This window comes from Myiozetetes cayanensis, unplaced genomic scaffold, assembly GCF_022539395.1.
Source record: "Myiozetetes cayanensis isolate MyiCay16 unplaced genomic scaffold, myiCay2020 scf18, whole genome shotgun sequence".
Lineage (NCBI taxonomy): Eukaryota > Metazoa > Chordata > Aves > Passeriformes > Tyrannidae > Myiozetetes > Myiozetetes cayanensis.
In genome coordinates, this window is record NW_026087389.1 from 10,400,713 (window position 1) to 10,472,801 (window position 72,089).

At 45.3% G+C, this 72,089-nt stretch overlaps 1 protein-coding gene across 1 annotated transcript; it reads right to left on the reverse strand.

The window, feature by feature from the left end:
- Nucleotides 1–464: 464 nt before the first annotated feature.
- On the reverse strand, nucleotides 465–29,316 carry CHST13 (carbohydrate sulfotransferase 13). The gene is made up of 3 exons (XM_050313019.1): nucleotides 29,206–29,316; nucleotides 5,495–5,577; nucleotides 465–2,740 (listed from the first exon to the last, which is right to left on the reverse strand). Exons 1-3 carry the CDS (start codon nucleotides 29,297–29,299, stop codon nucleotides 1,895–1,897), a joined length of 1,023 nt encoding a protein of 340 aa, XP_050168976.1. The 5' UTR covers nucleotides 29,300–29,316; the 3' UTR covers nucleotides 465–1,894.
- Between the last annotated feature and the right edge of the window lie 42,773 nt (nucleotides 29,317–72,089).

The following is a 72,089-nucleotide window of genomic DNA, read 5'->3' on the forward strand; positions in this document are numbered from 1 at the left end:
AAGAGGGGAACACGAGACTCCTGAGAAAGCAGGAGGAACGCACTCCAAGCCTGAACGCTGCCGATGAAATTTGTTGCATCATATAATCTGGTTTTGTGCTTTGTGTTCCAGCCAGGCAAGGGAGATACTAAGACAGCATGAGAAAGGCCATTTCTGCAAGATCTCTAGTCCAGATTGGGAGAATCACTCAGACTGCCAGGATCACCAGCAGTTCCATTTACTTTTCTTTTTCATTGCTTTGCTAAACCCAATCTCCAAATGCAGCAAGCAGGAGGGAGTGTCAGCATAGAGATGCCAATCAGAGGCAGAGAGGAAAAAGGTTAAGATGTAACAGCTGAAAGTTGTTAGATGGAAACATTGTTTTTGAAAGTGCCTGAGAGCACTATGGTTTTATAAAACCTCCCATTGTATTGCACTAATAAGTCAAGTGTTTGCAGTCAAGCCAGCAGACACACTCTACAGCATCTATTACCAGTGTGTTTATTTACAAAGGCAGTCACCGAGCCAAAGCTGAACAGAAGAGAGGGAAGACTGAAATATGGTTTTAAAGAAATACAGCTCCTTGGACTGGTTTTAATTTAAACTCCTAGGGCTAGGTTTGTCATTTTCTTTTGTGTTTCACCCCATCCTCCCCTTTTTTAATTCAAGGAACGATTGTCCAAAGGCAGCCAGGCAAAGGGTTGTTTCCCTCTAGGTGTCTCTCTCCCCATTTTTATCCTCAATTTTTTCTCAAATACATGCATGCACCCATACACACAGACAAACAGACACAAACACACACAGACACTTCTCTGGCCTCCCAGTCCAGCATCACCTTTCCATAACCACAGCAATTTCCCACATCCCAGCCCAGTGCTCCCCGAAGCACTTTATAACTCAAACCCATCCCAGCACCCTCCTCAGTTTCCCAGTGCAATGGTGTGGGAGGCACTGGAAAAACATGGGAGCAGCACATGGTGCCAGGGGAAGAGAAGCCAGCGCTGCCAGGGAGGTCCTGCTTGACCAGTGAGGCCATAGGCAGGACACTGTGGATGGTGAGCAGACACCTGCACCCATCTGGCTTTACACAACAGTTATCACCTGCTGTTTAAAAAAAAAAAAAACAGGGGGTGTGGGGGCTGGATTTGACCAGAAATCCAGAGACATGCACACACACAGAGGCACTGAGCACTCTGCTGCTGGAGGCAGGAGAAAGCACTGTGGATCTGCTGCAAAAAATGTCCTCTCTCTCTTTGGCATATTTTGTATTCAAACTGAGAGCATGTGGAGAGGAACAAAAAAGCCCTCCAGGTATTGTCAGGAAGAAATGTGTGGTCAGAGTGACACACCTCTGCCTTCCCCAGCAATGGGGAATGGTGGGGGAAGTGGGACAAGGACACAGGAGAACAAGGCAAAAAGAAAAGGTGGGAGCAATTTTCAACAAAGGGAAAAAGTTACATTAAGTTATTGCTTTATTTCTGGTTCTATGCAAGTCTCTGACACACTCCACCCTGACCCCCAAGACGCCATGTCTGCCCCTAAACAGCCCAGTAAGGAGGAGAAAGACCCAAAGGGATCCTGCCCAAAAAAGGAGCCTTCCCAAGACTTGGATCTACAGAAGAGTCCCTTAGTTAAAAGAAAGTCCCCAACCAAGGCAAGCCCTCCTACCCAGCAGTTTCCCATCCCACTGCCATTTCCTGTAGATATTAAAGGGTGGGAGGGAAAGGAAGGGAAAAGCTCCAACCTTGGTGTTTTGAGAGGTATCCTCCCTCCAGAGCATCAGGATCTGGAGCAGACCTAATGAGAGGGCACAGGGAAGAAGTCAACCAAGAGATGAGAACAAGGTGGGAGGAGAGGAACTGTGGCAAGATGAGAGTTATCCAGCTCTCCTCACCTCTCCCCACCAGTCCCTGCCTCATCGGATGCGGAGGTAGGAGGGGATGGAGTAATTGAAAAGCAAGTAGTCCATTTTGTATAAATTAAAGAGTCTTCTTTGGTAGAAGGGGCTAATGTCCTGGAAGAACCGGGCCGTCATGTCGTCCGTTGTCCTGGTGGTCTTGGATGAAGCTGGGAATTTGACGGTCGTGTCGGCCCCAATCAGCTGGAGGATGTAGTTGGCATCTTCAGCCAAGGTCTCATACTTGCCCACCACGTCGTAGTGGATGATGCAGGGGTGGCAGAGCGAGTGCACTCGCTCCCAGTGCTCGTTGAAGGGCCCCTCCTGCTGCGTCCGCGGATCCAGCAGGTAGTAGACGAACTCCTCAAAGCGCACGTCGTCCCCGCGCTCCAGGGCCTTGTCGCTGGGCCCCTGCCGGTGCCGCCGGATGATCTTGGTCCCGTAGCGCTTGTGGAAGGCCTGGTTGTAGCTGAGGGTGAACTTGTTGCGGTAGGCTGAGACCAGGCGCTCGAAGGGCTCCCGCACGAAGACGAACTTGAGGTAGCTGCGCAGGCGGTAGTTGATCTCGGGAACGCTGTACTCGGAGAGGGTGCGCAGGTTGGATGGGACGTGGGCCTCGTGGGCGGGGATTTCCAGTGGGTCCTGGTACTTGCCTTGCCCTGTCAGGACCATCATCACCCGTTTCCAGTTAGTGCAGGCCACTTTGGGCACGTAGCAGTAGAGCAGCCCATGCGTGTCATCCACCACCAAATGCCGCAAGTCATCCCGCTGCAGGAGGCGCCGCTTGCGGGTGTAACGGTTGCAGACATTGCTCAACGTCTCCCGTCTCTGATGGTGAACCGCCTGCAGTGTCGACTGCTCAAACTGGGGTGAAAAAAACAACAGAGATGGTCACCAGTTTGCCCAAGATAACTGTGGCCTACACACAAGGCCTGACCCACAGCTGTCCCCATTCCCCCCCCTTTTCTGGGTTTGGCAGTCACCCATGTAAGATTTTTGGGGCCAGCATTGACTTTGAACAAGATTTGGAGCATTTAATCCTTGGACAGGCTGGGGGCAAAAGAGAGGACAAAACATGATGAAGAGCTGGGTGAGGAGACAAGTCAAAGAGGGTGAGGGAAGAACAGGCGGTGCAGAGAGGGTCAGTAAGAGGATATCTTTTAAAAGCACCCCCCCACACACACTGGGCTAATGTGTTCTCCCTTACACCAGTCTGTGGGACGTGCATGGACCCATGGCAGCCACTGCAGCCTGTTGGCTGCTGCAGGGCCCCTCCTGCTGCACTGCACTGACATCTACAGCTGTGGGCTCCCTGTGAACACCCCAGCCAAGAGTGGCACACATTTTCAGGTATGCACTGGTGGAAAAGGCACAGCTATGCTGCCAAGGAGAGGCAGAGGGAACTGGTTTTTAACACTGACAGTCCAACCCTGGAGAGTGGGGAGGAGGGAGCTGGAGGTGAGGTGGGGTGGCAGGGCATGATGCAGAGGAGCAAGGTGCTGATGTAGATGGTGGTGGGACCCTTCCTGAAGGCTTTGGGTACCTTCTCCTGAGGGACTTTTTTTACACAGGCCATTCCAACACCTCTGCTCTGGTCACAGTTTCTTTTTTTGCAGAGGCAAGGAATTAAGACATAGTCATTTATCCCTTTTGACTCTAGCATCAAGGCCTGGCAGCTGCTGCACTGACTTCTGAGGAGACCAGAGCCCCCTAACCACTGCCCAGCTGAAACACTACCTTCAGATCTGGGGACGTGACCTTTCCTGTCATGCTTTTCATCAGAAATCCCAAAATGTCATTAAAACATCTGAGGAAGGAAAACCATTTCCAGGAAGTCAGAAGGGGAAGGTCCCCTCCTCCTCCTGCCCACTCACTGCCCGTTTTGCTCACGAGGGTTGGGAGGTTTCGTGTTCGTCATTGCTGGGAACATCCAACAGCCTTTCCCAGCCATGACCGCTAACGGCTCCACCACGAGCCAGCCAGCCCGGGACAGCTCTGACCCCACAGGGCTCTCATGCCGTGCAATTACTGCCATGTCGCAAGACAACAGGGGGTCCCTCTTTGGGGTTGTGAAGACAGTCCTGCCAGTGTCCCAAGGTGCCACAGCAAACAGCTCTGCCACCCAGAGAGACGTGGCAACCTCCAGATGAGGGCAAGGGCAGGCCATGTCCTTGGTCCCTACACCCCTGCTGCTGATAGCTGTCACTGCCAAGGCACGGCCTTTGCCAAGATTCAGGTGCACCCTCACTGTTCCCTGATGGACCGTAAGTTGGACTGGGATGCACCAGAGCCTGGGAGAGGCAGGGTTTGTAAAGCACCTTAAAGAAGCCAGGATACTGAGACAAACTGCCCAGCCTGTGAATGATCCATCAGATTTGTCTCCTTCAGAGAGGCACTAACACCTGGGTAAAAAGCTCCTCCTGCAAGGGATCAACCACACTTGGACCCTTTTGGATCTCATTTCCACAAAAGAAGGAACCTTGTCCAGGTCAGTTTAACAACTACTTTCTCTGGGAACCTGCATGGGCAGTAACCTGAGACAGGGGTAGGAGAAAGCATCCCATCCCTGCTCCTTCCAATAGGGAGATTATAAGGGAAAACGCTCAGATGGAGGAAATGCAGGTGAACAGATGCTAACTGCCACCAAAATAGGACTCTGATGTTGTTGGCTACTTGGCTATGAAGAAAATACAGCACCTAGGGAGGTGATAAGCACAGCTGAAAAGGCATTCTCATGGTACAACGTCTTGTGACACAGCCAAACCTTTCAATAAAAATTTCTTTTGTTTGGGGCCTCCCTGTTGCCTTTTAAAATTGGAAAGTCTTTCTGCAAGGGCTTAAAAAAGAGGCATTTTAATAATGTGATTTTTTTTCAGGTGTTTTTCCCTGCACTTGCATAATTCAAAGCTATTGGACCAGAGAGACAGACAGACAGACACTGTCTGCAGGCATGGCAACAAAATAAATGTGACTACTTTTCAACAGCCGCCCACTGGAATAAGTGCATGTCTTGCAGTTATTTCAGAGCAAAATTGTTCCCTTTATTTCCTTCTCTTTAAAAGCCAGGGAAATTAAGCATCACTTTTAAGGAAATAACACCATGACATTCCAGCAGCATTAAGGTTTGCCAGCAGCGTGATCGAGGAAGTCCATATTTGCCATTTCTCAGAGAGCAAACGTACTTTGGCTGCTTACAGTCATAAAAGCATCAACCTAGACAGTAACACAAAGCATCACAAATGGAGAGGAGATCCAGCTCCACCTGTATGGGGCAGTGCTGATGGGCAGTGGGGAGGCAGCAGGGATGGTAGCCCACTGCAGGGAACACAAGCATCGCCCTTTGCCCTGCAGAAGATGACGGTCCCATGAACACAGGGAGATGAAGGGCACATTTGGTGGCTGGGGTATGTGGCAAGGCCCAGCCTGTTGCACCGGTTGGAGGGTGGTTTCCTGTAGGACTTCCTGCAGGGAAGCTGTGGGTGAGGATCCCTCTGCAAAAGGATGTGTGGCTGCATGAGGGGAAAACTGCCCTCCCAGAGGGGATACACAGCAAAAGGACCCAAACACCTTTTGCAGTTTCATCTTCACCCCACTATCTTCATCTCCCCTTCCCCTTACCTGGTAACTCTCATACAGAGCCTGGAGTGGGCTGCGACCGGCCTTCCCCTGCCAGGTGGATCTCATAGCTCCGTCTTCTGAGGCTGGAAAAGGAGAGAGAAAAATCAGAGGAGTTGGAAGGGTTTGCTTCCCTCACCTTCTCTGGAGATGCTCAGGTTGGAAGAAGGCAACATCCCCTGAGAAGAGACAAATCCACCTGGTTCTGGAAGTGATGTTCAAGCAATGCTTGTCCTTCCCTCTTACATTTCAACAAAATCTGCAGCTAGGATTCCAGACCTAATCTTTAACAAATAAAAGACCATAAATAAAGATTACATCCTGTTACAATTTCAGGAGCAACTGGGAACAGTTTGATCCATGTGCATTTGGGAAATGCCACTGTGTGCAGGTTGCATTGTTGATGGAATGACCCAGGAGGAGACAGGACCTCAGGCAGCATTTCCACAACCTTGTGAGGGATGAGATGGCATCTGTGCTTGGCAGAGGGAAGGGGCAGATCCAACACCAGCAGCTCTGTGCTGAGCCCCCACAGGCTCAGAGTTTGCACTTCCAGGCTCAGAGACATGGACAGGAACAGACAAATTGGTCAGGTTCTTTGTCTGACTAGTAAATCAATTAAGATTCATTTTTGCTATTTTTTTTTTTTCTTCCCTTCTAAACCAGCACCATCTCCTCTGGTGTTTGAAGCTGAAGACAGACACCCAAGCAGTCTTCTCTGCCCTTCCCTGTCCTGTAGATTGGCTGATTTCATTTCAGAGGTCCATTTCCAGCAACACCAAAGCCAGGGCTGGATCTGGCCAGACATGAATGTGGCACCGGACACCCAGTTGGTGACAGCTGCTCAAGCTTTCATGTTCATAAATAATGTAGAGATGCAACCACCTTCCAGGCTATGAAGCATCTGCTTCAGCTGCCATTCCTTGGCCCCAGGGACCTATTTCCAGCACAGCATGAATAGAACCATGTGGCCTGGATATCCCAAACCTAATGCAGGGAGCCAGTCACGGCAGGAGCACACGTTCTCGCCTGCAGTAATACCTTTAAGCAGCTGTCCCACAGCTCACGCACCCTCTGCTTCTTGTCTCTGACCCTCCCTGTTGGTAGAGGATGCCACAACAGTTTTCACATGAGATTTATAACCATGGGGTTGTGCAGCCCTGGAGTTGGCTTCCACAGAAGAAATCACAACATGAGTTTTAAAATGGAAGATGATGTTATTTCTGAAGGGGAGGATAGGAACCATTCAGGAGATTGCGGCCTGGGAGGCTCTTCCAGTCCTCCAAGTTCCTGGGAAAAGCATGTGACACAAGCCATTTCTAGCAATATGTATGTTTCTAATAGAGGCTTTTTGCATGACAGTTTGGGGCTCTGGATCTTTTTGCTCACTGATCATCACCAAACAAACCCAAATTTGTTATACATGCCCCAGATGGTATCTGTATAACCAAAATAATCAGTAGGAAAAATCCAGATCCCATCACCATTTTCATGCGCTTGTATTTTGCTTAAATGAAAACCGTTCCAAAGCACAAAGTAACCAGGGTCTAAGCTAAAGATAATTCATTCCTGGAGCTGCAATTAGGAGGAAGTGACTGCCTGACCTCACAAGATTTCATCAGCAATGCCTGAATGCTTGCGCGTCTGTGAGAAATGACACTTCCTGCAGGACTGGATTGATCAAGATGTGACTCAACGAGAAGGTACAGTTTCTTCCTCAATCCCCTGTATCAGTTACCCCACAGGAGGATGAAATGGCATCTATGCTAATGAGAGATAAGCAGAAAATCCAACGTACAGTGCTGGGCTGAGATGCTTGTCCCAGAGGGGCCCCGTTTCACATTTCCAGGCTCAGCCCTCTGCAAATGACAGGGAATGAGATCAGCCCTGAAAACTCAACTCACTGCAGCTCAAATCTGAGAGCAGAGACCATTAAACTTGAGAGTCTTTCCTGTCTGGGGCTGATAAACTCCTGTTCAATGTAGGAGTGTGACCCCACTGTGGGCTGCCTGCAGTGCCCTGCACCGCAGCAGACACTGGTCCTATATTTAGTAAAAACAATGTGGAGGCGTTTGTTTTCGAGATTAACACGTGCATCAACCAGAACCTTTCTCACCAGGACAGAAGCAAACCCTGGGTGGTTCAGGCTGACTTAAAGCTGCTAGAAATGCAAATAGCTCGTGCTGGTGCTGTGCAAGGGAGTGTGGAAACATCCCAGGGAAAGGCTTCAATGCCTGGTGCAGCGTCAGGTCATGGCCCTGGAGGAACACTGGCTCAGCAGGAGGCTGTTCAGGCTGAACAAAAGGCAAATCTGCAGTAAAGCGAAGAGGGAGCAGAGGTCGGCCAGGTCACATCCATGCTCTGACCTTTCAGTCCTCTTTTCTTCAGAGGAATCAGCCTGGCCAGCGGCTGCTGCACCTTGCAGGACTCTTACCAAAAGCCCCAGCAGAGATGTTCCAAAATGGATTTTCTACAGCCTTTCCCCAGCGCAAGATCTGTCAGAGAATGAGGCGTCTTCTCTGGTTAGCAGCAAACCCCCTGGGATCCCCTCTATGCTCTTGCTGTGCAGGGTTCCAGAAAAAAAGGGAAAGAGGAAAAAAAAAAAAAAAAGGAAAAATCCCCTGCCAGACTGCTCCCATGCAGCTGGAGGAGGCCTGGAGTGCTGAGCTGGCAGGGAGAAGACGCCGGCACTCCACACTCACTGCATCCTGATGGCTTGTGCACTCCAAAGCGATGACACCATCCCTGCCAGGGCACTGCCAAACCCTTCAGAGTGTCTGGCCCAGCAGCAGGTTTTTACAAGGCTGCACTGCAAGAAATCTCTGCACTCAGAAACTGTCTGCTTGCACTACACAAAGCGTCCCAAGGAGAAAAGCAAACAGTATCCTGGCTGGGCCATGATGATGACTTTTGAAGCCAGTGTTAAGCTCCACAGCAGATGGGGAGATGCAGCTGCAGCCCAGCACAGCTCCACGAGGCACCAGTGCATGGGAGGGCAGCAGCTGGTGTGTGTGTGTCCCATGGGACCAGAGTGCCTGTTCTCTGCAGGGCTGGGTCAGGGCAGCTGCAGGTGCCTGTGGCTGACCAAGACAAGCCTGGGCTGCCTGTGTCCAAAGCACCCCAAAAACATGGCAGAGCAACACTGGCCATCACAGTGGTAAGCAGGCCAGGGCTGCTGCAATCCTCTTGAGCCAGGAGCAGTCTGTAGATGGTGATTTAACAGAGTCCAGCCTCACTAAGATCCAGCTTTCTCACCTAACATAGTTCTGCCCCATGACCCCAAGATGTGGCCATCCCTTGTTCACCATCCTTCAGGCCTGCCTCCTGTAACATCACTGCTCATGCACTCCTTTCCCAGTCCTCTTCCAGTCCTCCCCTGTCACCGGACTCTGAGTCCTCATCATGCAACTCTATGAACACAGTTCAGGCCCAAGCTGAACACAACCCCCACCTTCCCTGGTTGCCTCACCCCAACCACCTTATCACTCAATCACACAGCTTGTTCCCATTCTAGGGTGTCTCCCCATTTTGGGACTCCAGTTTGGGAAGGCCAAGGAATACTGAAATAAATTACAGTGTTGAGGAGGGAGTATCATCCGAGTAAATCAATAGTTTGTGCTGCATTTTGGCACCATGGCCCTGAGTACAGCAGGATATTCCATCATGGAGGAGCTGCCAAGATCTTCACATCCTGGCTTTTCTCCTGACTTTACAGCTTGTTTCTGAGGCTCCCAGATTCCACCACATGCAGTGGTAATGCTTGGAAATTTAGCATTGCCACAACTGCATCTGAAAGCAGGGATGTTGCTTAGCCAAGGCATATCAACTTCCTCAAGGGGAAAAAGCATCAACCCTTGGCAGCTGCGGGATCACTATTTGGGTAAGAAGTATCAAAACAGTGCATATCCCTGATGCAAATCCAAAATGTTTTTCACTGAGACAGGCAGAAGGAAGTATCATATTTGTCCCTTGCACATGAGAAAAGGGAATAGGTGTGATGCAGAGCAAGAGACCAGAACTCCCATGCTGAGACCCTGACCAGAAATCACTGAATGAGTTGAGCCTGAAAGGGAGCTCAGGCACATTTTTGAGTCTCCTGTGCAACACATGCTTTCAGACTTTCTCTTGGAGCTTAAAAAGGCGCCATGCTTCCTCCCTCTTTTCCCCCTGCACCCCAGATTTTAGTGCTGTCCCATCACAACTAAAGTTATTGTCTTGCAGCGTGACATCAACACAGCAGCAGGATCCCAGGTTTCACTGACTTGCCAGCTCTCCTTGGAAAAGGGAACAGATTTTAAAGCTGTGACTATTTAGGTGTACTAGCTGATTGCAAAGACAGCCAGATGTGTGAGCTGAGGGAAAGACTGGATCATGCCCATTCCAGACTTCTGGAATCACCAGTGAAAGAATTTGCTGGTTTGGCTGCAGAGACCCTTAAGAAAGGAGGGAGGTTCTTTCTCTGCAACCACAACAGCAAATCCAGTGCCTGAGTTGAAAAGTTTGGCCAGGAGACAGGATTCAGGCAGCAACAAGCCTGCTAGGCTGACATCAGCATTACCCAGGCTTTAGAAAACAGTCTGAAGGAAAGAAAACAAATAGATGTGGGTGCAACTGAAAAATAAATAAACATGTCACTTACCAAGCACAGCTCATACCCAGACAACCTCGTCTGTGAATAAAATAAGCCATTTCTGTAGATCAAGCCTATGTGTCAGATCTTCACCCAGATAAACATAGTGCATGAGATATGACACACCACAGGAAACAAGTACTTCAGTGGAAGATGAAGTTGAAAAGGAGAACTGTAAAGGATATGAGCAACTAGAAAGCAGGTGGCACTTGCATGAGAAATAGTGGGCAGAGGGCAGATTTCTAGTAAAATATCTCCCAGATTGGCTTTGGAATTAATACTTTGGGAAGGACTTGACATAAAAATAGAAAGATACTGATGACAGACAAAGCATTGAAAAAGGTTGCCATGGCAGGGAGAGACTGAAACACCAACAGGAAAGTCCTGGACCAGGGGAGTGGAAATTGAACAGGATTTAATTTCACAATGTTGGAATTCAGTCGTGTCTTCTACTTCGCTGCTGGAAGTGGCAGGAGGTCCCAGATGCATTAGTTCTGGGCTATCAGCTGCCAGTGTGACAGTCATAAAGAAAAGGCAAATGAAGTCCTGAAACATATCAGGTGAGGTGTTCGCCATAGCAGCAAAAAAAGCATGAATACTATTATCCATAGCATTGGTGACCCTCACCTGCTGTGCACTGCCAGCTCTGCTCTCCTGGGACAAAGGCAGATCCAAAGCTGCTGAGAAGGTGCCAGGTGATCCCAGGACTTGCTGCCCCATGGGAGGCTGCAATGGCATGATGTGTGTATGAGCTGAGCTGGGATGTGATTATACCCTGGAAACATGCCCAGCAGAGAGCAAGGGGAGGTGTTTCACATGCAGGACATCTTCATGCCCACTGCTCAGGTGCCAGATATGAAGAGGTTTGGAAAACCCAGATCAGAGGGAGCCAGTGGCCGAGACAAAACAAGGAGGCATTCCAACTCATTTTAGGCTGGAGGATGAAGATTTCAGGTTTTTTCCAGGCTGGACCCCAGAGCCATGAGGAGCCAAAAATTCCACTTGTGGTCTCCAATACAAAATACTGCAAAGGGTTAAACCTTGGAGGAGATGCAGTGGTCTCCAGCCAAGAGAAGTGAAGAGACAGCACACGTGCTTACACATGAGCAGGCACCCCAGAGGCCCCGAGGAGCTAATCCTGACCCCATCACTGCCTCCCGCTGCCGTCTCACAGCCCCAGCTTCACTTCCTGTTGTGTCTGTGCAAAATCTAAAAAAAGAGAAAAAATAATTACGGTGCCTGAAATGATCAGTGTTAATTACAGCCTGCGACTGCCAGCGGATGAGTGTGATAGGTGCTTCTTTGTTCTGTAGGAAAACTCAGTTCTCAGGGCAGACCCTCTTGGAAGGGGATGTTATCTCTCAGACAAAAAAAAAAGCTCTGAACTCAGAGGAGGTGCTATTATTGATGGATTCTGACCGGAACACACAAAAAGATACCGGTGATAGGAACTGTCTGCCTAGAACACACGGTATGTGTGCAGCTGAACTGCATTCATAGGAGAAGGAAGAGTTTACAGTGGGAAAAAAATTATTGTATTATCTCTTTTTATCAGAAGGGGAAACAACACCCAGAGCTCTGTGATGTAAAGGGTTTAGCACTTGCTTTAAGTCAGCCACTAGAAGAGCCAGAAATTAGGACCTGAATCTCTTTGTGGGCACAGCATTGAGCTTCTCCAGACTTTGCTGACTCCTCTTCCAGCACCTGTCATAGGTGATGAGTGAGTGCTTCAGGCATTGCAGTGATGGCTCAGTCATCCCTGACTGCAGAAACTCAGCCCTGCTTCATGAAGACAGGCTCCTCACTATTAAAATACTGCACCCAAGAGACACAGAGAATGATCCTACCATCTAATTTATGAGAGGATATTGTGACTGTGTTAGTCAGCCAAACCCAAGTTGCAGCCACTGGCTGCTGAATCTGTCCAATTTTCGATTTTAACATCCAAGCAGGATGAAAAAAAAAAAAAGAGAAGGAAAAAGAAAATAGAGCTTGGCAGCAGCAGTGATGGGTCCAGACAGTTCCTTCAGTCTGAGCTCAGTTTTTCCTCCTGGTTTGATAGCAAAGCCTGGGACATACAGCTGGACACAACTGTATGAGGATAGTCCAGGGCATGGTAGCCAAGAAATCCCACATGGAAGCAGCAGTCAAACCCCTGGGCAGTGGCCAGTGGTCCATGTGAAAAGCCCTGCTTGGAAGTATCAGACGTATTGGGTCAAAGAGCGCCATCTCAAGAAAGTAGTCTAATTCTAGGAAGGTCTGGCTTTTATGCTTGGGCTCCTAATGGTGGAGGACACATTTCCTTAATTTCTGCCTAAGCACAAGATCTGATTGTTGTTTGTTGGTTTTGTTTGGTTTTTTTTAGAGACAGATACTTTTCAAAACAAGGATGATGTGGGAATCCAAACACCAAAATTCCACAGAGAACTCCATATACAGTGGCTTAACGCTGGGAAAAGCAGTAACCTCTCTTTGATGTAAAAGATGACCAAATAAGTGACCATTTGCTTTCTCACATGTTGTGCTTGGCTGTGAAGAACTGTGGTAATTTTGTCACTCACAGAGCTTAGGGAGAACCTCCGGGAATTAAAACCAAAGCTCATTCCTATTTTAATTCTTACTCAGAGGTTTTGATTTGGAAATGGAAATTTTTAGCTCCTCCAAAATCAAATCAAATTTTTGGCTTCAAAGAGGCAATCAAATCTCCTTAGATTCTCGTGACTGCTGATTTTTACTGCATTTAGAAAGTCAAGGATATAGACAAAAGAGGTTGAATTAAAATGCTTAAGAAAGGAAAAGAAATCCAACAGAGCCACATGATTGATTTGCTTTAAATGCATCCTTCAGCTTTGTGAATTCAGACACAAACACCTCCACCAGGGAGCTGCAAGTAAGGAGGTGTAAGTGCAAAGGCTCATCCAGGTGTTTGCACCCAGGATGCTCAGAGGCACTGGGCAACATCCATGCCCCATTCTGGTAGGTAAATTGGCAGTAGAGCACATACATGAGTAAGAACTTTGGGGAGAGAGAACATGTTATGGGGAACAGCAATATTCAGGCAACCACAAGCAACAGCAAGAAGTAACCAGCCCTGTGGAGAACCAACAGAAGAGACATTTTCTGGTCTTTTCTCCCTGTGTCTCATGGAAAGTATTGCTCCCCAAGAAGAGGAAAGCTCAGATATCAATCTGTGACAGCCCCCACCTTGAACAGCATCCACATAGCAGCGAACAGATCCCTTTGGAGCAACCACTGTGCTTGACCTCTTTTGTTCATCCTGGGGCTGTGCCAGCAAGTGGTGAGCAGGAGGAGTGATGGAGGGGAGCTGGCATCAACTCACAAACTCTGTAACTCTAACATTTACAATACAAACACGCACTTCTTGTTCCAGACCAACATTCTCTGAAACTCAGGAAATGCCCCCGTGGCCCTTCCCACCTTTGCTCCTCTTGTCATAATGTTTTTCTCTCCAGTTACGGCTCAAGAGGACATTGCTTAAAGGCCCTGCTGAATCAGCCAAATGCAGGATTGTGCCCTGAGAGACCCCGATACCAGCAGCCCAGCCTGAGGGGACTGAGGGGACTGCTCCCCATGGGAAGGCAAAAGGCCCCTTTGGTGGTTCACGTGATCCTGACTTAACGATGTTTCATTCAGCAGAAATTAAACCAACTGAGTGACTTGAACTTGGCTGGATCAGACCGAGTCCCAGCAACATGGGGATTCTTGAAACCTTAGCTCAGGCTTTTTTCCCAGCACTGCACATTTTCTCCCATCCCCCCAGACCTTTTGAAACAGCCAAACCAAGTAATTAACCCCTCCCTTCCCTGCCTCCCCTCACCTCCCACCACTTAAAATCTGTGGAGAACTAAACAGAGATGTGTTGGGAGGAGGTTATCCACAAAGCTAAGGGAAAAACCACAAGCAAAGCAGCTCAGGGCAAACCTGAGCAGGGCAAGACAGGACATGCACATGAGGAGGTTTGCACAGAGAATCAGCCCACGTACAACAGGCACAAGGAGCTGCAGCAGGGAAAGACAAATCGTCTCTCCCATCAGCTCAGATGGGTGAACCTGCACGTCTGTGTATGAGACAAGGTGGTTTTGCAGTGCCCAAACCACTTGGGGTGATGTTTTAGCCACCACAATAAATCACCATTTCAGGGCAAGATGACGGAGGGGTGCAGAAGAGGAATGAAGGCTGCCCAATGGTCCACAACCTTCCTCTTCTCCAGTACCTGGCTAAAACATGTCTCAGTGCTGTGGAGCCAATGGAGGGGTCCTACCAGCCTCTATCATGCAGACCTTCCTCCCCTGGAAATCTCTCCTTTTTCCCTAAATGACTCTTGTTTTTCTTGGAAGCTACTTAAGGCCAACTCCAAGCAGCCACAGATGGCTCTGGAAGGATGATGGGGCACCCCATTCCCAGAACCTATTTTCACCCCACATGTCTGCTGACAAAGCACCCCCAGTGCCTCCTTTCCAGCCATGTTCCTCAGCACAGGCTCCATGGGCAGTGAGGTGACACAGCTCACTTCTCATGAGGAGGCACAGCTGTACAAACCTCTTGGCCAAGAGGGAAATGGAGATTTTTCAAATTCCACCAAATACATATGCTAAATAGCTACCATCCCCTGGGACAAACCCTTCTGCAACATTTTCTGCCCCAAGCCACATAGTCCCTACACACACAGAGATGTGGAAGTATTTGGGATCCCCAGAGCTCACCATTACAAGGTGTGCATGGGCAGGATGTCCAAAATTACTTCCTCTGGGAAGGAGATGAAAGAGGGTGTCAAGTCCTAAAAATAATACCCTTGTTTTCAGCAATCACCCCCTTGCAGCTTCTTCAGAGTCCCAGGGCTGTGTGGCACAACTGGGTGGTAATGGGAGCCAGGCTCCCTGGCACTGCTGACATTCTTCCTCTAGCCAAGAAACACACTCCAAAAGGGGACAAAGAGTCACTGTTTTACATGGGATAACTCGACTGGACGGCACTGCCTTTAACAGGAAAAGTCATTCACTCCTCCAGGGATGCACCCTGCTGGCTGGAAGGCAGCAGTCCATGGGCAAGAGAGGCACAAGGGGAGTGCTGCCTCCAGGAAATGTTAATGCTGGGTGTGGATGAAGGTCCTAAGCTATTCTCTATGGAAAGTCGTGGATGGGAAGAGCCACGCAGAGGGGTGAGTACATGTCCTGCTCTCGTTCCAGCCAGACAGGGAACAGTCAGACCTGCCAGAAGCAGGAGTGGTTGTGGAGAATGTCTGGTGGTGGAAACACAAGGCCCCAGGGAACTGAAGTGGGACCAAAAATCCAAGCACACCTGCCTCCACCTGTGCATAAGATCCCTGACATCTGTGCACAGTAATCCACTGCCTGCATCCCTGTACCTGGGGCTCATGGGACTGGAGTGCTTCTGGCATGCTGCATAGGGGGATGGAGAAGCAGCAGAGCTGCATCACTGCTCTGTCTGATATTGGGGCACTTATCCCACTCACACTGCAAATTACTCACAGCCCAGAGCCCTCACACAGAAATCTGAGGGCAGACAGACATATGGAGAGCCCAGGAGCCCCAGGCATATTAAATACTCTCACATGGTTTCCAGCCTGAAAAAGGCAGATGGATGTTCCCCGCTTCCTTGAAGTGGGGTTGCAGCATCCCTTCTTCATGACTGTCACCTACCCAAAACCATTTCCTTGCTCAATGGCTCACACCAGATGAAATAAAACTGCAGATGGCAGACATGGGGCACTGGCCTCTAGCACAAAGTGCCACTGGCACCAAGTGCCACCCAGACTTCAGGTTTCTCTGTCTGGATCTAGCTCAACACAACCACACTGACTTTCATTGGAAAATGCCTCAGCCCAGCCTCTCAAGTGCTGCGGCAACCTTTGTAGGGCAGGCAATGCCCGTGTGCCAAGAACGGCGGCAGACGCCTCCTGACCAGCTGGTGTGAGAGGCAGCAGCCTCACAGCTGACCTGACCTCCTTCCCAGCCACAGTCTGGGACTGTCCCCCTTGTCACCAACTTTTCAGTATCTTCTCTTCTAGCTTGAACATGTCCTGACCAAGATCCTTGCCAAGAATCACACCCCAAAAAGAGCCTTGTGACAGGTCACATATGGGGCTGGCACTGCCACTACTACAGAAACGTGGCAATTGGACCTATTTCACATCACCACTCCCTCCTCCCCTGAAAGGATCCAGAAAACATCTCTCCAAGGGGCAACTTCTCCATTCTCACTCCTCAGGGTCTGCTGTGCCTTTGGCACAGTTCATGGCTGGAAACAGGACCCTGGGAGAGACCAATCCCTGCTGCACCACAGCCTGCGTGTCCTACTCAGCACCACGTGGGATGTGGGACGGGAGGAAGGCAGCAGTCCAATGTTCAGAGCTATTTGGATATTTGTCCAAACCACTAAAAAAGAGGGATCTCTGCTGAAAGCGCTCCAAAGAAACATAGCAAGCACTGCTGGCAATGTCATCTCCGCTGCCCACTTCTATTAATACTCTTACAGGTTTAGCAAGAACTGGAAGGCATGGAGCTGACTTTTCACCATCTGAGGCGTGCAAACACTCCCAGATGAGATGAGTGTGACCCTTCTCCCCCCACCACTGCCCTTCAGAAAGGCACTTCCCAGCAGGCTGCTGGAGCACTTGCCTGGCAAAAGAGACAATGGAGTCATTCGTGTGTGTTTTTCTCCACGTGCCTGGCCAACAAACCCATCCCACAGAGCTTCATATTTGCAGTGCACACTCAGCATTCTGCAGCTAACAGGGGCTGAGAGACGATTCAGAGCTGATGATTTGCAACCAACTCTGCTTCCATCTGCTGTACTATGGCTCAGACAGCAGCGACAGAGGTGGCTGCGAGGTTTGAAGGAATGTCATCAGATGGATGTTTTTTTAAGCTGCTACAAAAAGAACATTAAACTTCTGACATGAGACTGAGTCTCAACATCCTGCACTAGTTGAGATTTCTACTGCATATCACACACACTGGGAAGGAAAATAATTACCTTTCTAACCTAATTTTTTTTTTTTTTTTTCCTAACAGGAGGCTGCTCAGCCTTTAACTGCCTGGAAGAGATTTCTGAAACCTGAAATCCCTGGTCTGTCCATGCTTCAGCCAGATGACTGTTGTTTAGGGAATGCTGGCTGTACTCAAGCCAATGCAGGGACTGGCAGCCACTGGTTCAAGACGTGACTGTGATTCAGAGATCTGGCTTCTAGACACTTTTTAAACCATTAGAGCACTACTCTTGATGTTCAAGACCCTGGGAGGTTTACTTAGGAAGAAGATATTGCCATTTCCATTAGGAAGATATTAAAACTACGTAAGGAAACTCCTTATTTTCTACAAAGCCTCAGTAAATCTCTTTCCCCTCTTGACTCCCACTTTCCCACATAGCTTTCTTTGCCTTTACATTTCTAAAGATAATTTTTCTTCATTTCTCACCAATGACACCTCTTGGACCATCACAGTGTCACCAGCCATACCCAGGCACAGGGGCTGGCACAGCTGGCCCTTAGCTGTGTGGCTCCCTCCTTCCCAGAGGTGGGGATGGCTCAGGCTCTGTTTTCCAAGGAAGACCTTCTTATTCCCATTTAGTCAACTTGAGTCAAGGATCAGCCAGGGAACCTCTAATAAAGTGATGGAGAACGGTGACAGCTATAGGATTAGCTCACAATAAATCATGCAGAAAGGGAAGGAAAGAATCTAGCTGCTTCTAGGAAGCTGCCAAATACCCCAGCATCATCTGTGGGGATCGTACTAGGAACAGAGCCAACAGCAGCTGGTCTGGACACTCCATCTGATTCAGTGCTTCTTCTTAAACCCTCATGTCTCTTCAGCAGCAGGAGGCTCTAGTCACCTGCTATCAGCCTGAGGCAGATGCCAGGAAGGTTTAATAGAAGGATCAAAGGTATTAGAGGTGGAGGGATGTATTTTGCTGGGACGATGTCCCTAGCTCTCTGTTGTCACAGGACTGCAATTAGAATCTTTATAGGAAACAGAAAATTAATAATATCCAGCAAGAATACGGCCTCTGTGAGCAAATAAAGTACCTGTGCATAAGTACTATACAATCTTCTGTTTCCAAATGGTTAATTCCTCATATAAACCAAGCTAGAAGCTTTCCAAGAGCAATTTCTCTTCCCCATTACGCCTGTCGCTCTCCTGGCCCCAGTTGGTTGCTTGCGTTTATAACGCAAGCCTGGACTGCCAGCATTTCCATTCCTTGTCAATAAACTCCCCCTCTGCAGCCTGCTGCCCACAGGAACTGCAGAAGAATGGCTTGCACTGGCAGTGCCAAGGCAGGGGTCCTTGCCAGGGTGCACAGGGGCTGATTTTCCATGGGCAAGGCTGCATCAGAGACCCATCTCTCCCTGCACATCCACACGAAGTGGTTGTGTCCATAGCCCCTCAGGCTCTCATCACTGGGCAGGCTCTGGCAATCCACAGCTGCTCACACAGCCCCATGGACCTACCAAGCCAAGAGACCATCTGCACCAGCCTGCTGCCTTCTGCTCGGCTGCTGAGGCCACGGCAGGCCAGGGTGCAGGGGACCAGGCTGGACTTGCTCAAAACCTGCCCACAGTCAGGTCTGGTCTGAGCATATGCTGTTTGTGCCTCTGCACACAGGCTACCTGCACTCATACAACAAAGAGAAGCCTTGCTGAGTAGGTTTCAAGCCATCTTGCCAGTGCTGTGCATCTGGGATTCATGAAAGCCTCAACAAGCAGACCTTGGAAAAAATGCACACTCAGCACTTCTTACAGGGAACGAGCAAGCTCTGATGGAGACCTCAGGAAAAAGGGAACTATGAGGCTTGCCCCTACACCACCCAGCAGCATCGATAGGTGCAAAACTCCACCAGCGTCAACTCAGCCTTGTATCAGTCTCACAGTGCCTGTGTCTGCTGATCCTATCAAGCTAAAGGGAAATCAACCTCCCTGATACCGCCAGAATTAAACTTGGAAAAGACCCAGCTGTGAATATGCTACCCCTGCACCCTTGCCAAAAGGAAGGGACTGGCTCTGTGCAGGGCTGAACTCGCTGCCTCTTCCTGCCATGGGGAGTTCTGGCTGTGCAGAGATGCTCCCTGTGGCCAGACAAGGTAGGCAGAGCCACACACTTGTGCAAATGGGGATGGAGAATTGCTGAGAAGCTTCTAACTTCCACTTAGTTGGTGCTGATTTCCCAGGTCCCTGCCTTGAAGAAAGCCCTCTGGAACAGGGCAGCCAGCCCCAGAGACACCCACACCCCGTGGCTCCAAACAAACATCACCTTTGAACATCATGTCAATATTACCCACCTTCCTGCAAGGTCAGTGAAGTAACATCTGGCCAGAGAGCAGGCTTGGATCGGGTTCCACATCAGCAGTGAGGCTGCAAATTCACAGGGAGTGAGAGCACTGCAAGGGATGCCTCAAACCTGCTGTTGCTGCTCCCTCCCTGGAAGAGCTGGGAAAGCAGCCAGGAGATGGAGGGCTATAAATCAAGTGTCATTTACATGGAGAAGGAAAAGCTGTGAGCACTGTTGTGACAGGAGGCCAGGACTCATGGCCTTGGTGTCCCTCCACACCACAGGTGACAAAGCTGATGGGAAGGGACCCATGGGCCATGACATGCCCTGTGCACTGATGTGAATATCCAAAACATTCAATGGCACATCTCCACACAAAAGTACCATGGGTAGGGATGCCAGCACCTGCCCATCTGCCATGTCCAGGCTAGAGGCTTGCTGATCTGTCACTCGAGCCACTGCAGAAACAGTGACACCCTCAGAGGCCCTTTCAGGGAGGAAGCAGCTTCAAGTCCCATTGGATAATGCTCTGAGGGAGTCTGTGAAAATTAAGTCCACTTATGGAAATGCTGGATCTCACCAGAATCAGGTATTTCTCCAGCACAGCACCTGTGGTCAGCACAGTTTGTGTACATGGCCACACAACAGACTCATCCGAGCACACCACCAGACACAGATCTGGGGCAGGGTGGTTTGCAGCATCTCCCAGCTGCAGAAACAGCTTCACAGTGTGACACACTGTCAGACAGAGCAGGGAACACTGAATGCCTTTGTCACGCATTGCCCCAGTGTATCAGGGATCCTTGATAAGGTGGGGAGAGCAGGACATGCTAACAGACAGGGAGGCAAACAGGGCTCGAAGGAACAAGGCTGGGCTCTCTATAGGGCTGGGAATGGCTGGTGCTTGGAGAGTCCAGCTGTGGAGGTGAGGAAGCTCTCGCTGCTGTTCAGGAAAGGACCTGAGAAAGCATGGACAGCACGTGCAACTGGGACAGAAAGAGTCGCACCCTCAAAAACAGGGTCTTGACCATTTTCAGTGCTGAACGGTGATTTCCATCTTGACACAGAGCTGCCAAAGGATGTGGGTTATGTGGCCAGGCCTTCCTGCATTGGTAGACAGTGATAAGACACCTCAGCTGCAGATGGAGCTGCCAAACGTGAAGGTGATGGAGCTGCTGCAGTCCTAACCAGCAAGGAGAAACCCTGCTTTCTTCTCCCAGGAAAGACCAACTCTCAGCTCTTCCCAGCCAAATTCCCATCAGTCTGCCTGCCCATAATTTTACAACTGTTTATCTAATCAAAGCTCATCCAGATATTAAGAGCTCAGGGGCACTAAGGGAAAACAGGAGCAGGCAGGGCAGCCAGCCTGTTTCTGCAACATGCTGCAGGAATTCACCACTGGCTGGTTCAAGGCTGGGCAACTCCATGCCCTGAAGCTAAATGTGTTCAGTGCCATCTCAGCAAGCTAAAGGGAATGTATTTGTGCAAGGAGCTCTGAGCAAAGGATCATCAGATCTAGAAACAAAATTCAGGCAGATCTTTGCCTCTGAGCCTTCAAAATGTGGGAGTTGGAAAAGGTTACAAGGCAGGGACCTCCAGAAAGCATACTGACCTGAGGCATCCCAATAAGGGTTGCTGCAAAGCGACTGGGAAAAAAATGAAACCTGCTCAATAGCATTCGAAAATGCTAGTGGAGAACTCAGCTTCCCTCCCTCTTCCCCTTCCCCTGTCCACCAGCAGCCAGCATAAAGATGTTCCCACATCCACAGGTCCTGCCAGGCTGGCAGGTCAGCAGGACAGCACCAGCTCTCGCTCTTCAACAGCTTCTCACACTGAAAGCCCACACTTTAGGCAGCTGCCCAGGTCAAGTCACAGCAATGCCTGGGGTCGATGCTGAGACCAACTTGCCAACTGCAGGGGAGTGTGTGTGCACAGGGTAGGGTGTGTGTTTGCTTTTTGCAATCACTGTCCAGTCTGCAGGGCTCAGACTGAAAGCACACTCAGGGTACTACAGTACTCTGACAGATTCAGCCCAGTGAGAGGGGAGCAGAGATTTGAGGGCTGTTAAATGGTGTGGTGACAGTGGAGGATGTTAGCCACTGCAGGTTCCTCTGGCTACTGGGTCTCCTTGGCTTGCTCAGCTTCTTGCAGAGGGGAACTGGCACTTCTGGAACCAACTGTGTTGCCTCCTACAAAGTCTGTAGATGTCCCATGGCCTGGCTGGTGCTGCTGCAGCCCCCTTTTGCTGACCAGCCAGCACACCACATCTCCTGACAGCATGAGCCTTGCAGTGGCACAGTTGGGTATGGTTTCTGCACAGGATCCAAGTCATACAGAGCCATTTCTCAAACTGTGTCCTTTGGCTCCCCTTCCCTTCCCTGCTCTCATGCCACACTGCATGCTCCCTCAGAGCATCACACTCTCCTTCCAACACAATAAACAAAGCATCATCTGTGCTCCCCAGCCCATTAAAACTATAAGAGAAACAAATGAAACCACATGTCCTAGTGCTACCTCCTAGAATGGGTGATCTCCTGTGAAGGTCACGGTGGAAGAGTTTATCCAAGCAGTGATCACTCTTTCCACATTTGTGTTGGAAGCCATGGGCAATTGGGAAATGGAGAACAGAGCAAGTCTAGACTGCAGAAGAGACATTTGGGGGTTGAACCCTATGTATCAGAGCTCTACAAGTGACTTTACTGGATAATTTACTGGAATGACATGGACTACAGACCTGCAACAGAGCAAAACTGAGATACCCAGAAGAAACCACAACAGCCAGTCTTGAAGCAAGGATCTCAGCATCTGGAGATGAGCATCAGGGGTGAGGGACAACCTCATAGAGCAGCAGCACGTGTAAGCTGCATTTAGCAATACCTCCCACCATCCAGACCTGCTGGAAGGATTTTACTGCCAAAGGGGCAGTTGTACCTGAAGAAAAGAAAAATTAAAAGACCCATGTGAATCAGTGGGGAAACTGCAGAAGGCTTGTGGTTGAATACAGATCTGTGCCATTGCTGCAGATCCAGACAGGAAACAGAGGCAGGGTGTCCCAGTTTACAACACTGCAAGCTCTGCAGGTAATGTATGGGAGAGAGTAGACTGGTCTGAACTGGGCAGCATAGGCTGTGACAATGGGGTTCAACTCTCCACTGACACCAGTCACTGCCTTCCATCCATGAATAGTTTACTGGGAGAAAAAAGTACCCTCCAGCTCTTAGGGTAGCTCCATGTGTCCCTGTTTTCAGCACCAGTGCAAGCTGTGCCACATAGGCAGCAGCAAGGCATGGCAATGTTAAACCCAGGCCTTTCAGGCCACTGGAGCTACCTGGTGAGATGTTTCCCCCTTCTCAGACTGCTAACAGTCCCTAACTGCTTTTTAACAAGGAAAGTTTTGGGCTTTTGCCCAGCTGCGCCTCAAAGCCTCAATGTAAAATAACCCCACAGAGGTATTTGAGGAGTTAAGATCTTCTTTGGGTATTCAGCTCCAAGGGGAAGTACTGGGAGTTAAGTACCTAATGCCTTTGTAGTTTCTTGGCTTCTGATACGGAGTCCTGGGAAGGACAGCTGTGTTTGCACTGGAATGAAGATGGAGGGTTTGTCATGCTCTCCATTAAAATGCTTGCAGGAAGCAAGGACCAAGAAAGAAAACCCGACATGCAACCTCAGCAGCTCCAGGAGTGTCCTGGCCACTGCCTGAGCACTCCCAGCCTCAGGCCTGACTGACCATCACCTGCACCAACACAGGCAAAAGTCCTACTGTTGATATATTTGTGGAGTTCTTATTGCAGGATAAATAGTAGTGTTGGAGTTCTGTGAGTGGGGACAAAACACAGGTGCAACGTGCTGCTAGAGAGAAACAGCCAGGCTGGGATGCCAGAGGGCTGCGGGACCAGCAGAGGCTGGATCCAAATGGCAGAGCCACCAAGACATGAATCTCTCCTGCAGGGACAGAGTTAACTCCAGGCGTGCTAAGCCCACTCCTTCCCCCTCCAAAACCTCTCTCACGTATCAGAGATTCTCAGGAAACTGTAGAAAGCCAAGAAGGACTACAGAAAGCATTCCTCATGAAGAGCCTGGCCCTCGGGAGCAGATGGGCTTCATTACTGCCTTGTTCTCAGCATTGGACTGGGCGGATTTTTCTACCATGTTGGTTTACAGCTACAGCACTTCATGTCTTCTTCAAACATGGCACATCTGAGGGCTTCTAGCCTGTGTTGCCTGACATCTTGGCTGACAAACACTGCTGTGCTGTGAGCACTGGCTCCTCAAAGGACAGCAGCTGCATCCTGGGCATCACAGCACAGGCAATCTGAGCTGGGCAAAACTACTCCATGGCAAAAACAAATAAAAGAAAAGAAAAATCCACACCATCTGAGGGTGTCTTAGATTTGTCATCCCTGCCTGTGCTTGCACCCTTAGCCAGGGTGAAGGCAGAGTAGCCCTCCTTATCTGGAAGGCTGAGGACATGTGTCAGCCAGCTGGAGGCATGACCCAGTCTCAGGGAGCGTTTGCTGGTCGAACCACGCTCACGTCCCAAGGCAGTGTCTGAATTTCAGCCTGAAAATACCTTTAAACAATGGGGAGGAACTGAGGACTAAAATAGGCTCTTTCCTGTTCTGGAAAAAAACCTCCCTGTTTTGCAAGGGTCTGTTAATATTTAAGTGTGTATTTATCTCCATTCAGGCCAGGTCTAGGTGCACTTGTAGGTTAAGGGACTTGGGCTCTGCAGTACCTCAGTCAAAACACTTATCAAACCTATAATCTCTATCAGTCTATGATCTCTACAATAATTTGTATACCCCTAAACAGACAAATCTTTAGGCAGAAGAATGGAGCTGACTGAGATTTCACAAGAGTAACCACAGATTTGGATGACAGCTCCAAACTTGAAAGACAAGATGTGGAACAATGAGAAGCGAGAGTTTCTCCAGGACTTGCTGGTGCTGAGAGATGTTAGGTTGGGCAACTGAAAGCACCTGAAAATTGGCAGAATTGTGGCATCAAGTATCTTCCATTATTCACTTTGGCACATCAGGGGGCTAAGAACCACACAACAATGAGATAGTTTCCTGAGACCTGTGACACCTGCTAAATGTGTTGGTGTGGCTTCTGGCATTGCTGCTGCTCATCCTCCTTCAACTCCTCAATCCTTCCCTCTTGGGCTGGTGAAGCGGCACCTCCACTCCAGGAGAGGTTGGAGAAGGCTTCGTTCTATCAGTGTCCAGAGGAGGTCAACTGATTGATGCAGGGGCAGATAAGGATGGAGAGAGGGACCTTACTGCTTTCTCACTCTGAATCCTTTCTGGAGCAGTATCACAACCTTGACACTACTACAGTCTGGTATCTCTCCTTGTGAAAGAGTCAGACCAAAGGCTATGTCTCACCTACAAAGCCCCATGAAATTCAACAGCTTATGCTGACAGCAGGTCATGAAACAACATGGGGAATGCAGAAGCCAACATTAAACAAATGTTGCTGAAAAGACCTAAGAAACAGCAGTTGGATGCTGCAGAATGGCAGAACCAGAGCAGAAATAAAGGACTGCTTTGTGATTGAGGGGGTTTCCTTCTTTCTTACTGGAGAAAACCTGCCAGCTCTCTGGATGTCAGTACAATTTCCCTACTCACAGTTTCCCTAAAGACCTACCATTGAGGTAGCCCCACAGCACTGGTCTGCAGAAATCTCAGATGCAGATGAACATAGGGCTTTAGCACTTGCCACTCACCTCCCTCTACCTCCTTTTGCTGTTCCCCCTTCTCTCTACCCCACATCTGTACTAGCAGAGTCATCCCAGCTCTCCCACTGTCACTAAAATCTGTGTGATGCTCCTGAGAACAGCAGTGATCAAAACTCTGATGTAGACAAGGATTGGCAGCCTCCAGTATCTCCTGCTGTGCCATCCTAGATGTGCTGCCTCCAGAGTGAGATAGAACAGTGTTCTGGGAACCCCACTGCTTATTCTCACCTCTCTGTGCAGAAAATGTACAGTGTGCAGAAGTCAGCACAGTTAATAGTACACTATTCCTGAAGGAAACAGCAGAGGAAGATCAACTCAGAAGACAGATGACAATCATGCCAATGCCAGGCAGGATCTCCTGGATTGCTGTGGGGTGACACCAATACAGCCAAAGCCTCCTAATGGCCCTCATCATTCCCTGAACCAAGCTGAGATGTCATGAGGTTTGCCCAGGAGCTGAGCATACCTGCCCATACCACCAGTCCAGATGCAGGAGGGCTGGAGATGCTGCAAGGTAACTGCTCCACCTAAACCCTGGAACTACACACTGTGGCAGTGTTTGGAAACTCCTGTGGCCAGTGTGCTCAACACCACTTCAATACCTTCCTGCAACGCAGACATCCTGCCCTTGGCCATGTGTCTGTGAGCCTGGAGTGAGGCAGCCAAAGGTCAACAGGACAGACAGGTCATCACCGACTTGAACAGAGCAAGGGAGAGTCCACAGGTGCAGCTGCACCCCAGGGCCAGGGAAGAGCTGGGACTACTGCCCATGTCTGCTCAGTGGTACAGCCACCGGCAAGGAAAGGCAACAAAAAGCAACCAGTGCCACAAAGTCAGGGCACACTCAAGCACACAAGCCCACACACGGCTGCTCTCCCTGTGGAGCACCAAGACTCATCCCAGCTCTCCTGAGTGCCAGCGAGGTTGGCACACACACCGAGCCCATTTCTGCCTCCAGGGAGGTACAACGGGGAATTCTGCCACTGACTTCAGTACAAACAAATTCAGCCCAGCACCAAAATAACCAACTCAGCAGCATTTGGGAGCAGAGTTATTTCAGCACAGCCTGGCGTGTGGGTGTTCCTGAGGCAGAACAAGAAAGCTTTATTTCAGCACAGCCATGGAGCTCAGTACAGACCACTCCGGTGTGCAACTGCCCAGACGGAGTTACAAGTGGGCAATGCAAATGGAAGAGTTAATTCCTGCTCCCCACACTGAGTGAGCCATTAGCACTCCCAAACTTAAAGGTTTCTGATTACATTATCTTTCTTCCCATGTTGTATTCCTTGTCCTGGTCACAGGATGGTTCAGTCTCTATGTGCTGTTAGCAAGGATTAATTCAGCACGTTACACGTAATGGGCTGTGGGTGGCCCAGGAAAGGCAACCTGCTCAATCCTGCTAATGATGGAGAAAGGATCTGACTGCTCCTGGGGGAAACTCACAGCATTGCTGCTTTTTTCTAGCATATTTCTTCATTATTACATGGAAACCAAATGACACCAGACAACTAGAACTCCAAATAACCTCAAGGCAACCATCACTTTAAAGATGACACTTTTGTTTGCAAATTGTTTACCTATTATTGTAACTTGTAACTTCTAAAATTCAAGTAATTGGCCTCGGTTTGCTTTCCTTTGGGATAAAAAAAATGAAACGACTTTTAGCTTGCTTCTTTTCTCTATATGGTAATAACCTTTCCTCTGCTAGTGTGAGTTTTTCACTGAACTGAAGAGGAAAGGAAAAACTGTAAACTGAGAAATAATAAGGGAAAGAAATGGCACAGAAATGAAGGCTGGACCCAGGGAGAAAACTATGTGGCTAGAAACTAAGCAGATTTTAGAGAACATGAATATCACTTAAACTCACCTCTTTTGTGAACCTTAAGGGGCAAATCACCATCCTCACAAATGGGCTCCCACTGAGTGACTAACACTACATGGTTCCAGTAGCTGGGGATCCCTACCCCAGATCTATCACCATCTACAAAAGTTTCAAAAATCACACTTGCCCCATATGAAGGAACAGATTTGCAGGGTGTTGCAATTCCTAAAACCCCAGCTGTCCAGCACTTCTCAAGGGAGCGCTCTAGACCCAAAATCCCTCAAACCCCTTGTGAGATGCCATCACCATTACTGTCACCTGGTTTTCTCTGACCTTTCACAGGCTTTCTTTTCATGGAATATGCTGAGTTGGAAGGGACCCACAAGGACCATCAAGTCCAACCCGTAGCCCTGCACAGGACCATCCCCAAGAGTCACACCATATGCTTGAGAGCATCATCCAAACACTTCTTGAACTCTGTCAGTCTTGGCACTGTGACCACTGCCCTGGGGAGCCTGTTCCAGTGCTCGACCACCCTCTGGGGAAAGAACTTTTTTCTAATATCCAACCTAAACCTCTCTTGACACAAGTTCAGGCCATTCCCTCAGATCCTGTCACTGGTCACCATAGAGAGATCAGTGCCTGTCCCTCCTCTTACCCTCATGAGGAAGTTGTAACTGCAATGAGGTCTCTCCTCAGTCTCCTCACACGGCTTCCCCATTGCCCTCCTTTGAACACTCTCTAAGAGCTTAGTATCTTCCTTACATTGTGGTGCACAAAACTGCCACAGTGTTCAAGGTGAGGCCGCCCCAGTGCAGAGCAGTGGGACAATCCCCTCCCTTGCCCAGCTGGAGATGCTTTGCCTGATGCCCCCCAGGACACAGTTGGCCCTCCTGGCTGCCCAGGGCACTGCTGACTCACCCAACTTTCCTCACGGGAACTCTGTGAAACAGAGTTGAGATCAGGAAAAGGATTAAAGTCAACTCAGCACAGAAAGTTTTGCTGACGTAGACCTGCAGAAGTCCCTTTTGAAAAACAGTCCTGAAAAGACCCACATTTTCCAGTCAGATGCTAGAAAGAGTATCCTGTATAAAACACAATCATCTCTCCATTAGGAGACCTGAAGGTTAAAGCTGCTTCAGCGCTGCACTTTTTACTGAGCAGTTCCAATATAAAATTAAGATGCATAAATTATTTCTTTTATAAAAAAATTACTAAGGAATACAATACTGATTGTAGTCTTCTGGGATTTCTGAATTCATTTGACAAACTTCACATGCTCATCTAGAAATAAATGCTTGCTGAAACCCAACTCCTTTTCAATCTTACTCAGCCAACAAGTTATGCCTTTTTTTATTTTTAGTGAAAAAACACATTAAAGTGATGGAGCAGCCCCTATAAAAGGAAAAATCGCATTTCATTTAGTCCACACTGATAAAATTCCATTAACATTTCAGTCAAATCAGTCTTCTGAATTTTAAGATGTAACTTTAAAGGCCCCATTGATGGATTGCTGCTGTACTCAGGAAACATTAGTACATTGTTAAAACGGCAGGAATTACCCAATAACGTCTCTAAGGGAAGAGGAGCTAATTTCCCCAAAAGAGCAGAAATCGGGCAGGGAAATAAATTACCCCTCCAGTACAAAACTGTTTATATTTTAGTTCTGAATTGTTTCCCAGTGTGGAAGAAATTTTTAAGAGCGGACGCTAGAGAAGTCCCTTGAGCCATTCAAACCGATTCCCAGGAATTTCAGTGACGGCGGGTGTAAGTGGGCACTTGCGGGACAGGGTAGCTCCCCTTTCCAGTCCCAACCCCGGCACAGCCTCGGCAGGGCTGCACGAAGCCGAGCAGTTTCATGCCCCGCCGGGGCACCGAACGGGACATCCACCCGAAAGAAGGCGGCTTGAGAAATGACACGGGAGTTTCGCTGCGGAACAGCATCGCCGGGACGGTACCGCCGGTCACACGCTGCGGGCGAGGGCAGCGGCGAAGTTCAATGGTCCCAGCCGAGGGATGTGCAACCCCCGGCGAGTTCACCCCAACTTCAACCCGCCGGCGGACCGGCCGCCTCTCGCCGACTCCCGAGGGTTTCCAGGAGCAAAGCGCTGCCAACCGTGCGGGGCTCCCCCGCTCCGCTCCGCCCGCACCCTCCCCTGGCCCCTCCGCCGCTCCCGCCGGGGGTCCCGCCGAGAGCGCGGCGCTCCCCGGACCCACCTGGGCTGAGGCTGCTCTGGAAGTAGAAGAGGACGAGCAGGAACGAGCCGAGGCCGGCGGCCAGCGCCAGCCGCGCCGCCAGGCTCCGCCGCATCCTCGGCCGCGGCCGGGCGGCGCAGCGCCCGCGGCCAGGGCCGGCCGAGCCCCGCCGACCGAGCCCCGCGGCCCCGCCGCCCCGTGCCGCTCCGCCCCGCTCCGCTCCCGGGGCCCCCGCTCCGCGCCCGCCGCCGGCAGGAAGTGACACGGGGCGGCTCAGCCGCGGGAAGGGGAACTTCGCCCCCCGAGTGCCCCGCTGGGCTCGCCCCGTCCAGCCCCGCCGCGGGGGCGGGAGCCGGGGGTGCGGGGCTGGGGCGGGGGGGTTTTCCTCGCCCGGTGCCGTGTCCGCTCCCTGCCAGCGCTCGGGAGTGCGCACTTCCCTGCCGAGCTCCCGTCACGGCTTTAAAACTCCCCGAGGGGAAGGGAAGAGTCGCTGATGTGCTGGCAGACTCGGGAGTTTCCTGATGACTTTTCTCAGCACGGTCAATGCTTCGTAAGCACAGCAAAGTTTTGTGGCCTTAAAATACACCTCTTCTTCTTCAGTTTGAATATTTTTTTGGCTACCTCCAGCCCTGCAGACTTTTACTGAAAGCAATAATAGTTCTGACTAATTCTACCTCAAGCAATAAATTTCTATAGAAGGAGGACATAATTTTCTACTACTCTTGCCATGTTTTTGGAAAGCAGGAGTGCAAAGTTCTCTTACTGCATCCTCTATCCCCCAGGCTCTGTAATCACAGGCAGAACCAGCCCTGAGCTTATGTTGCCCCAGTTTTGAAATAGCAGTAATGCTCTTCAGCCAGCTCTGTAAAACACTCGAGATCTACTCAAAAGCCACCTGCCAAATTAGAGAGCCAGGCTGAGAGCTGGATTCCCACTGACAACGCTCATTCCCTGTTTCTCTTCAGCCCCCAAACACTTAACGTTAAGAAAAAAGAGGACAGCTGAAGGAGGAGCCCCTGGGAACGATAAAGAAAGCCTGGGTGTCTGCACATGTTGGGCTTCATTCTGCCCTCATTTAGGACAGAGTAAACCAGGAGGAGAAATTCATTGCAGTGAAGGAGGCTGAAATGAAGTTTAAATCACACACAAGATTTTGCAGGCCAAGTTAAGCTATGACCATGGAATTACACAGCTCTTTAAAGCCCCTGTTGGATGGTCTAGAGAGAGGCAGTAGAAATGAGACCACAATGAGACTGTAATATACCTCCTTGCAAGGGCACACCAGTGTGTGCAGTAATCAGCTGGAAAAATAACCTCAGCATCAGAGCCTGTCCCTGTTTGATACGTGCAGGAAGGGACTGTGACCCCTGCCACGGGCAAGTGAGACATGGTGCTAGGGGAGAGCTGCTGGCTGGGAATGGCTCTGCAGATGCAGCTTGCTCTCTGTTGCAAGGGGTGCAGTAATTTTGACCCCTTAGTGAGTGTGCAAAGATTTGGGCTCCCCCTCACTTGCGAAGATGGGCTGAGAGACCACAGAGACAAAGGGGTTGGCTGAGTCCAGGTAGTGAGGAGAGCAGCCTCAGAGAGGAGTAAAGACTTACAGGTTTTGTCAGCATTAGAAGAGACCAGAGTGGTTCTATGGGTGTCCTCAAAGGCATGTCTGGTGCTGCTGTTCTTGGGGACAGAGGGAGGTTCAGAACCTGAAAGCATATCCAGCCTTTGCAGTGGGAACCCCCTTCCAGTAGCTTTTCAGGAGGTGGATGGTGTACTCAGGACTGTTGGTGAATTTTTCATTATCTGCATCTCATAGTACTGAAACACCAGGAAGTCTAGCCCAAGGCTCTTAGAGGAGCTAATAAAAATAATCATCCCTTTGGCCCAGCCTCCCTGGGTTCACCAGGGAAATAAAAACTGTAGAACTGACCAAACTTCACCCATAGTTGGAAATTCCCTTGAAAGAAAATACAGTAAAACATCCCTGTTGAAACTCAGACACTGACCTGTTGAGTCCTGCTGCCTGCTGTCTGTATTTCATACCCGGGGGGCAGGACCAGGGCCATCTGTGATCACATCAGATATGCGAGGCTGGTCCTGCAGCAGTGGGAGGTGAACGTGCTGCTCAGATCCGCAGGGCTAGAAGGGGAAGCACACCATGACGATTTCATAGGATTCCTATGTGGACTCAGCTGCAAACGCACCCTTTTTAGAAGGATAAACACATTTGCAAGGGGGAAGAGATGCATTATGGTAAGGACTGACTGGTGGCAATGGCACCAGCTGCTGGGAGGTCAGGACTTTTTTTGTTGCCTATTTCTGTGTGTCTGATAAAGCTCCCTGGTCACACACGCTGCTGTCTCATACCATCCCCCTCCCCCTGCAGCCCCATCATACAGAAAAGAAAGAGCAGCTCCAGCCCTTTAAGGCAGACAACAGTGGCTGGCCCTTACCTGAGAAGAAAGGTGACCCCAGATGTGTAGAAGGGCAGAAGATTAAGTTCCCAGAGTCTCAAATTATTATCCCAAGCTATCTCTAAGGGAATCATCAGATTCAGTCTGCACTGGAGAAGCTCCTCTCTCCCACCCCAGCACCACTGGTGGCTAGAGAACAGATGCACAAAGCACACGTGAAAATACAACTGCTCAGCAGCACAGGTGAAATGAATCTGGACAGACACTGACCCCGTCTCTGTTAATCTGCCACTTTACCAGGTTAATTGGAAGAACCGAGAAATGAGTCTTTGCTAAGGAATGGCAATGGCTCCTTCCCTGACAGGCTGTGAAATCCTCATGGAAGGGTCACCCTGCTCCTGGTCTGCACTGCCTCACACCATGGAGTTCAGACCATGGGTGGAGCTAATTATGACTGTAAAAGCAATACTGATAACCAAAAGTAACAGTAACAGTCAAAAGGTACTAGCAACACGGTGCAGAAGAAAATTACTTGTTACTGCTGAGGTCTGAACTGCAGCTGACTTGGAGGTGAAGAGGGAATGCTGTTTGCCTGCAGAACGATGCTGTGCCTTTGATGCAGTGCATGCTTGATTCCCTCCCTGCTCATTAGTAGTGCTCATTACTGTCTCCTCAGCAGGTTTCTCCCACATGCCTTGCTTTTTCCGAGGACCTTGGTGCCACTGAGTGAGATTAACCCCAAACTTTGGTCTGATGACCACGTTGAATAGAAATTAAGCAGCGCCCAGTTTCAGCTGAAAACTGAGGAATCTGTTGAACTCCTCCCCGAGTTCTGGTTGTCCGGCGACTGTGAAAAAGAGCCTTTCTAGGGGATGTTTTGGTTTTGCACCCAGTTGTTTAATTCTGGAGCCTGGATGCCACAGAAGCAGTTTACCCCGGCCTCATACCAGTGAGACTCCCATCTGCTGGTGGACCAGCACCGGTGCACTGACTGTGCTGCCACAGCCCCGGGGTTCACCAAGGGAGTAAAGGCTTGGGAAGAGATGTAGGGAATGGCACTGATGCAGTACAGGCTTCCCTCAGAGATCAGAAGAGATGACCATGGGTAATCTCTTCTCTGTTTCCTAAGAACTGCGTTAGACGTTGTCCTACCTCCGGGATTTCCATGGGCCCCAGTGTATCTTGATACTCAATGCTTTGTTTTAAATTTTATGGCATCACTGTAATGTGCTGGCTGAGAGGGACCTTGCAAAGCCCCAGCCCATGCCCTGCTTGAGCAGATGTGTGTTCAGCTGGTTCTGGAAATTTCCCTGAGAGGGACACCTAAGATCTTGCCAAGCAATCCCTTCCAGGTCTAGAAACCCTCAAAAAAATTTTCCTGCCACCTTATCTGAAACATCCTTGTCAAAACTGGGACCCATGATATTTTGCTCTGAAAGACGAGCAGGGTGCCAGGTTCTGTCCCACATTTGTATTAGCCAGGAAAGGTCACTGCTGCTGATAGCACTAAGGTGGAATACTTGCTTTCTCAAGCAGTGCATTGATTTCCCATCATCTCCTGTAGTCCTTTGCACCTGCAAAATGCAAGTTTTCAAATATTATTTCATAAGAACATGAGTCTTTATGCTCACTTTGCACCAATACCCAACAGCCATAGCTAACAGCAGCAGAGAATCATGCTGGGGTGGACTTTTTACCATTAAGTGCTGGAGTAAATATTACCAAGGTCAGTATATAAAAGAAACAGGTTGGATAAAAGGTAGAAATGACATTAAATACCTCTGGAGAAGTAAATGGAAAATTATTATAATAATAACAGATAATAAACCAAAAGGCTTGATAGGTCTTTTAAAGTCTATGGCCAGATTTTGACACTTGTTCATGTAAAGTTGCATTGCTGCCTCGAGAAATCTCCTTGAGTTTAGGGTTATAAGGCAGAGAAAAAGCAACCAAAGTCATTTCACATCCTGGGGAATCCCACTGATTTGTAGGTTTGACAGTGTACGTTGCCCAGAGTTAAGCAGGTTCATGTGCCTTGTCAGAAAAAAAAATACTAAGGGTTAGAATAGTGCAAATAGCATCTGATCCAGAGAAGTCATTATTGTAACCTGGCTAATTCCGTAGCTTGCTGTTTCCACGTCCCACTGTCCTCCCCTTGAAAAAAACCCACCCTAATGACTTCCCAGGAATCCTTTTGCAATGATCTCCTGATGTCCTTGAAAATTTCCTTAGAGACCAAGAAACTAAAAACTGGGCTCTCTCTTCTCATTTTGAAATGCTGGCCTCTGTCAAAATAGATTTCAAGGGATCATTCCTTTAACTTTCTTGCTGTCACAGTTTAAAAATAAAATAAAAAATAAAGCAGCAGCTGTTTTCTTTTAAAAGCACCAGTGGTGATGGGAGCAAACCAAATTACAGGCTCTGAGGACTATTCTCTGCCTGCATCTACTGGAAATTCCATTGGTAAAGATGGAAACTCCCATCAACCTTTTTATTCAGTGGTGGTGACTGGGGACTTTGTTGCCTTTTGTACCAGGCATTTATATTTCACTGGTTTATATACTGTTCCCAGCTGGGAGCTCGTTTTCTGCTGATGCCTGATTTAGATGCTCACATGAGCAAGGGATGTGATTTACAGGTACACACTGGAAAGCCAATTGACCTTGATCTTAGCACAGCATTGGGAGCTGCAGTTACTTCGACAGCAAGAGCAGCAAACATGTCAAGCCTCCCACTAGGAGCACAGTCGGTGTTTGCTTCCTGCTCTGCTGTTCCTGGCACACTCACAGCAGAAAGCCACAGCCTCTGTCCCTGCTGCCCAAAACAACTGGTCAGCTCTGCCTGCCATCCCTGTGAGAGCTTCTCAACACAACTCAGAGGGAGGAGACGGAGGGAAGTAATTTTCCTACTGTGTTACACGGATCTCCTGCGAGCAAGGCTGTGCACAGAGCAGGGACTTGCAGGCTCAGTGCTCGTTTTTACTGTCTGATTATGGTGGCTGGGAAAGAAGAGTTAGAGCATCTCAAGCACAAATGGGTCTTGTAGGAAAAACATGCATTTCAAGTCTCCTCCAGAAGTAGGAATTTTCCCTCTCATTCCTTAACCTACCTGTGGCTTCCTCCAAGGAAGAACTGTATCTGCAATATCATGAGGGCTCTGAAAGGAAGGGTAAAAACTGTTGAAATAGACCCCATAGGATTTTACCTGGCTCACAAACACCTGACTCAGAATAGTTACATTGTCAGACTATTCACAGGACCTAAATTACCTTCCCTTGTAGATTTCTCAGTATTAATGGTCACTGAATATTCAATATTTATTAAAAATATTTTCTGTTTTAGTCTTACCTTGTGCTGCAAATCCCAACAAAATAACACTAAATTCTGCTGTGGGGAAAAAATTACAAAAAGTGAAGGAACCTGGTCCTGAGGAAAGAGGAAAAAGAAAAAAGACAACTATATAAAAGGACATTTTCAAAGAAACATGTGTGACTTAGGTGTTGCCCTCATTGACCATGTCTAGATGAGTTTTGGGGTTCCTAAATCTCTTTAGTACTGCTGAAATATTCCCTCGTGACTAAAAACAGAGTTTCTTGTTTACTGAAGGAGGCACGATTAAAATAATCATCACCATCTAAATACCATTTGTGAGGCAGTATCCTGCACATACTGCCACGAAGTTAAACCCAGGTTTGTTACTGCAATTTTAGGCATAAAGAAGTAATTGCATATGCCTGGACATGACAGGGCTGGTCAAACCCAATTCAAAGAGTTTCTATTTCATGGAAACCCTGGCTGAAAAGGCATATAAATATTCTTAGTCCAGCATTCTTAGTCCAGCACTTTTTCATGACACTCTGTGTTTTCACTGTTCTAGGAAGCCTGAGATACTATTTTTATTTAGACTAAAAATAATAAAGGCTTTTCTCCATTCCTCTGGGTGTCCTAATTGAATTATATCTGCATTAGGAAACTCCAGCACTGCTAAACTCAGACAGCCACAGTCCCATAATGTCTACGAGGTGTATCAAGGAGGCATGGTTTCTTCCTCCTCCAGAAACTCTATCCAGAGATGTCTTTTGGAAAAAGTTTGGTCCTGGAAAGGTACCAAATCAGCTTCGTATGAAGTGGAGGACGCTCATTCCAAATCTCTGAGCCACTGCAGAGAAAGCCAAGCCAGCTGGCTTATCTCTTTCATACAGAAATCTTTCAAACAAGGACTTCACTCCAGTGCTCAAGATAGACAGAAGGGAACAGGGCATTGGATTTGCAGCTGGAGCTCTTATTACTACCACAATTAGTTAAGGATAACCCAGCCCAACTAGCCCTGCAGTCTACAACCCAAACTACTTAGATCAAAGGTTTGCAGGTAGTGCCTTAGACTCTTTTTGCAGATGTTAGCTCTGGCGTGATGATTCATCAGTTTCTGCATCATGTGCTCCCAGGAACTTAAACCTGTGAGTCCCAGCCTTAGTTTGCAAATGTTCTTAGTTGAAGCCCAGTGAGAATATGGCTGTCCCCTCCTATGGGCTACCCCGGAGGTAGCAACATGACCTACAAGGTGACATTCAATTTAGGCACAAATAGTTTGGCTGCTTGAGTAACTGGTGCTCTGCACTGCTCAGGGCATGGCCAGATTCCCTCTCAGAGCACTTGGCTTGTAAAGTTAGTACTGCTGAAAATGTTCAAGAACAGCCTGACTGCTACCAAACCTATATATTGATGGCAGCTAACTCGTATACTTTTAAAGAGGTTGTTGTATTTCCAGCTGGTTGCAATGAGACAGGCTCTACCCTTTTTGATGTCATTAAAATAATCCACAGAAACACCCATGAGCCTGACCTTCTCTGAAGTTTACAATCAGTGAGGGAGGGAGAGAAAAAGCTAATTCATTTCTACAGATGTTCTCAGCAATAGTGTGATTTCAGCAAAGCCAGAGAGAATTCCAATGCCTCTCTCAGCTGAGGAAGAAAGCACAGTCATATGCCTTGCCCAAACCCTCTTTCCAATGAACAGTGCAGCCAGTGTCACTGGAAAAAAAATTTAAAAATGAAGTAAGTAGGGTGTTGTTGTGTTTTTTTCTTTTTTTTTTTTTTTTGGCTGTTATTTCTGCGGTTACAGCTAAAAGCAGCAGTAGCAAGTTACAGCAGAAACTGAATATGCTACTGTGCAGAGGTTCAATTCAGTGAACTGGGCAGCCTTAAATTGCTTTTTAAACTTCATAAATGAAACAAAACATGATTATCTCTTTCGGTGGGGGCATGTTCAGAAAACACCACCTGGACACAGTACAAGACAGCTCAGGCGTGTGTTGCGAAGTTTAAAACCTGAAGCAATCAGAACTGCACTGAAGCTTACTCTGTTTTACTTCCATTTGGCATCCTGGAGCTAATGGAGTGGAGGAGCTTGAACAAAGTGCTACAGTCAGCCTAGCCTCTCTGTGGCTTATGCCCTGAAATGCCCCTGGCCAACAATATCGTACTGCAGTCCTCCAGTCCTTTGGAGCATTCTCCCAAATGTGGGATGGGGACTAAAGCCACCCCCAGCCTCCCGCTTTTAACAGAGCAAGACTAGGAATACCTAATAATTAGTGAGGAACTAAAAAACTGCTGCTCAAATTGCAGGGGTGGCAGAAAAGAGCATGCTCTGAATGAAATATAAATCCGTACTGTACTGCAACATGGCTCTCATCCAAGTTTGCGTGGAGTGTGTAGGCTGAAGCTCCCTGTTCAGAGCTCCCCTTAACACCATGAAGCTGGTGAGAGCCAGGGGTGTTGCTCTGCCTCAGCTTTCTGCTAAAGGGGGTCAAATCCCTCTGGGCTGAAAGCACTGAGTTCATGTCACTTTTTAATGATGTCCACAGACCATGTGGAAAAGCTTCGTGCTGCCCAGCAAAGCAGCTGAAACTGAGCTGTAAGATAATCAGAGAGAGGGAATCATGGTTATACATTATCTAGAAATATGGATGGCCCAGAATATAAACTCTGGCTCCATGCAAGGAAAAGATTAGGAATTGGGGAGAAAATGTAATAAAGGTCTATTATTCTGACAGTTAATTCTCATTCACACTTCGGTGCAGAATATATGTCTTTACTGTAGTCCTATACTTTTTATTCCCAGTCCTCTGTGTGTGTCTGTGTGTGTGTGTGTTTAAGCAGCTGTGTGGTGTTTAACTGCCTGCCAGGTTAAACCATGACTATTGTCCTCTCCTATTCTGGTCCCTTAGCTGTATTTTCTCTGCTAGTTGTTTTGTAGCCAGCCAAACTATTCCTGCAGAGCCCAGCAAAGATTCATGGTGCTAAACCAGCCAAGCATGCAGTCAAGACGAATACTGGCTTTCTCAAGACTCCTCTGAAGATGTCCAAAGCTTGACAGAGTGGGCATGACTCCATGGATCTCGTGAGCTACTGCCTGACTACACAGGAATTTATAGTTGTGCGGTTGCTACAGCTTTAGCTGAAGAAGAGACATACTTAACTAGTTTTCCAATGAAATCTTAATTGGACTATGCAGAAGCCAAGAAAAGAAAACCATTTTCAGCTGAAGTCTCCCAAATGTATTCTGCAATCAGTCAGGAGAGAAGAGAGAAACCTAATCCTAAATCACAGTCTCTGTGACCAGGGTTAGGAATGACAGTGAATGACACAAAGCAAAATCTCCTCATCTTGAATGCAGTGTCTCAAACACCTGTCCCGTGTTCAAAGAAGTCTGATCTGTGATTTCCTGTTGATGTTTGTGAGTGTGACAATGAAACTTAAAAACTGCTATGAGAAAACTGTAAAGGAAAAGGTATCAATCAACAGCAGCATGAAACCACTTCATATTCTTCTCTAATGTGTTAAATAATGGCTGAAGAAAGTAAAAATATGCAAAGGCTGAACAAAATATTAGACTGTACAGAAACACATGGCAGTGCTAAAATTATCAGCTTTTTGTGCATGGAGAAGTAGTACTAGGTCTATATGGACTTAGCCATCACAACTTTCCGTCCAGTCCAGCTTTTGAAACAATTAATCTCATGGAAGCCAGAGCAGGAAATCCTGCTGGGGAACCAAATGTTTTAAAAACAGTACTTTGGTGAAAGATCCAAGAGCAGTGAAAGCAAATGCACCTGACTTTCTGGGCTGCACTCAGCAAAAGCCCCCATTAGTTGCAGTGACAGATGTGAGTATCTCTCTTCTCCTGTACCAAGTCTCTCTTGCCAACTTTAAATCATATTAAGTGATATTCAGTAAACAACATATTAACTAAGTAGGAGAGAAAAAAAAATCTTTCCTTGCCTTGTTTCAGATATCTGGTTTTCTCCTCCTCCAAAAAAAAAAGACCTTCCAGCTACCTACCCCCAAGAATATTGGCTGTAAAATCAATTATCAGTCTGAAGAAACCTGAAGAAACTCATCTAGCACAAGCATTCCGAGGAGATTGGTGTCCATACCCTCTTCAGACACAGAAGGTGCCATTTCTAAAGTACAGGACTTGCTACTAAATCAGCACCTGAACAACCCCAGTTCCCAGGACCCCAACAGACACCTGGACAGAGGCAGGTGCCAGAATGGTTCTCTGAGGCAAGAGTGAACTTGTCCAGGGAAGATATTGAGAAAGCAGGAAAGGCAATGTCATCTCCCAATTATAGTGGCTGGTTCCAGAGGGGTTATAACAACTGGGTAATGTTCAGAATGTCCAGACTCATACAATCAACTAAAATCGTATGACTTCAGGGAGGGCAAAAAGGCACATCCTGGAACAGATTTTCAAGGATCAGCTTTGCCACACAGAGGTGAAATGGATGTGAAACCTCCAGTGTATTTGATTAAGAAAGGTAAGAAAGGGGACACAGCAAGCTGTTCAGCTTGGATGATGGGATAGAGGACAGAAGCAGGGAAAGCAAGTTACCCAGGAGACAGACTGTAACAGGAGGCAATGAAATGGGTTGTGATTTTACCATTTGTTTCATACAGGCTCTCAGGGCAGCCCTGCCTGACACCAGAAAGCACATCCAAGACACTACAAGCTTCAAGTTCAACATAGGTGGGTGGTAGAATTTCTTTTACAAAAGGGATAAAAACCTCCACCATAACCTAGTAAGTAGTAAGAACAACATTCAATAATACGTCTCCTTAATCTTGGTCAAAGAACAGCTGAAACATTTTTGCTGAAATCTAAAGCAAATTAATCAGCATGAAGCAGACACTCTCTGTTTAGAAAGTTTCAACCCAAATAGTTGCAATTTGGCAAAACTATAAGCAGCTGAAATGAATTATTGGTTCGGGAATTGCTGGTCCATTTTAGCAAAGGGTGGTATACCTGCATCACTTGCCATATGCACAAAATCCAGTATTGTGATGACAAAGACAAAAATGAAGGCTGATGCTGCTAATCATTAAAACCTAAAGCATTGTAAGGAAATCAGGGAAAGCAGGTTTTTCCTTGGAGTTAAGAGGTGGTAATTTCACCCTCTCTTGCAGGGGATTTAAATTTTCAAAGATCAAAAAAAAGACCTCCAGGTGGTTTCTAATCTATACAGTTAACAAAGCCTGTGAATTTTGACACCCCTCAGATAGACAGCATCTTGTTTTCTGAGCCTTTTTGAAAAGCCTAGTAAAGATTAAATGAGCTGCATTTTTATTATCCATTCCAACACAGGGACCAAGAGTGGAAACAACAGGGGACACCACTGGGCCAGTAGGCATGTGCTGTGTCTTCTCTACATTAGAATCTCAAGGATGAAAGTGTAGGTATAATTTGTATATGATGTATACAGAGCTGTGTAGGGGACTGAGGTTGGAGAAGGAGGTGATGGTGAGCAGTGGTGTGCAGGAGGAACACCCGGTGAATGCACCAGCCTACAAGTTGGATTGACAGTTGCATAAAAAGAGATTAGTATGATGACAGCATCCTGGATTTTGAATTTAAATTCTTCAACCAGATTCTAGGGGAGTATTATAAGTATTACTTAGCAAGACAGGTGGATTGTCAAAGTAACTTCTAACACAAAGAACCCCAAAGGCTCACCAAGATGGATATTTGTTGGGTGATGCCCTTCAAGATCAGAATTTATTAAAGCACATCAAAAGATGTGCAAAGGACAGTCCTCCCAACTATCTTGTCAAGCAGTCCCCAAAACCACACCCAACCACAAGTTCTGTTCCCAGTTCACCATACTGCATGAGTCCTGAGTAAAACCCGTGGGAATCAGCTGGGAATGCAGAGCTCTGCTCACACTCTCTGCAGAACTTCCTGAAGCTGGCACAGGCAGGCCAGGAGGAAAGCCCAGTGGCCATGAGTTGTCAGCAGTTTCCCCCCAAATTTCTGCTTCAGAAAGGGGATGCTCAATTCTTCATGGCAAGCTGCAACATGATTTTAGTGATGCCACTATAAAAATACTTGATTCAGAAGAGATTGCATTGCCAGACTGGTTAATGCAATGGGGAACATGACACATTTATAGCTCTTTATGGCAAAAAGCATGCACCCAAGTGTATAGTGAATCTTGAAAGCTTTGTAGGAGCCCCATAAACATTTCTGTGTGCTAATGTGGTGAGAAGTATGCCTTACCAGTAGCTACTGGTAGGCTATTTAACTAATTACACCTTCACTACCATTTTAAACTGTTTGGCTCTTTTAATAAGGACTTCCAATCCACACTACCCTCTTCCAAACATCAAAGGTATATCTCCAGATCAACTAAAAATGGATAAAGAAGAAAGTAAACAGAGCCATTACCAGCAAGGAACGAGACAGACTTCTCCTGCAGGCATGTTCTTGCAATCCTTACATCAAGATGAACTGACTTGGCTGTGATGGAAGAACAAGTCAGTGGCAGAGCAAAACAGGTGACTTGATTCCTAGTAGCTTCCTCCAAAAAATTAATCCTTCCTGATGTCCATCTAGAGAATTTCCTCTGGCAGACATCCAGGTTTGTTATCACACTAGTCATTAATCCATGGGTTACAGAGCTTGTGACTGCCAGATACGTTGGGTGGACTGTCTTGGCTCTTGCAGAACCCTTCCCATTGGCTTTTAACCTAGCTGAACATTTACACTATCTAAGTATTTCTAGTATTTATTTCCCAATGCTCTCTTGGATCTTTGGAAGTGTGCACTGTCCTTGTTTGGGTCATCTCATCACAGATGCCACTGTAGAGGAATTGTTGGCTCCTTGGCAGAGACAAACAAAGTACTCAGATCCTCCATTCCAGCTTGAGCAACCCTTTTGGGCAGCCCAGAGTTTCTCAAAAATATCTGTTATTCAAGCTTGCCTCACACAAAAGCAGCCATCTCTTGGCTTGTACTGAATACCCATCCCCTCTGAGTATCATGGACCTGGGGGGTTTCTGGCTGTTCTACTGACCTGCAAAGGAGCCTGGAGGGAATGAGGAGTCCTCCTGCGGCAGAGTGCACAGATGGGAAAGGATGCAGGACTGCCTGGAGCAGCCAAGCAGGCTGCAGTTGCTGTCCCTCAGTGTTTTCAGAAGACAGGATGTTTTGCTCTGAAGGAAAAGGAGAGAGAGTTGCAGAGAAATCAGGTATCTGGTTGAACTTACACAGATGCACAGACATATAAGAGTAACACTGATCTCCATGTCTCTGAGGGGAAGGGAAAACATTCAGCCTTCTACTAAATTCTCCTTATTTGCAGATTTATCTTATTTATTGAGGGTCTCTCACAGCTCAGGAATATACAGAAGTGTTCATTTAATTTACTGTCAAGTGCCACACTGTGGTATGTAGTGTTTCATGCACAGGAAGGATTAAAAGGTTTTACTGAACTGAAAAGCTGAGTTGCATTTGATCACCTTCAAAGGGGCCAAACCCCAAGAGAACGGGAGGAAAATAATTTTTCCTAGGTTGAAAGGAGATGGAAGTTAATGATCCCTCATGGTTAACTTACAGTCCCTTATTCATTCTGGGTGTTAATGTTAAGTCAGCTTCACTCCTGCCAACTTATCTCCTGCAAGACACCTTTAACTACTAATCCAACGTTTTTTGTTCCCCTCAAGTTCTTTTCCTTACACATTCAGAGTGTAAGTTCACTTTCAGTTCACTTCCAGAGTAAAGGGTAAACCTGTCACTTTGCTCCAATTTGCCCCAGGAAAAAATATATTATCAGTGCAGCCAAACACGAGCATGGGGGCATGGCCAGGGTTTTTATAATCGTGCACATTGACAATTCAATCCAAACAAGCTCACACAGGGGTTTAGTTCTCCATTGCAGCACACAAGCTAGGCTGCTTGGATTTTATTTGGGCATTGAAATGAAATGTGGCTGAGAAACTGGCTCAGTTTTAGCAAATGAGGCATTTCTGCCTGGGGAGCTCACCTGCACCATGAGAAATTAAGTATTTTGCAGAGGTGCATGAGCTCTTTACCTACAACAGGAACACTCTAACCCCAAAAGCTGCACTTTCCCGAGGATGCCCACTGCAGCAGGGGGCCAACCCCAGTGCAGATCAAGCCCAGGCTATTCAGTTGGGGAGTTTATATCCAAACCTGCTCAGAGTGCTGCTAAGGACAGAGGGAATAATGCCATTTCCAGTCCAAAGGCAACTTCTATCCCCAGAGAAGCTCTGCTGCTCTTTCAAGAGCAGCCAAGAGCAGAGTGTGCTCTGCAAACCCCCATCCGCCCACAAACAGCAGGAACCTGTGCCCCTGACTGCCTGAGTACATCCGGGGGGACTGAGCCTCCAAGCAGCTGTGCTGATGCCACACTGAGCTGCCAGATCTGCTCAGATCCACAAAGGCACCACGTGCTCCCAAAAACATCCCCTGCACATGCCTGTTAGTTTGTCTAAATTCACCTTTGAACCCTGTGGGCATTGCAGGCTCCCCCTCTCACCTCTCCACAGCGCCGTGCAGACAAACTCCTCTTCATTGCATTTGAGGGAAGGACTAGATAAATAAAAGCTGTAACAGAGAGGAGCACCCTTCCCTCACTGTGCATGGGGAGCATCAGCTGAAAAGAAGCCAAGTGACTACTGAGCCCTGGAAATAAAAACAGCAACTGGTTTTCCTGAACAAATACAAATTGAAGCTGAAAGAGATTTGAATTAAATGAAAATCCAAAGAGGAGCAACACAGCTACTGGGAAGCTACTCCCAGCCCTTGGGAGGAAGAGTGTTTATCCCCAGCAGTGCTGCTCTCCTGGGAGCCTCTCCAGCCAATCCCTCGTCAGTGCCACGGATGTAGCGAATTCCCATAAATGTCCTCTGTGACTTGTGCTGGCCCATCAATCACAGCCAGCTCAGAGGAACCGCATCTGAGGATGTGGGGCTGAAATCAGTCAGCAGTAAATCATCCATGGGAGGGATGTTCCTTTGGAGGTCATTAATCCATGGGTTACAGAGCCTGTGACTGCCAGACACGTTGGGTGGACTGGTCTGGCTCTTAGGGAGAGCTTCCTGTTGGCTTTTGACCTGACTGTGCATTTACATAGCCTAATTTTTTCTAGTATTTATTTCCCAGTGCTCTCTTGGATCTTTGGAAGTGTGCACTGTCCATGTTTGTGTCATCTCATCGCTGCTGCCACTGCAGAGGAAGTGCTGGTTCCTTGGCAGAAACCAACGTGGTAACCCAGACCCTCCATTCCAGCTTGAGCAATCCTTGTGGGCACTCCACACTTTCCCAAGTGTATCCATTACTCCAGCTGACCTTACACTCTCTGCTAGCATTTTGCTTTTTGTCTGCTTCCCACCTCTGTGTAGTTGTTACAAGCAGTCACTGACGGCCTTTAGGCTATGATTGAGGGTGATTGACAGTATAAGACTGCAAGACCTTTCTGTTCTAACCCTTATAAGTGGGGGAATGGTACAGCTTTGAAGTAAAAAAGGTTGTTCTTTTTTTCTTTTTCTTCTTGAGAACATCAAATCTTCTGGATCAGACAGGCCTTGCTCAGGGCAGTGTTCCTAGAAAAAAGATTGGTTTAGCTTTAACCTCAAACTGCACCCTGAGCAGTAACGGGCCATGGGTGCAGATGGATATAAATTCTTCCAGCTATGTTTTGAGCTGGCCAGATGCAGGCAGGCTCCAGGCCAGAATCTGTTGTGCTGCATGAGTGTGGCACTGAGCCCAGCACGGCGGGTCAGAGCCCTCCACACTCAAACACAGGGGTGGGAGTCGACTTCCCCCCTCTCCATCCGAGACTCTCAGTTTGGAAGGGTGCCAGCATCTGGATTGGGAATGTCTGCTTGGCACAACCTGCATCTGACACGGCCGAGGGGGTCACACCTGCCTGTGGTCTCAGCATTACGTCTCTTCGTAATCATTTTTTTTTCTTTTAATTCGGATCTCTTGCAATTTCACTCACAAACACTTGGCTGCCAAGTGAATTGTGATTTACAGTGAACTACTTGCAACACCACCCATTTGGGGGAATCCCCTTCCAACAAAAAAAACCAAAAAGCAAAATTTGCAGGGTTGCTTGCAGCATGTGCCACGTGAGCCCAGCTGTGGAGGAGGCGGCTCACTCCTTTGTCACCATGCCTGGATGCCAGGGATGAACAAGGCAGCTGAGAAACTCCAAACCTTGTGTGAAGCAGGGTTTCATTAAAATAAAATGCACCAAGCACATTCCGTGTATTGATTTGTAATTCTCACCAGTGGTTGCTTTCATAAAGTAATTGCAGATGCTCTCTCTTGTCGCCTGCAAAGAGAGCAGTCAAAATCTTAGTCTTGCTTAACAGCCTCTGCATCAAAGACCTCATGAGAGGCTTGGACACTTTAAAAGGATCAGCAATTATCTGTGGTGCTGGCTTTGCATTTACTTTCCTTGCATATTCATGCCAGTGATATTTTAGCATGCACATAACAGGAGGAAGCAAAGACTGACAGTGGGGGATCCAGCTGAAGTGAAGCAGATGTCTTTTAAATTCAGAACACATACAGCACAGTAACACTGAGAGATCGAACACAAACTAGAAGTGAAATCAGAAAAACCAGATTTTTATACTTGAAACTGAGCACTGTAGAAAGAATAAAGAGTCTGAGTGGTGCAAAACAAATTTATATTAAAAAATTCTTCACTCTGAGAACCCTACTGCATTGCCAAGGACAGGTAAGGAATTTCAATAAACTTAGTTTTATGTTGCCTGTGTCCCTTTAATTATTACTTTTTGGCACAGCACACAGGACACCTCCAGGCCAAAACACAAGTGATGTTGAAAGTACAACTGTTCCTTCCCTTTGGGAATGAAAGTTTTCTGACTGTTATATAAACATATTTGGATCTATTTTTTAGAGATTCCTCCCATTAGCAATTATATTATTAGCAGTGAGTCAGAGAGCTTTTTGCTGATGTTTTAAAATACTTAACTTGAGGTCAGAACCTACTAAACTTCACCAGGCAAGCAGACCTGGTGTGAAACAGCCTTATTCTCTCCGGTGGGATTGCTCTAATGAGCAAGGGTTGGCAGCATGTGATCTTAGATTGTGAACTATATAGAGCCACTTCCTTTTAATTGCAAGGCACTGGGCACATCCAGGCAAGAGCTAAACATAAGGATAAAAGAGCAAGTTAGAGAAACAGGAGATAATTATAAAATGAAAAAGAACCAAGGGTGGAGGGTTTCTCTTTTTCCTGGTAAATCTGGGAAACTTATTCAACTGAGGCAGCAACCAGTGGTCATTAGAGGAGTGCTGTGACACACAGGCAGTAAAAAAAGCTCAAATCCAGGCTTTTACAGTAATCATAGACCTGAAGGCAGACATTCAGCTTCTCTCGGAACAGCCTTCTTCTAAAAGCAGACCTGAAATGTAACCCACATGCCTGAGGCTATCTTTGGTGCAGAAGCCCTTCTGGATAAACCAATGTGATGAGTTCCTTGGCAGCTGAGCAGAGTTACTTATAGTTTTGATTTGGCTTTTGCACAGCACAGATGAGGCTGCGGGGAGAGGCCGGCAGGCTGGGGAGGCTCAACTCTTTGTTTTGCTGTTGCTCACTTAGGATTTTATGAAATTTTGATCCATACAGATTAGACAAGTGCCTCCCCTCCCACACTTTCTTGGGTTTCAGAGAAAGCTGAAAAAACGGAAATAAAGCTCAGCTTAAAGCATAGCTTCTGTTTTGGGCATCTATCCACTGGCTTAAATCACACAAAAGGGTTGTCTTCCCCTAGTTTGGAAAACATTTCAAAAGACAGCTCACACTTTTCTGAAAAACCTTGCGATTTCCCAGGCCACTTGCATGGCCATGGGCCGGCTGCTGGTTGTGAGGCAGAACCACACGGGTTTTACGCAGTTTTGCTTTTTACCAGGGTATATTTCTAGCAGAGGTTTTTCCTGCCAAAACCACAAAGGATGAGGCAAAGAGGAAAAATCTCCAAGGCTGTCACTGAAACCGCTCTTGAATAAGGTGACATAAGCCTCGCATACAGAAGATTAAGCCTAATCTCTGAAAAAGGACAGCAGAAAGGCTGGTAGGCTTCAAAATGAACTACAACAGCTGTGTTTTGGTTGGCCAACAACTGCTCCTGCGTTGGCTGCAGCTGGCTCAGCTCATGTGAACAAGTCAGATTATTAAAATACAGCGTTCAGCAATCCCATCCTCGGAGCACTTGACAGTGCTGCCTTCTCCTTTGTGTGTCACTGCTTTGACTGAACGTGGTAACAAAGCAGAGCAGAGTGATAATGCGACAGTGCCCGTGACAAGAGTCAGTGATAATCGCATGGTGCTGTCCGTAGTTCAAAGCAAAAGGTACCATTTACTGGCTTAAAGCTTGTCTTTTTGTTTCAAAAGTACCTCTGGGTAGGAAAATGCATGCCCTTCTCTTTGTCTAGTTCAACTGCTGGGTTTAATTGGCCTTATTTTAGAGCATAATAGATAAATCAGCAAGACATGGCAGAATTCAGAATAAATCAAGCTAAAAAGCTTTTCATGACTTACTAGTCACCACAGAAGGAGAGAAACTACCCATTTTCCACAGTAATAAGCTATGCTACCAACCTGAAGAGTGGTTTAAAATAATTAACAATACCGAAAAAGAAAGGGTGTGTATATGAGCAGTTCTGCAAAGCCACTCCACCCAGTACAATGGGAAAAAAATTAACTGGGTGGACCTGCATTCCCGTGGCAGCTCAGAATGTCTTCTCTTTATATTTATGTGCCTGGAGATACACATTTCTTGCACATGATCACAAGCACTGAGGCAAAATAACATCCTGAAAAGCAAAGCAAGACAAAACAACACATTCCAGAAAAAAATGGAAATAATTTGTACAGAAAGATAAAGAGCAACTCACTGTGTTTTCAGGAGTGCTGCTTTCCTTCTTTGCAGTAATTATATCACTTATTAGGTGATGTTTCCTGTACGATATTTAGAGTTTTTTGTGGGAGGATGTCATAACATCCAGGTTCATTAGATAACTTCTGGGACCTTGCTGTGGGAGACTGTAAGAGAAAAGAATGAAAGAGATAAATTGTCTAAGAAAGATCTAGTGCTCTGTTTGAATGCAAAAGGCACCACACACTTAGTGGAGGTGGGGAATAACTGTGCCAGTATCCTTTTTTTTCTGCAGATGTAGGATGTCTGGTGTTCAGCTCTAACCTGGTATGTAGGCATCTCTCATACTGACAATAATCAGGAAGAAAAGGGATGCAAGCCCTGCCAGTTCCTGCTGGGAAGGAGGGAGATCAAAGGAGAAATTTGTGTGCAGAAAGGCTGGGAGATCTGGAACAGGAGAAGACTGGAAGAAACTCTGGGGGGACAAAACAAACTTGTGCTATACACCAAAAAAAGCCCACAGTGCTGTTAAGCTGTTCTTTTTACAGAGGAATTGCTCAAGAGGAGTTTCCTTCCCATTGAAGGATTTCTGTATGACTCTACTCTGGGGCCTGGACATTTGAGGTTGATCAACAATCCTGCTGTTGATGGCAGCTTGGGGACCACAGAACTCTGTGCCACCACTTTGGTACAGGTGTTTGAGGCTAAGGTCAGCCAAAAAGATTGGCTGGGCTCTGACATAGGTTCAGACAATGTGTTGCACCTTATTAGAGCTGTGTTAGCCCAGGCCTGATCACCATCACCTCTTTGTTGATGATTTTGTTTCCTCAGGAAAATCCGAAAATGAAAGCTGGCACCATTCATTTCACCTTCATGATGAAGATATCGAATTATACTTATTTAAAAAAAACAAAATGCAATTAAAGTGTAGTTATTGTTTGGAAAAATAAAAAGCATTATATCAGTTGTACAGAAAGAAATATTCCAAGTATTCAATTTTTTTTTCTGGAGTCAAATCAACTTGATTTCCTCTCCCTCAATAGGATGTCCCTTTGGTATTTGATATATTTTCTGTTTTTTGAAATGCCAATTTTGTTATTGTTAGTGAAAAAGATGTTAAGAATCCTCCCAGAGTGCACTCATGAATAAGTGTTGAATTCATTCATTTCCTAAAATCCATCATCTTGGCTGTGTAATGTTACTTGAGGCAACACTGCTGCAAGGTTGTGTGGGGCTCACTCCAGGTCTCTGCTCAGCTGGTACCTCTGTGCAGAGCTGAAAGCATCACTGCTGCCAGCTTTGCCAACAGATCTCAAACATCAACAACTCTGACCCCTTGGCAGAAGCAGAATCTCCTTGGCAAACCTCAAGGAGGAAGAGGAGGAGAGGGAATTAAATTTAAGCACCCAATGAAGGAAACAGAAGTAAGGAACAGAAGTACCAATCTCACCTGATCCCAAGAGCTTGGGCATTTTCATCTTGCTCCACTGTGTTCTTTCTTGTCAATGTTGTGAGCACACATCTGCTACTGTCTGATTCAAACAGAGGGAACTTGGTGAGAAGAGTACAGACTCCAGGCATTCCTGTCTGCTGGAAGCTGAGCCTGTAGGTCAGACACGGGAGGAGGAGATAGGAAACATCAGAACACTTGGGACACTTGGGAGGATAAAGCTGCACACAATTATGTTTTTTACATGCAATTACTCTTTATAGCCATGTCTGTTTTATGAAGCTGGGAAGTTTTTCCTTACTTAAAAAGTAAGGGAGCAGCAACAAAATGGTAAGGCGAGTCTTAACTGTAAAGTTTTTGTTTGCAGCAATGATGGAGCAGAGAAGGAAAAACTTGGGGTTTAGCTCTTCAGAGTTTGGAATGACTGCAGTTAGAAAAATCACCCTTCGACTTGAAGAGGAGCACATTTGGTCTGGGAATTGCTCAGACAAGGAAAATCAATACAAACTGGAATAATTTGTTATTTACACAAAGTTGCTCTATTCTTGACTGCTAAAGGCTTTACACAACAGACATTTTTCAAATAGATTGCACTGGAGACTCTAAACCCCACAAAGCTTTTCTCTTGGCTGCTGGTTAAAGTTTTAGGTTCAAGGAAGATATAAAGTAGTGAAGTGGATGAGGCAGAACTCTGCAAGGAAAAGTTTGAATGTGGACACTGTTGACATTAGCTCCTAGTTGGGCAAAGGTTTAAGCTCCACATAAGAAATCTGTGAATAGATGTCAAACTCTTCTGTCAAGGTGGATTTTTCCATGGCAGAATCATGTCCTGCCCCAAAGAGCACCACAGGCAGAGCAAAAGAGAATAGCATCAAACTCTGCTCTGCAGCAGCATTTTAAAGTGAAGGCAACCAGCATAACCATTCAGCTTCATTCATCTGGAGAGAAGAAATGTTTCTTTGGTTTTTGAGTGCTGTATTTGTTCTGCACAGCTGCTAAACTGGGAGTTTTGCCTTTTTTTCAAACTTTGTCATCTGAGGAAATCCATATCTGGAGTAAAACAAGCAAATTCATCTTACAAGGCGAGCACAAATGGAAGAAGTCACTAAGGAGGCTCTGTCTTAATGCAGAATTTGATTTTTTCCTTTTCCTCCATCTCCATGTGCTGTCTGCATACAGCTACTCAGCCTTGCCATTTTCAGTGTCCCTGATTACCACTTTCTGCTGGAGTAGTGCCATCTGCCTTATCGCTGTATTGTCTCCAGCATCTGAGCTGCAGAGCAAAGGTGGCGCTCCAGTAGTGCAGTTGTATGATCACAAGCTCTTTCACTGTGGTATGGAATGGTGCCTCTCTGAAACTGCAAGTGTAGTTTGGTATAAAATATTTCGATTTTCAGATGGCGAATTGCACATGTAGATCTGAAGTCTTTTGGAACAACACTTCCATAATAAAAATGAGACTGCTGGTGACAGTTTTCATTATGGTAACGCAGATGAGTTCTTAAAACTTCTTTTGTCTAAATTAAACCCTTCTGCTTGGCCCCAAAAAATGTAATTTCTCTGACTCAAATGTAGATCGGATACTTTACTATTCAATTAAATATCTCTGCCTTCTTAGAGGGACTGCAGTTGTTACTCAATTTCCTAAACGTGGCACTCTGAGAGAGGGAGAGACTTGTTCACTGTTTTTACCCTGAGGCTGTATCTAGGATCTGCAAAAATTAACCTATAAGTGAGTCTTATGGTGCAGCTGCCTTGCGTTTGCTGCGCCATCGCCCCTGTAAGTACAATTCTTTCATAAAAACAAGCCTATTAACGTCCCTCTGTTCAGCCACTTCCATGACCTTCACAGGTCAGTGTCCTCCTTGATAACAACTTTCCTGTTTGTTTTAAGCTGGTTTCTCACATGCTCCTCTAAGTGACCCCAAACAGCAGAACATGGGAACACATACATGCTAACCACTCAAAAAAGCACACAAAGTTTCATTTTAGGTCAATCTGTCTCAACAGCATCCTTTGAAGAGACATTGCTTTGGTGAATGGGTAGGTAGGATACACTGGACTCTGACCATAAGTGTCTTTCTGATTCATTTCCTTCACTATCCACTCCAGGGCACACTTCCCTAGGGAGATTTCCCACAGTCAGAGGGGATTCTATATGTAGCAGCCCTCATAGCACCATCTGATCTTACCATGCACAATATTTAAACAGTATTGAGCAACTGACTGTGTCAGGGATGCCAAAGCTTGAAGCAGTGCAGAGTTCCAGGGGAGACATCTCAAACTGGAGATTCAGAAGGGATGAAGGATTAGTTACAAAATCAGGAATGATTTGGAAACTTTACCCTGTCCTGTAAGAACTGATTTAGTGAAATATTTTTTCTACATTGCAGTTGTAGCCAGCAGCATATACAGAATAAGGATTGAAATATTTTGAAGTGCTGTCACAGTGTGAATGATTTTCTTTAGAGCATAAAATCAGACTGCAAAGTTATTTTCTGTCTGCAGTGACACAAGAAGAATATGAATGTCATCATCTCTGGCCCTGGGCATACAGAAGAGCATAACTGGCCTTAACTGGATTCTCTTTCATTCAGTCCTTCTAAGAAATATAAAATCCAAAAGAAACCCTGAATCTGGCTAGATGTCTCGTAAGAGGAACAGGATTTCTGCATAGCTGAAACAGCATGGCTTTGATAATTTGAAAACGCATGATTTAATCATTTCATTATGCATACCTTTTCTCAGCAGGTGCCACAGCCTAAAACAGACAGAGACAAGCATTAGATAAAACAACATGCTTTCTAGCTGAAGAGGTTGGAATCAAAGAGCTTAATCTTGCAAGGTGCTGGTATCCTCAGTGCCTTTAGACTTGGCTGCAAACAGCAGGTGTGCCATGCACAGCTGAATTGAGCCTTAGCAGAGTCCTTCACTCGGAAGAAACATCCTGCGGGATGACTTTGATGTTTCCCTTCCTTAGTGCATATCTGCCCATGTCCCACTCTCCTCCTCTTTATCTGCAAATGAATGATGTGAGGAGGAGTTCTGTCAGTGTCCTCACATGCACTGTCAATTCAGGCTGCTCTGACAGCCCCCACCTCCTCGCCACGCATCCCTCCAACATCTGTCCAGGCTGTGAAATCATCATGGAAGAGACATAGATCTCAGATCTGCCTCCCCAGCTACCCAAGAGAAAAGAGATTGATTGTGCTGAGTAAAGTTCCTGCACAAAGGCAGGTTTTAGCTCTTTAGAGCATCACTCTTTCCAGACAGAAAACACAGCCAAGGACAGGTCCCAGGGATCCCCCAAAGGACATGGGACAGACTAGCCAAACCTGTCTGAAATCTCTGCAGGGGACACCCAAGGTATCCCCACCTTACAGTCCTCGCTCAATTGCTTCAAACTCTGGGGTTGAAACCCCCCACAGGAGAAAGCAGGGACTGCAAAATCAGCATCTTCACCACGACTCGGCAGGTAAGAGAACCAGAGCACGCGGCCCTCTCTCCACTAGAAAGGAGGCTGAGAACACCGACCAGTTTCCTGCAGACCCACACTGGATTCATCCAGTGACCCAAGGAGGCAAAGCTCAGTCCCAGGTCCTAAAACGTGGTCTCATGGCCAATTAAATGCTGTTCAAAGGGCAGCAGAGCATCAGAGAGAGCTTTGATCTCAGAGATGCCAGCCAGATGTGTAATATCTACTCAGGTGTTTGCCAGGGATCAGTTTACAGTCCTTGCACATCAGACAGACAGGTTTCTTCCTGGGTTTGCTAACAGAAGCAGCAGTTCTCACAAATCACAGAGAACAGAAATAATCCCTACCTTTTTAAACATCAAAAACTGTAAAGCTTCACAGCTGCATGGTTCTGAAATTGAATTGAATGACTTGACTTGCCAAAACCAAAGATCAGAGTTCTAGGTCTTTCATGCCCCAGCTGAAAGCATCAATAGCACTCAAAGAAGAGCACAGCACTGCCTTTCAAATACCAAATGTGGCTTTAAAAGCATTATTTGGTCTTATCCTTCAAACACAGTAACCTCAATTCAAAATGGATGTGGAGTAAAGAAAACTGACTTTCAACATGAGCGTTTAATTATTGGAAGACTGCCTTTTTTTTTTTTTTCTTCCCTGAAGTTACATCTAAAACTAGCCAAGGAATCTGAATTCTGATTAGGTTTTGAATTTAAAATAAAAAGCATTTGAGTTCATCTTTAAGTGGCTGGGCAGCAATGTGTTTTCTCTGCAAGCAATGCAACTGTTCAAAAGCAATACTCATGTAAGCACAAATCACACAGGGATCCAGGGAAAAAGGCTTTTGGGATGAAGCGTTCAATTCCTAGAAATTACTTTTTCCACTGATACATAAGAATCCCAGGTCTGTTGACTTCTTCTCATGCTGTAGGACCTCAGTGCTCAACCAGAATATCTTTCTTCTTACTACAAATCCCTGGGCTTCATATATTGTCCCAGCACCTGAAATACCTGAACAGTTCACTCAAAAAGCAGTGCTGATAATACAAAAAGTCAGGGTCTACTTAAAATGCCGAGTGGGGAATCTGCAGAAAGGCATGAGCTGGTTATGCTGGCACTGAACCAGAAACATCCCAAACCCCTGAGCTGTGAGCTTCTTGAACCAAAGCCTTGTATCAGTTTTGCTGATGTCTGGTCCTTGTGTTCTCAATGCCCCAGGTAAGAAGCTACATCCAAGCTTCCCTGCAACTGTGCAGGGTTTGAAAAGCATGATCCAAATTTTGCATCTTGAGGCCACATAGGCAGTGAATGATTTAAAAATAAACAAAAAGAACCCCACCAGCCTGCTGCCTATTTTACATTCTGAAGTTTCTTTGAATCTGTACAAATAGTAGGAACCAGCCAGGCTAGACATGCATCAGGAAATTACCTCATCTCTTCCAAGAACACACATTAAAATGAAGAAAGAGATGAAGATCAGGGGACCTGATGCCCTTCAGGAAGTACTGCTGGAAGCTTTACCTCTAGGTGATGAGGGGGGAGGTGGTTAATCCAAGGCAGACCGAGGAAGATAACATTTCTGTACTTGTACAACATTAGTTCAGACAGGAGTCTATTAACAGTGTCTGATGGAAGCAATTGTATTATTTATTAAACTGACAAGATCAATTGGCTGCTTTGTACCCATATAAAGAGAACTATTGTACTTTCATGTCCTTTTAAACACAGAGAATAAAGCACTCCCCAGGGTGCTTTCATGGGCTGCCTTCGATTAAGAGTTCTGAGAACATCTGATATTGTCAGAGATGGCTCGCCAGATCCCCAACTGGATTCACAGTCCTCACAGAGAAGGAAGATGGTAGCAATTATAATCCTCAGTGCTCTGAGAAGGAAGGACCTTACCTGACTTAGAGGAGTGCTTTTGCTCAGTCTTCCCAAAGATTAAGCTCTCAAACCTGAGGGAGACTGACCCGCTTTGATAGCACCAGCAGCAGTGTCAGGACCAGCGTCATGGCACGGATAACTGAGCATGGGTTGTTAATCCCCTTCTTCGCCTGAAAAACGGAATGAGGGAAGGAAGATGGCAGTTTTTAGGGCATGAATAATTTTTAATAGGGTCCCTCACTACAAGACACATATTGAGGGGCTGGAGCAAGTCCAGAGAAGGGCAATGGAGCTGTAGAAGGGGCTGGAGCACAAGACCTAGGAGTAATGGCTGAGGGAGATGGGGATGTTTAGCCTGGAGAAAAGGAGGCTCAGGGAGGAAGTTATGGCTCTACAACCACCTGGAAGGAGGCTGTAGCAAGGTGGGGGTCAGTCTCATCCCCTGGGGAAGAGCCCAAGTCCATTTTTATTTAGTACATGCTACTAAACAGGTATGTTAACATACACTTTTAACTGCAGAGGAGGTAATTCCAGAGGATGCAATTTTATAAACTACAAAATAAGCATTTTCAGTCCATTTAGAGGGGATAAATATGCTAACCTAGTGGCACACTTGATAAATTAATAGCAATGCTGTCTCAGAGCAGCTATTTCTGGGCAGTTATGGAATTTTCCAAACATCTGAATGTACCTTTTACTATGTGCTTCTAAACAGAGATGTGCACTGACTGCATCAAAGCTGGCACCAGCTTATGGAAGGAAAAATTCTTCATGGGTACCAATGCAGTGTTGTTCTGAGTTTTATTGAATCACACTTCTGTGTTTATCAACCTAGAACTAAAGCCTCCTACAAGCTGCCAAGTATATTGTGACACACGCATCCTGTACGTGATGAAACTCAGACTGAGTCTCTCACAGCTTGTCCAGAGACTGGAGATGTCTCTGCTCACAGTTACAGCAGAATAAACTTGTAGCAACTCTGTTAGACGATTTCCATGTTTTTTCCTAAATTTACCTAAATGTAAATGACTGTGTTTTGCCTTATATTCAAAACCAGCTTTTATATTGGATTTTGCCCAGTCCTTGCTGTGAGCATAGAAAATACATCTCTTTTAAGCTGAAATCTGTACAGCCCAGTGTCCTCAGTTAAGACTGCCCTGAGCAGTTTCAGAAAGAGAGGCAAATAGAGCTACATGAAATTTCCCTGCTGTTCTGTCTTTCCCTATTTCTTACCTCTGCCACCTGGATGTGCCAACCTTCGCCAGCAGTGCCAAGAGACCCCTTGGCCAATCAGCTTCAGTTTTGGGAGTGATCCTAAAAACTCTCATTTTCTACCGCTTCACTCATGCAATTTTAATCTTCAATCTGCTGCTTCTTTATCTCCACTGTACCTTACCAACCCCAAGATCTGTGTTCAGCATCGGGCCCGTGCAGCGTCACCACCACAAACCAGCAAAGCCCGTGCCCCACCTCCCGGCTGCTGGACAGCACTGCGGGGATCCGGCTGCCAAAGCTCCTGGGGGAAAATCGGTACCCTCAGCTGTGGCTTGTCAGCTGCTACGGCTTTGCAAAATACCGATCTTTCCCGGCTGGGGAAGTAAGATGTGGTTAACTATTACATATATTTAGAAATATGAGTATATAAAATTATAAATGATTATACACAGCAGCATCCTCTGCACCCACTGTGGAGATCTGTATTGCAGGACAATGGTTGTTGTTACTGAATTTAACAAATCTGCAGGTTATTTACTTTTACTTTTATTTTAACCTGGTTTTCAAGGCTCTGCAGTGTGACGTTGTGGTCAGTCAATGTCACTAGTGGAGAGGAAGCTCAAATTCTCCTAATGTGGGGTATCTGAGAGGATCTCCTGATCCTGAGAGGATCAGGTACCCCACATCAGGAGAATTTGAGCTTCCTCTCCACTCAAGATCAGGTGACATTAGGAAAGAGCTCTGTAGGGAAACTACCAGACAGTGGAAGGAGGTGGCAAGGAATTACCAATAGAAATGAAAGGAAGGAAGAGCAAGGTAAATATTTGTGGTGGGGAAAGAGGACAAGGAGCACAAGTGGTGCAATACACAGGTAAACATTCAGACTTGGCCATCACACAATACCAGTCAATGCTATTTTCCCAGGTCTACAATATCCCTAGATTTTAGGACATCATTCAGTGTAGATAGGCTCTGTAGTGAATTAATTACAAAACTGTTCTTGTTCATGTTTAAAACACCTACCAAGAGATGATTCATTAATTTTCTTACAAATTGCAATGAGAAAATGAATTCTTAACTCTACTAATTTGTGTGTAAATTTAAAAAGAATAGCTGACCTTGCCTGCAGGAATAGCTAAACATGCTCACAAGACAGTCTTGATGTCTCTAACCATCCTGTTATCCCAGCCTGCACACACAGAAAAATAAATGTATTTCAAGGATACAACTGTGTGAGCAAACAGCATAATTTATCCTGCTGTGGGTCATTAGAGTCTCAGCACAGTGACAAATGTGTCATTCCCTGTAAGTTATACTGAATGGGTAAAAATTGTGGAAAATACCTATTTAAAGACAGAATAGTCCATCTGGATCACAGGAACCTTCTTCTTCTCACAAGCATTTCTCAGGAGTTCCTGTGCTTTTGTACTCTGGCAGTATGGCAATTTCAGGAAATCTGTAGGACTTGCTTTTTAGATTAAAAATAAAAAAAAACAAACAAAAGGAGCCCCAAAAAAACATACACATACATCTGTGGGATTTTTTTTTCAAGAACTGTAACATCAAAACTTTCAAAGTCCTTTCCTACATGACTTCATTCCAAGAGACACATCCAAAGTAAGGAGCACTTAAAGGTGAGTTTCACTATTTTATCATCTTTCATGAGTTTGCTTTCTTTGTCCAGTCGCAAAGTAAGTGCATGAGGGGTTTTTCATACCCTACACAAAAGCAGCGGTGGCAAACAGAGAACACTTCTGTGGAAAAAAACACCTACAGTTACAACACTGAGTACCTGCATCACTAAGAAAACTCTTACTTGTTTTGGCATTTGTGTCTTTCTGGGAGCAGTGCTTCCTGGTTCAGTAAACTTCCTGGATATAATCTTCTAAGCTGTAATTAAAGGACAAGTTTAAGCATATATTGGATAATGCAGTGACATCGTGAGCATAGCAACATCCGGCTTAAGAGACAGGAATACTCTGGAGTACACTTTTATAGAATCATATCTAAATAACTCATTATTGTAAATGAGACCAAACAGAATCTAAGAGGTTCTTTACAACTTGTGGGTTTTCAAAAATCCGAATCTATGGGGACTTTTTATACTTGCTTGTTGCCAAGCCAAATGTACGAATGTAGTAAAATATACCAGAACCAAACTTTTTCTTGCAATCTTAATTTGTCCTCCAGGACCCTGTGATCTTTGTATGATCCAATTTTTCCCCCACAGGATCATTTCTTGCTCATGGTACTAAATCTGACTTAAGAGAATTTGTTGACTGGTCTTAGCTCCAGTTCTCATCAGGCCATTCAAATTGACCTCTGAATGCAGAGAGTTTAAATTCCTTATCTGCCCCTCTGCTGTCCCTGGCAACACTCTACCTCAGCTACTGCCTTTAGAACTCTTGTAGGAACTTATTAAAACTGCAAACTACAGGGAATGTCCTGCCAGCTCCAGCCCTTTTGCTGATGGAGAATATTTCCTCCTCCCTTTCCTCCTCAATTGAAGATCTTTCTATCTTAGAAGGTTTTCTTTCCGTTCTTTTTTCTGGAGCTTCAGGATCAATAAGAACTTATTGCACAACTCGTCTCTCATGCTTAATTGTGTGCATATTGATATGTGTGCTCAGAACTGAGCAAGCCTGAGTTCAGCTCTTGAGCAGGGGAGGGTATTGCATTTGAAGAGCGTTTTGAATACGGCTCTGATTTTCCTCCTCTGCCAATGAACATCCCTGTGAGTTCAGGTTTCACGGGAGCAAGGATCATAGACTTTGGACAATGTTCACGCTGTGCCTTCAATCACATACTTTGATATCAGCAGAAAAATGCTTTCCCTTCCTCAAAAATCTCACAAACACTAACTAAGCTGTATAGTACCTTGCACAAGCTTTCATGGGAAAGATAAGAGCAGAGCACTTAACCCTGGGTAAAGCCAAATCAGCTGCAGGCACATGAAGAGAATTCAACCTCCCCAACCTAAACCATTACAGTTATAGAAGCATTTTGCTTCTGAATTTACAGACCAAAGAAAACATATTTACAGTAGTAATGTGGACAGGGTTATGATCCTTAAATACCTATTTTTATTTTTTAATGAACTGTTGCCTTGTCCCAGTAGAATTTTCTGTCTGCTAAAAGGTCTCAAAAAAAAAGAAAATCTGTTTTGGCTCTTTCTCCGCTTCTAACTTCTTGTTCTTTGCTTCATGTATTCTGAAGGTGTCTCTAACAGGGGATTAATTTTCAGTCTCAGTAACCTCAATAAAAAAGCACAGAACACAAGCCATTAGCAGAAAGAAAAATCTGCTTTACCGTTGTTTCCTAAACCAACAGCCTGTGACATGCCAAGGCCAGAAAGCATTGATTATAAACAAAAAGTCCCGTCTCAGATTCCCATAGTGAGCCTGGTTTCCAGTAACCTCTAGAGTGACACTTCCTACCAACAGCTCCTTTTGTATAGGGAAAGCAGAACAAGCAAACTGAACAAAACCACAGAAAAGCCTTCGAGGCAGCACCAGCATAATCCCACTTATTCATAGCTCAGCTGAAGTGCTGCCTATAAAACCCTCTGCAGTGATTTATTCTGTTCTCATTTCAATATTGCCAAGAGCCCTGCCTTCCTGCCACAAATCTGCCTCCCTTTGCTTACAGAATAACCCATACAAATACAGAAATGTTTACAGTAATAAATTCTGTGCTGGATTTAGGGGCATATATTAAACTTGATGTATATATCCAAGCTACCTCCTGCAAATGCACAAGCTGAGATCGTTCTACCAGTAGATGTCACCAGGAGCAGAGAAATGCCCGTTGAAGCCATGGAGAATCCCAGCTCTATCCCACCCACCTGTGTGTCAAAAGGTGTCCAGCTCCCACAAGGGGTTTGGGAAGGAACCCGAGGGGGATGTTGCCAAAGCAAATATGATTCACCAGCATTGCTGCTCTCTGACCCAGTGGGTGCAGGGCTGGGGGAAGACACACATGACACACTGCTGCCCTTTGTACAGCCATGCAAAGTGGTTTCATGCAAACCTGTTCCTCGGGCTGTGTCTCCAAACATACCCTGACGAAGGAAGGACGCAGAGAGATTCCAAACTCAGGAGTTTCCAAATCCCTGTCACCTGCAAGCTTTGGCCCCGGTGATTATACAAATTGTCTGTCACAATCATTCCTTCTGATAAGGGAAAGGTAATCCCTGAGTTGATTTTACACTTTGCTGTTGTGGGCTGAGTCTGATGAAGAGCTAATCGGTGTGTGTAGGGGCAATACGGAATTTAGGGATGTTTTAAAATCAACATTCCTATAAGAAAGATGCTTATTAAAAAAATCAACAACCAAACAAACCCAAATGCTTGTGAAACCCATCCCCACCTGTACCCAGAAGCACAAGAATCCAGTCCACACACCTTCACCTGTATGGTGCACTTACCAAAAGATGGTTCACGGGAGCAAAAGGTTCACTGGAAAAAAATACTTTTTGTATCAGTGAGCAAAATTCAAATATGGAGTGTAAGTGAGACACAAATGGTACAGAGGAGAGACCATCAGCTGTACTACATAGTCTAATGAATATGTTGTGTTATGTCTTTTTATATCAGAGCAAGTAAAAAAAATTATTTCAGACTAAAAATGCAAAAGTAAATCTCAAGACTTTCAAGCCCCCTACCTTTCAGGAGACATGCATATTTCATCTACAGTACTGCTTTCACCCACAGCATCCCTTCTGAAAAAGTATTCTGAATCTTTTATTTCACTAGACCTTGGTTATTTGTATCTGGTACTATAAAAATACATGAAAAATTTTCTCCCATAATTCTTAGGAAAAAAATTAGAGGCTGAGTGAAGGACCTGTGATGAGTAAGTGAAACCTCAAAACTCTATTAGATCAAAAGTTATTTTCTTTCATGAAAATGCCTCTTCATTATCATTCATTCATCAAAATTTAAGTTACAATGAAAAACTTCAAAACAAATTATTTTAGAAATGAAAGGCTTATGGAAAATACAGAAACAAGCAGAGAACTTTTGCAAAAAAACCACAAATTAAGTTTTGTGTGTTTAGTGAGTGAAATGTAGAAGGATCAGAGTGTCAGGGAGACAGCTGGAAGAAACAAGTCAGTGCTACTGTGTCTAGTCTTTGTAAGGAAATTCTTTTTGGAAACCCGACCTGCATCACATAAAGAAACCCCCTACTCAAAATCTAGTTTGTTTGCACAGTTTAATTTGACAGATGTATTTTGTGAATGTTTGTAATATGAAAGGTTTACTTTTCATTGGGCATCAACCTCTGCTTTGGAAGCAACACTTTACTAAAGTAGGATGGGAAATCTCCCAGTTATTGGCCAGAGCAGTGGCAGTTCTTGCAAAATTTGTGACCTGACTCTGAATTTCACAAAAGGTTCCTTTCTTCCTTCCACTGCCTACAACACAACTCCAGACATCACCACAAAGGATTGTTCAGAAGTATTTTTAGCACATGGTGGCAGGCTTAGCTGCTGGGATCAGTTCTTCTTTACTCTGAACGGATTCTTATGTTTCTGAATGCAGCAGCTCATTCAGAATTCAATTCCTTGTATTTCACAGCAGTACAAGTTCAACTAAATTTTTTACAGGTTCAAAAATCAATCAGGCAAACCCAAGACAGAAAAATCCATGAGATGTCCCAGTCAAAGCTCAAGTAGCTGCAGTACTACAGTGCACTGAATGCTGTGAAGATTCCCTATTCTTTTAATTTCCTCTTCATGGGGCTCTATAAGAGGCTGTATAGACCTCTGGTCTGGCTTAGTATGGCTGTTCACATCCTACATTCTCATTAAGAAACCTTCCAGGTGGGAGTTAATGGCAGCAACTCCAGGAACAGCAGCTTTTTCTTTCTTTTGGTGTTTTAAGAATGGGTTTTCAAAGATACATGAGTGTGGTAAGGATATAAAAAGAGTAATATTTTAAGAATATAATAAAACTGGACATTATTAAGTTTAAAACCACATTTACCTGCATATGAATATGCTTGCAGAGTTTCAAATCAAGATTTCCTACTAGGAACCCCATCCCATTCCTGTTTTATCTTACCTCTGAATGATGCTGTTCTTTTTTAAGCAGCTCATTCAATGCAGAAGTGAAAGGAGTGTGATTTATTCTGGGTTCTCCACACTAAGTAGCCCAGTGCTATTGTATATGGACAGCAAGCACTTCAGAGGATGATGAGAAGTAAAACCAATTTTTTTTTAAATAAAAGTAACCCAATAAAACATTTAAATATATATTGCAGTTAAAAGGATTTCATTCCAACTCAGGTTTGGATCTAAACGGAGCTTCTTTGACTTTTACATTTAATTAACCTTGCATATTCATTTATTTGGGCACGTATTCCAATTCACAAGTACTCTATAACACCGTGAAATGGCCAGAATAAAGAGATTCAAAAAGCTGGGCTTGGATCTTGTGGAAATTCAGATCATCCCAATTTTCTACAATGGATACATTTTGTTCAAGTCCTGCTCTCTGATGCAGCAGAACAGTATATTCTGAAGATGATGAAAACAGACAAAGCAACAGCTGAAGAAAAGGGAAGATCCACTAGGTTAAGGGTTTTTTCCACTTTCCCTTTTTCTAGTAGTTATCAATATCCAAGAAACATCTATACATGCCAGTGAGAAACTTAGAGCTTTTGCTTCACAGCAGGATATAAAGATAATTTTTAAAAGCTTCTAAGATACCTTTAAAAGCAGTCAGGAAACAAGCACAGGAATGTTATCAAGAAGGCTCTCAGCCAGCAAATTCTCCTAAATGGCCCAGAGCTTTATTGAACAGCTTGCACTGAAAGATCAAGGAATCGAGACCATCTATAAAACAATCTTAATGCTGATTTAGTAATTGCCTCTGAATACAAGTCATCCCAGACTAGATGAGGCTCAGGAGACCCAAGACCCATCAGCTCCCCAAAATAGGTCCTGAATGGAACTTTAAGTGATGCAGACCCTGTGTGTGGATTCCTCTCTGGGGAATAATTTTTTGCCACATTGCTACAGGAAGAATCCATCACCTGGTAATTTTAGTCCATTTGTGTGGCAGTGAGCAACTTGAGCAAGCAACAACTAAATTAACCTTAGAAAAGCAAAGCCAATCTCAGTTGAGATGAGGCAGCATTTTAAACTCAAACACATACACAGACAGCTGAGCCTACTGACAAACACCAATATGTGCCATCTTGAGCCAGCACAAGCCTGCCTAAAACTCAAATATCACAGGTTGAGCTCTGACTCTTTGGAAATACTAAACTTGAGCTGAACTTCTACTATTTCCACCATTAGGTGTGGACATTGTAACACTTAAGAATCCTGTGTAACGTCTCCCAGAATGCTGTGTTCTGGTTCAAAGCCAGAAGTATGTAAATGGAATATTCTACCACCTTACTCAGTGACCTTGTCCCAGAAATGCTCCAGTCTCCTCATTTGCTACCACAGAATTTTCAGAGCTCTGCTGTTTCTTTTGATCTGCTCCTCTCTAGCTTTCTATCTATTGCCAAGTATTTTCTCTTCATCCATAGGTTCAAAGCACAAAGCTGGAAATGCAGAAATTAATCACTTTGAAACTTCTCTGTGTGGATGAGCACAGCCCGTCTCATGTGAGGACGGGCAGCCTGTGGTTTGTTTCAGCACCATGGGCAGATTAATTTGCTGAGCCATGACCAGAGAAACTGGGAGGCTGCTCCCCACAAACAGCCCAGAGCACTTGCCAGGGGCACAATGCTAGTGGTATGTCTCCAGCTGCAGCACAATCTCAGATGTGCAAGCAAGGGGCAGGAAGAAAGAATGTGCTCCATGTAAATTTAGCCAGAATGTTCTCGGATCTAATTGTTTTAAGTGGCTAACAAAGCTGACAGAACCTAATTGATGTGAAGACTCAATCCCAGTCTCCTGACAGACATTTTCAGAACTGTACCTGCTGACTAGGGACAAAAAAAAATGTTAGGAGTCCAAAATCATCAGCCATTTGCACGGGCTGAACACCTTCTGGCCATGAAGCAACAGGCTTGAAGATCAGAGGACAACTTGGCATTTCTATGGCACAGCCATGGCACAGCTAGGCACAAAGTGCCTAACATAATACCCCAAAGTACTCACTGTGAAGGACTTGAAAGCAGAGGAGACAACTTTACTCAATTCTGTGAACAGCCTTCTAATGTATTACTATCAAATATCCAATATATTTTTAAAATACAAGTGCATGGGTGAGAATCTGCAAAATGCTGCAGCCAGCCAGGGAGGCAAGGGACACACATCACCTGTATAGAGCAGGCAGGACCTTGTTTTGGGAGTATTCCCAAATACCCCCAAATCTGTGACGTAGCATTATTTCTCTACAAACCCTCAACATGCTGGAGATTGGATCAAGATTAAACAAATCAACATGTTGGAACATATTTTGGAGGTAGAAGAGGAAGGGAAATAAGCAATGTTTAAGGAGTTGCCTTCCATCCCCTTTCCAGATAGAGTTGGAACGCTGACTGGCCCAGCCCACATAATTGTGTCTAAACCACCACACGCACACTCCCTTCACACATTTCTGGGGAAAACAAAAAACCAAACAGAAACCCAAACCTCCCAAAACAGTACAGGAAACCCAGAGTTTTACTAAACAGTAAGCAGTAGATCATTACTATGATTTCAAATAAACTATTCAGAAGAACCGAGTAAGTCAGTTTTAAATGCAAAAGAACCCACCAAAAAGACCTCAATAAGGACCAAATATTTGCTGATGAACCTTGTATGTAACATAGCTCTGACCATGGAAAATTGAATCTAATCAGATATATTATTTAAACTGCACGTGGGTGGAATTTCAGTGGGTTGTAAGCAACTACAGTGCAGAAATCAGATTAAGCCTGGGAGAAACTGCAGTGTGTGATTATCATGTGATAATTACTCAACATTTTGACAGAGCTCAAGACTGGGCTCAGCCCAGTCCTTGACAATGAGGAGGCAGCATAAACATCGGGGCATGAAACTCTATAACTTCTGTTAATCCACCAGTGTTTCCTCTGTGGGAAGTCCATGAGCTTCTGATGAAACCCCAGGGCTGCTAGTTCACAAGAACCCCTGGGGTTCAGAAACAAGGTCCAGACCCCTGGAGAAGGCAACGTTAAGTCAGCTGCAGTACAAATCTGTGTTGATAACCTCTTGGAACTGGGTCACCACCAATTGTTCACATATGTGGAGTTCTTAGAGAAACCCATCTGGTCCTGGCATCCATCTGATCTGCTCTTCATGCTGTTACCACAGCAACTGATACTTAAACGAAAAATCTCTTAGCAAGCTGGATCTACAGACAGCCCAACCAAATCACATGGTAGCAAAAGTGGATGCTTGAGGCAGGTCTGGGAGGCATTTAGCTGTGTATTTACCAAAAGGGTTTTCAGCCTTGTTTTCCATTTGTACTTCATCGTCTGACAGAATAAGCATCAGCAAACCAATGTTCCTTTAGCAACAAGTCCTCTGTAGGTCAGTCACAGCAGTGTGGCTTTCCATTTGGCCTTGCTGTGCAGTTTAAATAAATCTTAAAAATTTTGATTTCTGCATTGTTTCCATGTCACACACAAATTGAACGGTTTTCTTTGATGTAAACACTACTGCAGAGAGAACTAATAGTAGCCACATGCCTTTTCAGAAATAAAAGGTGCTTGAAATCTAACTAGATCTTCCCAAAGGCATTTAGATTTGTTCTGTTGAATTTGATCCAAATGTCTTTAATACTTTAGGGGATACAGACATAACATATAAGTTCTTTGCAGGGTAATTTCATGTTTGGCGATACAGATTCTAAGAGTCATTTTACCCTGAGAGAGTGTGTTTATAGTAGAGGATATTACATGAGTTGAAGTAACTAGCCTTAATATTCTCCCAGCTGACTAGCTGAGCTAGCTCTGAAATATCTTTAGCTTTATTTCTATCTCTAGGATAACATAAGAAACTAAGAACATAAGAAACTAAGAGCACAAGAACTAAGTTTAAGCTCCTGATCTTTGTTCTGAGTGGCAGGACAAAGAAGGGAGGGTTTTGCCCCAGTACCTGAGCCAGATGTAGGCAAAGCAACACCTACACAGGTGATGTGCCCTGTGTAATACAAAGGGAAGGAGGAGCTGGTGACTGGGGACAGGGGAGGTGACACTGGAGTTGGCACTAGGTTCCACAATCCACATCTTTAGTCTTTCAAACCAGTACTGAACCTTGTCAGTGGAAGGTAAGTAGAGAAAGTAACACAGTTTAAATGTGGTTTTTTTCATATTCTTTGAATGAGTCTTTGATTTTTTTCTTATTACTCAAAATTCACAAGTGAGTAGGACTATTTTATGTGTAAAACATTCTGTGTCAGAGGTATTATTTCTTTCAAAGACCAAGAGGGAGAAAGAAACTCAAGGGCACTATTGAGAGAAGTGAGAAGCATAAAAGACAACTGAGCCTGAAATGGAGAAACACATTTCCATAAAGCTTCACTATTGTGTAATACTTTGCTCACTAATTTCTTGCAATCAAAAGAATTAAATAAAACTTCACACACAAAACCCTTCCCAAATATAATTTTTTCACTGCAACTTACTTTTCTTTTAGATGCTAAATTAATTGTATATTATTTACTCAGGAGTCAAATTTCTTTCATTTGGCTATTTAAAATTGACAACAAAAGTCATGTTATATAGATTTCTGAGAAAAAGTCAGAGTGACTGCTGTTTTTATGTTTCCAGTTTTAAGTGTCAGGCTGACAACCTTCCTCTCACCAAGTCCTTCTCTGCTCCATCATTGGTTACCAAATTTGAAAGGAGGAAGAAACTTAGAGCAACCACCATGATTTACTCAATCAGCAGCAGAACAGTGACCCATAAAAATTTCTGGCACAAACTTTCCTGTGAACACATTTGCATTTTTATTAGCTAAACTTTGCCGTCTGCAACCACTCTCATGAAAACCCAACAAATCATTAGTACAAGAAACAGTAGAAAACACTTTTTTTAAAGGCCAAAAAACCGAAAATGAACTCAAAATCTTTACTGCTGGAAATGTTTGAGAATTGGCTCATCCTTCTGAAAGCCCTAAGAGGCCCAAGACACAAATTCTGTCAGAAGACTAGTCTGGGTTTTGTCAGAGGCACAGAATCAAACAGAATATTCTAAGTTGGAAGGGACCCACAAGGATCATGGAGTCCAGCTCTTAAGTGAATGGCCCATATGGGGATTGAAGCCACAGCACTGGTGTTATTAGCACCATGCTCTAACCAACTGAGCCAGTCTCAGGGGCTTCAGAATCTGGACTAAATTTTGAAAATCCCAACATGCAAATCTATTGTGTATCATCTTCTCTGTCAAATGGAAGTACTCCAACTACGAGAAAGAACCGATCAGGAAGACACGGTGTACACACTATGCAAATTCTGAGATGTTTTGGATGAATAAAACCTATAAATGTAATTAAACTTTTTGTTGACCTCAGTCAGGTAAAAGCTGTTAAAGTAACAAGGAAAGAAACATAGTAGTTAAGGAAAAAAACTCCAAACCTTACTTTGACCCTTAACTTCTAGTGATTAATTTAATAATACTTACACAATAGTATTGAAAATCTGATTTGGGAAAGCAATATTCCGTGTCATAGCAAGACTGCCTTTCTTCCCCAGCAGTAAATCACTACCCACCACTTTCAATTTGTGAAGGCAGAGGACAATTATTCATATTCAATATTCTGTTAACAAGTGTTTGTTCTCGTCCTTCTCCACTGACTTCACAGAGTTTTCTTTAATTGACAGCACAGATGCTTACAGCTCCTGTCTCCATTCCAAACAATTGTTTTAAATGCTGCTGAGTTATTTAGCTGATGGTGTTGACAGGAAGCTGGACATTTCTGCTCTGATGAGGGCTTTGTTTTAAGGTGTCTCAGTCCATCTTACCTTCTGTCTCTTATATCTTACATGCCTAAAAACACTGCTAATGGCTATGCACACCAGATTTCCCATTTCAGTATCATATTTGCATTTTGCAGGAAGACTCTCAGGAATTTTTGAGGTTGCCCCAGATTAGAGAGAGACCAAATCAACCACATGACAATCAATTTTAACAGAGGCAGGATCACAGTCTCAACCTCTCCCTGGGTGTTCCCACTAAGATCATAGTGCCTTCTGTTCTCCCAAAGTCAGCTATTAATTATATGCAGAAAAAAAACCCAGATGCTGCCAGCAATGTACTGGACATTTGTATTCCAGACAAGATCCTGTTAACAATCCTGGTGGATACCACAGTCTTACTTCACTTATTGATCGTGTGAAGCAAGTACAAGGCACGTAAACTTCTGGCCTGTGTTAATTTGTGCTATAACTCTTGGCACAGCATCAGCTGGCAATGCTCTGAGACCCCCATGTTTTAAATCAATCACCTGAAGTAGTAATTGTTTGTTATCAGTAAGGGAGATTTAATAAACAAACATACTTGATAAATCAAGGCACAGACAAACACAGACATACACATATAAATTAGTTTACGTGAACTTACTGAAATGAAACTACAGGAATGATAATGTTTCAATACATCAGAATAACATTATCAGTTCTCATAACTTGGCATGATAGATACATCTCTGTCCACTTTTTGATCTTTATAGCTTTGCTTCTGGAGAGACAATTCAGTAAGACAATTCATAAGGACGTTAGGCTGGAAAGCCCAGATTATTCATAATGTCTTAACAGAGTCAGTGAAATAAAATGATGAATTATGTTGTTGTATCAACTGAACAGCTTATATAATGTACCTCTGTTCCTACAAAATTGAAATCTAATGTTTTAACAATGGACTTTACTCTTCCACTCACCTATAAATGAGCACTACTGGAGCAGCACTGAGCCCAGTTCTGCCTTCTCACCAGCTAAATCTGTTTCCTCCTCTGTGAAATCACTGCTGCTTTACATCATTATGAATTAGGTCAGAAACAAACTCAGTGACTGCTCACTCCAGCTAGTGAGACATATGAAGAGTGGCTGCAATGACAGATCCATAATAATGCTTCTCATCTGCAGTCAATTAAATTTAGACCGTGCAGAACTACAAGAAGTACACAGTGGAAAATTTTGGCAGGGTGAATGGCAAGCTGTAGCAGATCTAACAAACGTGAAGACTTTTAAATTCATCTTTCCTCTGAACTTTAATCAAAGGCTATAAAAAAAAAATCCAGATGAATACAATAAAAATTTAAACAGTGAAGATCATTGAAACAGACACTTCCCGTTACCTCATGGTGACTTGCAGAAAAATGTTGTCAACGTCAGACTCTCATCCCCGGTGTTACAATCATAACTCACCTTTCTGGAACAAACAGCATGGGGAATGTCTGCATTTGCTGGACCTGTGTACCAAAGGCAGATATGAGAGGAGACCAAACACGTTTTTATAAATTACAAAAGAGAACAATTATTTTTACCGAAGAGGATAGGAGCTTTTGGAATGTGCTTTTGGACATAGGAGTGTCTTTTGAGAACTATTGAATATATCTTCAAATGAAAGCTATAAATTAAGTGTAATTATTTCTGACAGCTTGCATGAGAAAAATAAAGCATTTATCTTGTCATTGAGGTTCTCTATCTCAGTGCACTCTCAGGACTTTGGAATCATCCTTGTGACATATCCACACTGCCCTTAGCACAGACTTCCTTTGTTTTCTTTTCCTCCACCACAATTTTTTTTTTAAAGTACTTAATTTTCCTTCAAAAATTTGTGACCAGAATATTTTTCAAAACAGCCAAAGGAGAGCTTCTCCAGCAAACCCCCTCCCAGTTTCAATTCCCTGCTTCAGTCCCTGCCCAGCATCAGTCATACCAACATCATCCTCCCAGACCCAAACCCCAGACCTTTATGCCTCTTCCCTGCCTCTATCTAGGTAACTGTTATTTCCTTTATCCCCATGCTCTGCCTCAGAATTCCTCAGAATTCATCTGTTGTCCTCTTTGTGCTTGCCAGTCCATCCTTTGCCTCTGGTTTTGCCTTCATTAGGTGCGTACCCCACCCCTTTGCCTTTTATTCAATCAGCCCTGCAAGAGAGGTCCTTTCTGTAAAGGCCACAAGTGATTCCTCTGCAAGATCTGCCTCACTAATTATATATTTAACATACATTTATCTGTTCCTACAGCAGGTTCCAGAGAGCAGGGGCTTTTCTTCTGTGCCTTGCACTGGGCTTGTCATTTAAAACGCTGCCACTATCAGCCACTTCCCCATGACATCCGTCGGCAGCGCTACTTTGCTGCAATTAGGAGGGAAACATGCCAGCAGAGGATGGGGTTTAAACTATCCTTGACAAAGAAAACAGCATGGAAAGAATTGGCTAGGGCTCTGTTTACAGAACCCAAAGGGGTATCGAGAAACTCCAGTTCAGACGCGGATTGTCTGTACAAGTGACAGGGCACATAATGGATGGTTTGGTTTGGCAAACAACCAGAGACAAGGAAAAGTGCTTGTGTAGGCTGCAAAGCTGTGCTCCACTTAAAGCAAAGTGCACCACCTGAAGTTAGAGACAGGGTGGTTTTTTTTGAGAGACAGTGCTTTTTTTTGATTTCTTGAAAGTATTTTAAAATATTGCATCTGACACATAATGCCATATATTAACATATTCTCCTTCAAAAAATAAATTGAAAAAATACTAAGGATGACATTAAAAGCTGACAACACAAAATCTTTACTACCTTTACTTTCCTGCAGTGTTGCTACTATGAGATCAGCCTGTCAGACAGCACAAAATCTAAGGCAATCTGTTTGTAATCCAGTAAATACATTTTTCAGGAGCAGGTTTTCACAAAACTGCCATCCTCTAAGGCAGAATGGACCCCTCTTACCCAGCCATGACCATGAACCAGCTTGTCACAGCAGACACTCAGCAGGAAAGAAGCAAGGAGGAGAGAGGGTGATGGAGTTGTTCAAAGTAAAGGAATTCCTGTGGTGTCCCTGGTCAGTGCAATAACTTTCTGGGTTGTCATATTTGAAATAAATAGAAACTGAAGCACAAAATCTGTGCTTAGAAAAGGCCAGAAACATTTTTTCCAGACCTATAGCTCTTTCCTGGAAGGGAGGCCACATAACCTGCAGACCAAAACAAAGTAACAATACTCTGATTAGAGAAAACCAGCTACATTTAGAGTTTTTGGGTTGGACTAATTGTTAGATGACAGAAACAGAAAAAAAAAAAAAAGAGCTGATATTTTGCATTGTTTCTGACAGAACATCAGAGGCTTTAATCAGCATTTGCCCCCCAGGGCTGCTACAAACAGGTTTCAGGCAGTATTTCTGGTGGAGTAGGATGCACAAGGTGCTCTGGAAATTTTCAGCAGGCATCAGCAAATGCATTTTAAGTTTGGATTTGAGGAACTAAATATAAAATGCCTGTTTTTTTGGATTATCAGCAGATTCTGTGGATAATAAAATAATTTACTCTGTGTGTTGCTTTAAGTTTGGGTAGTATAATCCTGCATATTACAGAAGCTCTGTTTACCATGTGTCCTTTATACAGGTCTGCTTACATTTGTTACACTGAATTTTCAAGTATATCCTGTAAGTAGCAGAAGTGGTGCACAGGAGACCCCAGTGGGGCTAATAATGCAGAAGAAAATTCAATGCTATTATCTTAGATTTTTGTCAATGTATTAAGTGAAGATAGTTTATTAAGAGATCAAATCCTACATCTTTAGGATGGGGTAATCTGATCTGAATTAAGACAGCTAAATTCAAACTTTTTAGTCAAGAAGTTTTCCTATGTATAAAGTTTCAGAGCGGGATCTGCATAGGGTTTATGTAAGTTTCTCTCCAATAGACAAGCTGAGGAAAGAATTCATACACCTTGTAATTCTTTCAGGAAAGTATCAAATCAACAGTTTTTTATAGGAGCTTATTTCAGATGAACAAACTTAGAATGTATTCAGTTTCCCTCACCTTAAGCAACACCATTTGTATAGGTTGACTTTCAGCTAATGTCATGAAAGGTTGGTTACTTGGTTGATTAAAAAAAACCACAGCCTTCTAATATTTTTAAGTACCATTGTGGTGTTTTAAAGAAAGTCTCACCATCTCATTGATTGCTTTCAGATCAATTTTATGAGCAAGCCCAAGAGGCCAGCTGCCATTGTCTCCACATGGATTGAAACTCATCAGCACTGCAGAACATTTTGTAAAATAAGTACCAATGATAACACTAGAGATTGAAATCATGCATTGATCAGCATTGGACCTAATTCAGCAAAAAATGATGAA

Bases quoted from the DNA above. Each gene is read 5' to 3' on its own strand.
- CHST13 (XM_050313019.1), bottom strand. From the start codon at position 29,299: ATGCGGCGGAGCCTGGCGGCGCGGCTGGCGCTGGCCGCCGGCCTCGGC. The intron at 5,578-29,205 runs GTGGGTCCGGGG...CTCCTTTTCCAG, and splicing joins CCAGAGCAGCCTCAGCCCAG to CCTCAGAAGACGGAGCTATG. The intron at 2,741-5,494 runs GTAAGGGGAAGG...TTTTCACCCCAG, and splicing joins CTCTGTATGAGAGTTACCAG to TTTGAGCAGTCGACACTGCA.